The sequence below is a fragment of the Elephas maximus genome, chromosome 13 (assembly GCF_024166365.1).
Source record: "Elephas maximus indicus isolate mEleMax1 chromosome 13, mEleMax1 primary haplotype, whole genome shotgun sequence".
NCBI lineage: Eukaryota > Metazoa > Chordata > Mammalia > Proboscidea > Elephantidae > Elephas > Elephas maximus.
This window is the reverse complement of record NC_064831.1, coordinates 39216923-39284956: the sequence shown is the minus strand read 5'-3', so window position 1 is coordinate 39284956 and position 68034 is coordinate 39216923. Positions and strand designations below refer to the sequence as shown.

The 68034-nt window shown below is 40.0% G+C and overlaps 1 protein-coding gene across 4 annotated transcripts; it reads left to right on the top strand.

Annotated features, from left to right (window-relative positions):
- Positions 1-22679: 22679 nt before the first annotated feature.
- On the top strand, positions 22680-60581 carry MMAA (metabolism of cobalamin associated A). 4 transcript variants are annotated; one of them, XM_049905439.1, is made up of 9 exons: positions 22680-22735; positions 24539-24582; positions 36262-36765; positions 39573-39695; positions 43928-44098; positions 47567-47652; positions 49169-49318; positions 50383-50853; positions 60240-60581. In XM_049905439.1, exons 3-8 carry the CDS (start codon positions 36321-36323, stop codon positions 50668-50670), a joined length of 1263 nt encoding a protein of 420 aa, XP_049761396.1. In that variant the 5' UTR covers positions 22680-22735; positions 24539-24582; positions 36262-36320; the 3' UTR covers positions 50671-50853; positions 60240-60581. The 4 variants fall into 4 exon arrangements, with proteins under 4 accessions (XP_049761396.1, XP_049761400.1, XP_049761397.1 ...); XM_049905443.1 differs by lacking the exon at positions 43928-44098; XM_049905440.1 differs by lacking the exon at positions 60240-60581 and having other exon boundaries at positions 50383-51159.
- Positions 60582-68034: the final 7453 nt, after the last annotated feature.

Below are 68034 nucleotides of genomic sequence, written 5' to 3'. Positions count from 1 at the left end.
GCAGTTCCCTGTTGATGTACTGCTGCAGCCATTTTTGAATGATCTTCAGCAAAATTTTGCTCGAGTGTGATATTAATGATATCATTCTGTAAGTTCCACATTTGGTTGGATCACCTTTCTTGGGAATAGGTATAAATACGGATCTCTTCCAGTCAGTTGGCCAGGAAGCTCTCTTCCATATTTCTTGGCATAGACGAGTGAGCACCTCCAGCGCTGCATCTGTTTGTTGAAACATCTCAATTGATATTCCATCAGTTCCCGGAGCCTTGTTTTTTGCCAATGCCTTAAGAGCAGCTTGGACTTCTTCCTTCAGTACCATCGGTTCCTGATCATATGCTACCTCTTGAAATGGTTGAACATCGACTAATTCTTTTTGGTATAATGACTCTGTGTATTCCTTCCATCTTCTTTTGATGCTTCCTGCATCGTTTAATATTTTCCCCATAGAATCCTTCACTATTGCAACTCGAGGCTTGAATTTTTCCTTCAGTTCTTTCAGCTTGAGAAATGCTGCGCGTGTTCTTCCCTTTTGGTTTTCCATCTCCAGCTCTTTGCACATGTCATTAAAATACTTAACTTTGTCTTCTTGAGACACCCTTTGAAATCTTCAGTTCATTTACTTCATCAATTCTTCCTTTGCTTTAGCTGCTTGACATTTGAGAGCAAGTCTCAGAGTCTCCTCTGACAACCATTTTGGTCTTTTCTTTCTTTCCTATCTTTTCAGTGACCCCTTGCTTTCTTCATGTGCGATGTCCTTGATGTCATTCCACAACTCATCTGGTCGGTCACTAGTGTTCAATGCATCAAGTCTATTCTTCAGATGGTTTCTAAATTCAGGTGGGATATACTCAAGGTCATATTTTGGCTCTCGTGGACTTGCTCTGATTTCTTCAATTTCAGCTTGAACTTGCATATGAGCAATTGATGGTCTGTTCCACAGTCGGCCCCGGCCTTGTTCTGACTAATGATATTGAGCTTTTCCATCATCTCTTTCCACAGATGTAGTCAATTTGATTTCTGTGTGTCCCATCTGGCAAGGTCTGTGCATATAGCCACTATTTATGTTGGTGAAAGAAGGTATTTGCAATGAAGAAGTCGTTGGTCTTGCAAAATTCTCTCATTCGCTCTCCGGCATTGTTTCTATCACCAAGGCCATATTTTCCAACTGCAGATCCTTCTTCTTTGTTTCCAACTTTCACATTCCAATCACCAGTAATTATCAATGCATCTCGATTGCATGTTCGATCAATTTCAGACTGCAGTAGCTGATAAAAATCTTCTATTCCTTCATCTTTGGCCCTAGCGGTTGGTGCATAAATTTGAATAATAGTTGTATTAACTGGTCTTCCTTGTAGGTGTATGGATATTATCCTATCAATGATAGCATTGTACTTCAGGATAGATCTTGAAGAGTTCTTTTTGATGATGAATGCAACACCGTTCCTCTGCAAGTTGTCATTCCCAACATAGGAGACTATATGATTGCCCAATTCAAAATGACCAATACCAGTCCATTTCAGCTCACTAATGCCTAGGATATCGATGTTTATGCATTCCATTTCATTTTTGATGATTTCCAATTTTCCTAGATTCATACTTTGTACATTCCAGGTTCCAATTATTAATGGATATTTGCAGTTGTTTCTACTCATTTTGAGTCATGCTATATGAGCAAATGAAGGTCCTGAAAGCTTTACTCCACCCACATTATTAAGGTTGACTCTGCTTTGAGGAGGCAGCTCTTCCCCAGTCATCTTTTGAGTGCCTTCCAACCTGGGGGGGGGGGGCGGGGGGCTCATCTTCCAGCACTATATCAGACAATGTTCTGCTGCTATTCATAACATTTTCACTGGCTAATGCTTTTCAGAAGTAGACTGCCAGGTCCTTCTTCCTGGTCTGCCTTAGTCTGGAAGCTTGCTGAAACCTGTCCTCCATGGGTGACCCTGCTGGTATCTGAATACTGGTGGCATAGCTTCCAGCATCACAGCAACAGGCAAGCACCCAGAGTATGACAAACTGACAGACACGTGGGGCACAAACAGAGGTAGAACAACTGAAAAGACCCATAAAAAAAGAACAGATTGAAAAGGTTGTCAAAAAACTCCCAACAAAAAAAAGCCCTGGCCCAGATGGCTTCACTGCAGAGTTCTACCAAACTTTCAGAGAAGATTTATCACCACTACTACTAAAGGTATTTCAGAGCATAGAAAATGACAGAATGCTCCCAAACTCATTCCATGAAGCCAACATATCCCTAATACCAAAACCAGATAAAGACACCACAAAAAAAGAAAATTACAGGCCCATATCCCTCATGAGCTTAGATGCAAAAACCTCAACAAAATTCTAGCCAATAGAATTCAACAATATATATAAAAAAAATAAATAACTCACCATGACCACGTGGGATTCATACCAGGTATGCAGGGATGGTTCAACATTAGAAAAACAATGTAATCCATCATATAAATGAAACAAAAGACAAGAACCACATGATTTTATCAATGGATGCAGAAAAGTCGTTTGACAAAGTTAAACACCCATTCATGATAAAAACTCTCAGCAAAATAGGAGTAGAAGGAAAATTCCTCAACATAACAAAAGGCATTTATACAAAGCCAAGAGCCAGTATCATCCTAAATGGAGACAGCCTGAAAGCATTCACCTTGAGATCAGGAAACAGACAAGGATGTCCTTTATCACTGCTCTTATTCAACATTATGCTGGAGGTCCTCGCCAGAGCAATTAGGCTAGATAAAGAAAGACCTGAATATAAAATTTGAAATGGTAAATATCATGGAAGGTAAGGAAGAAGTAAAAGTATCTCTATTCGCAGATGAAATGATTTTATACACAGAAAACGCTAAGGAACCCTCAAGAAAACTACTGAAACTAATGGAAGAGTTCAGCAGAGTATCGGGATACAAGATAAACATACAAAAATCAGTTGGATTCCTCTACACCAACAAAAAAGAACGTTGAGTAGGAAATCACCAAATCAATGCTATTTACTGTAGCCCCCAAGGAATAAATCTTACCAGAGGCATAAAAGACCTATACAAAGAAAACGACAAGACACTACTGCAAGAAACCAAAACAGACCCACATAAGTTGAAAAACATACCTTGCTCATGGGTAGAAAGACTTAACATTGTAAAAATGGCTATTCTACCAAAGGTGATCTATAGATTTAATGCAATTCCGGTTAAAATTCCAATGACATTTTTTAATGAGATGGAGAAACAAATCACCAACTTCTTCTGGAAAGGAAAGAGGCCCCGGATAAGTAAAGCATTACTGAAAAAGAACAAAGTGGGAGGCCTCACTCTACCTGATTTTAGAAACTATTATACTGCCACAGTAGTCAAAACAACCTGGTACTGGTACAACAACAGATACATAGACCAATGGAACAGAATTGAGAATCCAGACATAAATCCATCCACATATGAGCAGCTGATATTTGACAAAGGCCCAGAGTCAGTTAAATGGGGAAAAGATAGTCTGTTTAAGAAATGGTGCTGGCATAACTGGATATCCATCTGCAAAAAAATGAAACAAGACCCATACCTCATACCATGCACAAAAACTAACTCAAAATGAATCAAAGACCTAAATATAAAATTTTAAATGATAAAGATCATGGAAGAAAAAAAAATAGGGACAATGCTATGAGCCCTAATACCTGGCACAAACAGTATACAAAACATTACTAACAATGCAGACAAGAAACCAGATAACTCGGAGCTCCCGAAAATCAAACACCTATGCTCATCCAAAGACTTCACCAAAAGAGAAAAAATATTACGTACAACTGGGAAAAAGTTTTTAGCTATGATATTTCTGATCAGCATCTGATCTCTAAAATCTACATAACACTGCAAAAACTCAACTACAAAAAGACAAATAACCCAATTAAAAAATGGGCAAAGGATAAGAACAGGCACTTCACTAAACAAGACATTCAGGTAGCTAACAGATAGATGAGGAAATGATCACAATCATTAGCCATTAGAGAAATGCAGATCAAAACTACAATGAGATTCCATTTCACTCCAACAAGGCTGGCATTAATCAAAAACACAGAATAATAAATGTTGAAGAGGTTGTGGAGAGACTGGAACACTTATACACTGCTGATGAGTGTGTAAAATGGTATAACCACTTTGGAAATCAATTTGGCGCTTCCTGAAAAAACTAGAAATAGGATTACCATACGATCCAGCAACCCCACTCCTTGGAATATATCCTAGAGAAGTAAGAGCCTTTACACGAAGGCACACCCATGTTCACTGCAGCACTGTTTACAGTAGCAAAAAGATGGAAGCAACCAAGATGCCCACCAAAGGATGAATGGATAAATAAATTATGGTATATTCACACGATGGAATACTATGCATCGATAAAGAACAATGATGAATCCATGAAACGTTTCATAACATGGAGGAATCTGGAAGGCATTATGCTGAGTGAAATTAGTCAGTTGCAAAAGGACAAATATTGTATGAGACCACTATTATAATAACTGGAGAAATAGTTTAAACAGAGAAGAAAATATTCTTTGATGGTTATGAGAGGGTGGAGGGATGAAGGGAGGGAGAGGGGTCTTCACTAATTAGATGGTAGATAAGAATCATTTTAGGTGAAGGGAAAGACAACACAATACAGGTGAGGTCAGCACAACTGGACTAAACTAAAAGCAAAGAAGTTTCCAGAATAAACTGAATGCTTCGAAGGCCAGCGTAGTAGGGGCAGGGGTTTGGGGATCATGGTTTCAAGGGACATCAAAGTCAATTGGCATAATAAAATCTATTAAGAAAACATTCTGCATCCCACTTTGGAGAGTGGCTTCTGGGGTCTTAAATGCTAGCAAGCAGCCATGTAAGATGCATCACTGGGTCCCCACCCACCTGGAGCAAAGGAGAATGAAGAACACCAAAGACACAAGGTAATTATGAGCCCAAGAGACAGAAAGGACCACATAAACCAGAGACTACATCAGCCTGAGACCAGAAGAACTAGATGGTGCCTGACTACAACAGATGACTACCCTGACAGGGAACACAAGTGAGAATCCCTGAGGGAGCAGGAAAGCAGTGGGATGCAGACCTCAAATTCTCAAAAAAGACCAGACTTAATGGTCTGGCTGAGACTAGAAGGACCCCAGAGTTCCTGGTCCCCAGACCTTCTGTTAGCCCAAGACAGGAACCATTCCCAAAGCCAACTCTTCAGACAAGGACTGGACAGGATTATGAGATAGAAAATGATACTGGTGAAGGGTGAGCTTCTTGGCTCAAGTAGACATATGAGACTATGTTGGCATCTCCTGTCTGGAGGGGAGATGAGAGGGGAGAGGGGGTCAGAAGCTGCCCGAATGGACACAAAAATAGAGAGTGGAAGGAAGGAGTGTGCTGTCTCATTAGGGGGAGAGCAATTAGAAGTATATAGCAAGGTGTATATAAGTTTTTGTATGAGAGACTGACTCGATTTGTAAACTTTCACTTAAAGCACAATAAAAATTAAAAAAAAAAAAATTCCTCATCCCATTTCTTATTCCCACGGAAAAACTTTTATCACTTGCCACTTCCTTTCTATATTTTTCTTGTCCTGAGGGCTGCTACCTACATATCTGCTCCTCTGTAGTCTTGCTCTCTTTAGCATGAGCCCTGGGATCTGTACATCTGTCTCATGTTTGTAGAGGTGACAGCTTCCTTCAGTTCAGTAATTTGCTCCCCAATTTCGATCATTGTTTTTATTCCTTCTGATGGACTGTTTTCTTGGCAGTGTTCTCAGGCAAGTTTTTGTTTCTATCTTTCAACCTGACACCTGCTTGGTTTTATGCTTTCTGTGTCTTTCTGGGCCTTGACGTAGTTGGTCTTGACGACAGCTGTAACATTTTTCCGTGTTGGTGGAAGAATCCACCAATGTTTTTCCATGAACAACAGAAAATAAGCCAAACTATGCAGATCTCTCTTCCTGCTAGAGAGTGAGGTAACTCTCCTTTGTAGTGAATTCAATGTTTATTATAACCACACCTTACAGAGGTATGCCTCTGGGATTATTTGGACGTAAGGAAAAAAAAAAAAATTTTTTTTTTCTAAGAACACTCTAGGGTTGGAAAATTGTCTTTCATTTGACGTGACATGGTAGAGAAAGAAGAGATTTTGAAGAACATGACCCAGCAAGAAATACCAAAGCAAGAAGGGATGTATATAAAAAAACTGTGGTATGGGGGAAGGTGGTTCAAATGGACCAGGTGGGAGTGGACATCCTGCACTTGATGAGATCATAGTGGTGTTTGTGGGAAAGCCTAGGCCATGAAGCACTGATGTGAACAAAAGGTTACTTTTTACTCTGGGAGAACTGGGTATCTATTTTCCATCAGAACTGTAACTATTTCAGGGCCAGTTCCGAGGAGGATTTTTTTTTTGAAATATTGGATGATAATTCGAAGGGATTAAATGGGTTCCACCCTCAGGCAAAGGCCTATCAGGAAAAAGGAATACTCCCAAAGGACTCATCAGGGGTTCATGGGTGGTGCAAATGCGTAAATTCTTGACTACTAACTGAAAGGTTGGCGGTTTGAATCCACCCTAGAGGCACCTCAGAAGAAAGACCTGGCAATCTGCTTCTAAAAAGTCATAGCCTTGAAAACTCTATGGAACAGCTCTACTCTGCACACACGAGATCATCATGAGTTGGAATTTACTCAATTGCAACTGGTTTTTTTTTTTGTTTTTTCTTGGTTTTATAATCTCATCAATCCAAGGCAACAATTGTTAACTAGTTTTGCTCGTTTCCCCTAGTATATTTTTTTTCTAGAATTGTTTTTACATCATTGAGATCAATTTTATATTCCGACTTTTTCACTATTACATCATCTACATTTTCCATTATTAAAAACTTTTCATCAGTAGCATGTTTAAATGCTTTGATAACGTTCATTATATTCCTGTAATATTAGAATATAATTTCCGATGTCTTTGTATCATAAATCATGCTTCGATGAATTTCTTATCTTTCTGAGGGAACACCGTGGATCTCGAACTTTTCGGTGCTTCAGAAGCACCTGGAGGGCCCCATTACTAGAGTTTTTGATTCGATAAGTCTGGGGTGGGGCCAAATAATTGGCGTTTCTAACAGATTCTGAGATGCTGATTCTGCTGGTCCAGGAACCACACTGAGAATCATGTAGGAACAGAACGTGTATTCTTGCTTCAATGAATGTCTAAAACATGATGCTTCTTCTGCCCAAGGTAGCTTATACCTTTGATGTTGAAGAAAAAGTAAACTAATAATACTTATCCCTGTTAGAAAACGAAGTAATGAGGCCTATTACAAGATTCTCTAAAATTTTCTAGGGACTGGTTTTTGCTGACCCATTTGTATTCCTGTGGAATCTTACTGAACAGTTGTCTGTCTGACCCTCCAGCTACATCATTATACAGCTGGTCTCATTTTTTTTGTAAGTCACCTGCTTGCATTTAATTCATTTCCTTTGGTGTTTTCCTTCCTCTGGGGAGTCTCTGACATCTGTCACACATACTTCCTTCTGAATACACAGGCTCATCTTTTATCTTTATTTTTGACTTTTATGAGTCAGTAACTCTTATCCTTTTTGTAGTTGTGATTTTTTTCATTCCTTAAGCTTCTAAAAGACGCTGTCGACTATGGTTCTTTGTGACTGCTTATTTTTTATTTTTTATGTGTTTATACCTTTGATTACATTCTGTTGACATTTATATTTAGCCTGAGCCTAAAGTCAAATACTAGTAGCACATGGTTGCTCACCTCATTGGCACCATCTTGTGGTGAAATTGTGTATCACGTGGGAAAATCTGCAGCCAGCACATAGTAAGACATGGTGCCATTATAGTACATTACATAGAGATAGGACTGAGATTGGAGAGGTGTAATAAATTGGAGAATCTGAAGTAATTCTGTTACTTTAGTAAGTGCACAGCAAAAACAAGAAATAGTAAAAAACAATGATTCAGTACGTGGACTCTGGAGTCAATTACATGAGCTCAAGCTTGGCTCCACCATTTGCTATCATGTGACCTCATCTCCTGAGCCTCAGTTTCTTCATAAGCGAAATGAGGATACCAGTAGTATCTACCTCACAGGGGTGTTGAGGGAAACAATTATTATTATGATAATAGCATAATGCCCATCATATAGTTCAATAATATCAGCTGTGATTTGGTAAACTATCATGGTTGGTTTTCCATTTATGTTCAGACCCAGCATAGAAAGAATACCAGAAAAGAAGACCTCTCCTGAAATTTTGTATGGAATAACTATTTTTGGGATTGTCAGAAGTAGCATGAAGTTACAAACTGCAAAATGTAGTCATTGGACAAGCATTTATTTATTTATTAAGAGAAGGAAAACTTCTGGGAAAAGAGGTCTTCTAAACTCGACTTACAAAGTGAAATTTGAAAATGATCTGGTTAAATTTACCAAAATTGATGGTCAAAATAAATAATTATGGGGGGAGCATAGTAAGTTAAGATTACTTTCTTTCAAGGGTGAAAGAAAACTTTTTAATATTAAAAATTATTTATAGTCCCAAATGCTTTCAAAGATCTTGTTGTTAGGTGTCGTCGAATAGGTACCAACTCGTAGAGACCTTATGTACAACAGAATCAAACACGGCCCCGTCCTGTGCCATGCTCACAATCGTTGCTATGTTTGAGCTCATTGTTCCAGCCACTGTGTCAATCCATCTCATGGAGGGCCTTCCTCTTTTTTACTGAGCCTCTACTGACCCTCTACTTTACCAAGTATGATGTCCTTCTCCGAGAACTGGTCTATTAAAGAGAAATTTATAATTTAAACAATCCTTGAAAGAGCCACACCTATGATAAATCTGGATGTTGAAAATTTTCCTATCAGAAAATTTAATTTTAATTATTCTATTGGAATAATGGATCCCTGGTGGTGCAGTGGTTAAGAGCTATGGCTGCCAACCAAAAGTTTGGCAGTTTGAATCCACCAGCCACTCCTTGGAAACCCTATAGGAAGTTCTACTCTGTCCTATAGGGTCGCCATGAGTCGGAATCGACTGGATGCAATGGGTTTGGTTTGGGTTTATTGGAATAACATAATGAAAAAGATACTTGAAATAAGTGAGAGTAGAAGAATGCATTTAAAGTGTTTTTCCTGCCTTTAATACCATGTGTCATCATTACATAGAATGAATGGGCAATCTCACCAGAACCAGAATCATACATTCAGTTTCCCGGCTGTCGTCTCCCCTAGATAGTTAGCACCGTTCAGGGAATTTTCATTATGCCATTACGCAAATTTAGTCTATGTTCATTATCTTTCTACTTATTAAATTCATAAAAATCTGTCCCGAAACAGATTTTCTATTTTGTCAACTACACCCACAGTCTTGCTCCCAGATTTTTTTAATCAGTATTTTCAGACTGTGAGGGAAGGAAAGCAAGATGTGGGAGTGATTTCATGAATTTTAAATATGTTGTAATTCTGTTTCAGTACAATCTTCAAGTATATAGCAACCGTCTGCAGTTGCTCCCAGCACACCCCAATCTCAGGGCAATGCCAGATTAGTGCAGTTGGTTAGAATGTGGCAGTGATACACCCAAAAGCAATTCCCCTGTGGATCAACTACTGCGCAGAGAAGAAAAATGTCTTCAATATCAGACTGAACTTCTAAGCCTAGCAGTCTGGAAAATCTATGATTTTAATTGTTCAGATTTGGGAATCTTCTAAAGGTCTTTCTATTATTATTTCTATTTTAATTTCATTGTGGTCAGAGAACATCTTTTTATGACTTGAATCCTTTTAAATTAATTGAGACTTGTTTTATACATCATAATACAATCTTTCTTGGTAAATGTTCTGTGTGCATATGAAAAGAGTGTGTACTGTGCTGTTGTTGGGTGGAGTGTTCTGTAAGTGTTAATTAGGTTCAGTTGGTTGATGTCTTGGTTTCTTAGTGCTGCTATAAGAGAAATACCAAAGTGGGCGGCTTTAACAAACAGAAATATATTTTCTCACAGTTTGGGAGGCTAGAAGTCCAAATTCAGGGCACCCATTCTAAAGGACGGCTCTCTCTATCTGCTCTAGGGGAAGGACCTTTTTTCAGTTTCTGTTCCTTGATTCCTTGGTGATCCTCCTTTGTGCCTTCTTCTCTGTGCCTACTCTGCCCTTTTTATATATCAAAGGTGATTGACTTAAGCCACACCCTACACTGAATTGGTCTCATTAACATAACAAAGAGAATCCTTTTCCCAAATGGAATTACATGGGTTCAAGAATTATAACATATTTTTGGGGGACACAATTCAATCCATAACAGTTGCTAATACTATTCTTCTATATCCTTACTGATTTTCTGTCAAATTGTTCTATGAATTATCGAGAGAAAGGCACTAAAATCCTCAACTAAAATTGTGGATTTATATTTCTCCATGTAACCTTATCAGTTTTTGCTTTATGTATTTTGAAGCTCTGTTATTAGGTGCATAAGCATTTAGGATTGTTATGTTCTCTTGCTAAATCGATCCCTTTATCTTTATGAAATGACCTTCTTTATCCCTGGTAATATTCTTTGGTCTGAAATCTATTTTCATATCATTATAAGCACACCAGCTTTCTTTTGACTAGTGTTAGCATCATGTAACTTTTTCCATTCTTTTAATTTTGTTGTGTCTTTATATTTAAACTGTGTGTGCACGTGTGTATGTGTGTGTCTGTGTTTAGGCAGCATATAGTTGAGTCTTGCCTTTTTAATCCAATCAATTTTTACCTTTTAATTGGGGTATGTAGACATTTATATTTTATGTGATTGTTCATATGATTAGGTTTAAATAAATTATCTTACCATTTGCTACTTGTCTCATCTGTTCTTTGTTCCTCCTTTCTTGACTTCTTTTGGGTTAATTGGATATTTTTTATGAGATCCATTTTATCTGTTTTATTGGCTTCTTAGCTATACCTTTCTGGCTATTTCAGTGGTTGCTTTGGCTTTATAACCAAACCAAACCTGTTGCTGTTGAGTCGATTTTGACTCATAGCGACCCTATAGGACAGAGCAGAACTGTCCCATAGGATTTCCAAGGAGTGGCTGGTGGATTCGAATTGCCAAACTTTTGGTTAGCAGCTGTAGCTCTTAACCACTGAGCCCCAGGGCTCCTTGGGTTTATAGTATATGTATTTAACTTATCACAACTTACCTTCAAGTTATATTATACCACTTCGCACATAGTAAAAGAATCTTATATTTCTTCCCTCACAGCCTTTACTGCTATTGTTGCCATCATTTCATTTATATGTATGTATGTTATAAACCCTACCAAAAATCAAACTAAACCCATTGCTGTCGAGTCAATTCTGACTCATAGCAACCCTATAGGACAGAGTAGAACTACCCTATAGCATTTTTCAAGGAGCAGCTGGTAGATTTGAACTGCTGAACTTTTGATTAGCAGCCAAGCTCTGAACCAGTGTGCCACCAGAGCTCCATAAACTCCACAATACATTGTTATTATTTTTATTTAAATAATCAATTGTCTTTTATAGGAATTTAAATAAAAAGAAAAAAATCTTTATATTTATGTAGTTACCAGTTCTAGTGTTCACCATTTTTTTGGTACAGATTCATTTTTCCATATAGTATCAGCTTCGTTCTGCCTAAAGAACTTCATTTAACATTTCTTGTAGCGCAGGCCTACTGGCGATGCTTTCTTTCAGCTTTTATGTTTATAATTATATTTGCTTATATATTTTTATATATAGCTGAAAAAGTCACCTTGCTTTTGAAAAATATTTTTCACTGGGTATAGAATTCTAGGTTGACCTTTTTTTTTTTCTTTCTTTCTTTCAGTACTTTAATGAGATTGCTCCAGTGCCCCCATGATGACGATGGGAGAAGACTCGGATTGAGGTGGACCAGAGGCAAATTCCCCATCTGAGCCTCTGGTTATAATGAAGGTGTGTGTGTGTGAGGGGGGCCCTGTATGGTTTCTAGTGGATACCAGAACAACCCACTCTGTCCTGACCAAGAAAAAGCCAGCCCCACCCCAACAAAACAAACTCTGTTGGTCATGGGAGTCTTGGTTAAGAGGGAAAACTCTCCCTTTCTCCAATCTCTAATCTGCTCCATACAAGGGAAGTCACTAACACATTCCTTTCTCTACATGCCTGACTGTCCCATTCCCTTGCTGGGAAGAGACTTATTAAGCAAACTGCAAGCACAAATTTCTTTTGATAAAGGAATCATGGGGATGCAGGTACCACCACAGGATGGATGATGACTCAGATGGCCCTTACCACCGAATCACTCACCAATTATAGTGTGGAAAGACACTACCAAGAGCTGTAGGACTAGACATCAAGGACATAGTGGTCCCATGGGTATGGGCAAACAAGGTACTAGAGTGCGCCAAAAGCTCTGCCCCAGTGGTGGTCAAGCTCCTACCCGGCACAGTCCCCACCTACTTAAGCAATACCCCATCCTTGCAGAGGCCCAACAGGCACTAGGCAAAATCATCACCAGATACCTGAAACATGAACTGCTCAGACACCTCCATCCTGTTGGTGAAGAAGAAAAATGGAGAATACTAATTGGTTCAGGATCTGTGAGCCAACAGCCAGGTAACAGTCACAGTCCCCCCTGTACTTCCCAACCCATATACCCTTTTGTTGACCTTGTCACCCAGCTTTTCCAGGTTCACTGTGCTAGACCTGAAGGATGCCTTCTCTTGCATCCGAGTGGAGGATAAAAGTCAGAAACTCTTCACCTTTGAGTGGGAGGACTCAGGAACAGGACAGAAACAGCAGTTGCGGTGGGAAGTCCTCCTACAGGGCTTTAAAAACAGTCCAACTCTTTTAGGATCAGTTTTGGCCCAAGAAATGAGAAAACTGACCCTGACCTATGCTGTGCTCCTCCAATATGTGGATGTGGTGGTTAAGATTGTGTCAGCTTGGCTGGGTTATGATTTTGTGTTATATGTGATCACTCCCATGATTGAATCTGCTGTGAGTAGCCAATTAGTTGAAAGGGAGTTTCCTTGAAGGTGTGGCCTGCAACTGAAAATAAGCAGATGTTCTGGCTTTTTTGCTCACCCTGGATCCTGTGCTGCTTCCTGTTTATGTGACCTCTGGCTCTTGGGACGTGAGCTATCAGCTTACCTGCAGATCTTGGAATTCACCAATTTTCACAGCCTGAGAGCAGGAGCCCCACTCTCTGACATGCCAATCTTGTGTTCGCCAGCCCTGCAGCAATATGAATTGAGAGAAGTCTCTATCCTGATACACAGACTTGGGATATTTCTGCCTCTACAATCACACAAGCCATTTCCTTGATAAAAATCTCTCTCTGTGTATATTTATGCACTTTACTGGTTTTGCTTCTCTAGAGAACCCAGCCTAAGACAGTGGACAACCTACTCATCGCCAGTCACAGTAAATACGACTCAGTCCAGAACACCATGGAAGTTTTGAAATTCCTGGGAAATGCAGGTTATCGGGTCTCGGAAGAAAAAGCTCAGGTCAACCAAAAGGAGATGATTTATCTGGGTTTTAAAATCAGACTGGGAAAGCAAGAACTCCTCCCCACCTGAAAAGACACTACCTGTAGATTGGTGGCCCCTACCATCCAGAGACAGCTCTGAGGTTTTTTGGGAACAGCTGGTTTTGCCCCATCTGGATCCCAAATTTTGGACTTATTGCCAAACCTTTATACCGAGCCTTAACAGGAAGAAACACAGAATCCTTATGTCTTAGTCATCTAATGTTGTTGTAACAGAAATACCAAAAGTGGGTTGTTTTAACAAAAAGAAATTTTCTCTCTCACAGTCTAGTAGGCTACAAGTCCTAATTCAGGTCTTCGGCTCCAGGGGAATGCTTTCTCTCTCTGTCAGCTCTGGAAGAAGGTCTTTCACGTCAATCTTCCCCTGGACTAGGAGCTTCTCTTCGCAGGAACCCTGGGTCTATAGGATGCACTCTGCTCCTGCTGATTCTTTCTTGGTGGTATGAAGTCCCCAACTCTCTGTTTGCTTCCCTTTCCTTTTTATCTCTTGAGAGAGAAAACGTGGTGAAGGCCACACTCCAGGGAAACTCCCTTTACATTAGATCAGGGATGTGATCTGGTAAGGGTGTTACAATTCCACCCTAATCTTCTTTAACATAAAATTACAATCACAAAATGGAAGAAAATCACTGAATAGTGGGAATCATGGCCTAACCAAGTTAACACAGACAGACATTTTTAGGAGGACTTAATTCAATCCATGACAACAGACAATCACATAATACTGGGAAACATGGACTAATCAAGTTGACACACATTTTTAGGGGGGACACAATTCAATCCATAACAGTTACCCAACCTAGAGTGGTTAAAAATCACTGATTGCTTTTACAGTGTCAATAATGATCATAGGTATATGCTCCTGCTGTTGTGTGCAATGTATTCCCACCTGCACGTCCTGGTTAAAAAGATCAAATGTTCAAGACCATGTCCAATATTTGCCCCCTCCCTGAGAACATGCCAAACAATTCTGAGCTGGGCTATGGTTCATAGTGAACCAATGTCCAAAAAGAAATGGAGGGAATAACACATAGGTCCCCAAGGTGCAGAAAATTCCATTGCCTCAAGCAGCTCACCTGGCACACCCTGTAGCTGTACATTAACATCCTGGTTCCCTCGGTTGACATGCCCCTAGCTTTACCTGGAAATCGGGGTTCCCCTTTCCTAAGCTGTTGCCCAGAACTTGAGGAAATCGGCAGAAACTGGCTTAGGTGCCATGTTGACATTCTGGATGACCTTTTAGCTCATTAAGTACTTCATACATAGTAGCTTTCTCGCCTCTGGATAGAGTTTAACTGCCATTTTCTAACCATGAGATGCATGAAGTTATATGTAAATCCCATTGTGCCTGTGTAGTATGATGAAGCATGTTGCTGATGTAACTTGTATGGATTTTCTGCTTGTAAAAAGTATCCTTCTCTCTTGCTCTCCCAGAGCAAATTTGGAGGCAGCAGCCCTGATTGTTCCCTAGTGCAACAAGAGAAACGTGCCTTTCTAATCCCACCTTGGCCTCTTGTTTATTGGCTGTAACGAGTTGGGCCGAGCAGAACCTGGGGTTTCCACCCAGCAATAGGAGCAGAAGCTCAAAAGAGACAAGTACCTTTCTCCAGAGGCAACAGAAAGAGGGCCTTCCACTACAGCCGGCACCCTGAATTCGAACTTCTAACCTCTTAAACTGTTAGAAAATACATTTTTGTTTGTAAAAGCTACCCATTTGTGGTATTTCTGTTACAGCAGCACTAGATAACTAAGATGGTACCAAATTATGGTTTCCAGTTCACTTATTTCAGCTTTGCTTTATGCTCCACTTGTTTAAGTATATCCAAAGAATTCATGTGGAATATGTTTATTTTTTTCTTAACCATATCTTTAAGAAACCAAGCTATTCAGACTATGAGAGCATAGTCTTTTACAAACCAAGCTAAACCAATCTACTTACACTGTGAGGGCATAACCAAAGCTGCTCACTTGGAGCCAAGTACCCCTATTTCAGGAAAACCGCTAAGGGAAAAATAAGCAGCATCTTTTGTTTCCAGGGCTTGGCAAACTTAGAAAATAAAAGCAAGGTAAATGTCAAATTTCCATTTTCTTCACTAAATTTCAAGCAATGTATTCTACCAGGAACTGGCAGCAAGACTGACCTTCTTTTTGTTGTTGTTAGTTGCCGTTGAGTCAATTTCAACACGTGGAGCCCTATGGGTGCAGAGCAGAACTCCCCCATAGGGTTTTCAAGGCTGTGACTTTTCAGAATCTGATTGCCAGGCCTATCTTCTTAGGTGACTCTGGGTGGGTTGGAATATCCAACCTTCCAGCTAGTAGTTGAGTGCTCAATCATTTGGCAACCCAGGGATTCCAAGACTGGATCTACCCTACAGCAATCATTTGATGAGATAGTCTCTTTTCATTTGATATATGTAGTTCTACCAAATAAAAAGAAAGAACAAAAAATAGTCCTTTGAAAGCAGCACCCATACACATTGCCAGAGTGACAGATTACATTAAATTTTAGCAATAATTTACATAAAGTGTTTTAGTATCTTTGATATTATTTTTTTTACTAGTGTCTATCTTCCTCCTTTGCTTCTTTGGTTGCAAGGCCAATAACTTCTTCATTGCAAATATCTTTTTCAGACAACATAAATGGCAACCACACACGTGGACCCCTCCTGATGGGATAGGCAGGAATCAAATTGACTACATCTGTGGAAAGAAATGGTAGAAAAGCTCAATACTATCAGCCAGAACAAGGCCAAGGGCTGACTGCAGAGCAGACCATCAATTACTCGTATGCAAGTTTAATTTGATGCTGAAGAAAATTAGAATAAGTCACGAGGGTCAAAGTAAGGCCTTGAGTATATACCACCTGAATTTAGAGACGATCTCAAGGGTAGATTTGACATACTGAACACTAATGACTGAAGACCAGACAAGTTGTGAAATGACATCATCGACATCATACATGATGAAAGCAAACCCATTACCTAAAAAAAAAAAAAAAATTACCTAGAGGTCATTAAAAACACAGGAAAGAAAGAAAAGACCAAAGCGATGTCAGAAGAGACTCTGAAACTTGCTCTTGAATATCGAGTAGCTAAAGCAAAAGGGAGAAATGATGAAGAAAAAGCTGAACAGAAGATTTCAAAGGGCAGCTGGAGAAGACATAATAAAGTATTATGACGGCATGTGCAAAGAGCTGGAGATAGAAAACCAAAAGGTATTTCTCAAGCTGAAAGAACTGAAGAAAAAATTCAAGACTTGAGTTGCAATATTGAAGGATTCTATGGGAAAATATTGAATGACACAAGAAGCATCAAAAGAAGATGGAAGGAATACAAGGAATAATTACACCGAAAAGAATTGGTCGACATTCAATCATTTCAGAAGATAAACATATGATCAAGAATCGATGGTACTGAAGGAAGAAGTCCAAGCTGCACTGAAGACATTGGCAACAAACAAGTTTCCAGGGATTGACAGAATATCAATTGAGATGTTTCAACAAACATGCAGCACTGGAAGCACTCACTCATCTGTGCCAAGAAATTCGGAAGACAGCTACCTGGCCAACTGACCGGAAGAGATCCATATTTATGCCTATTTCAAAGAAAGGTGATCCAACCAAATGCGTAAGTTTTTGAACAATATTATTAATATCACATGCAAGTAAAATTTTGCTAAAGATAATTCAAAAATGGTTGCAACAGTGTATTGACAGGGAACTGCCAGAAACTTAAGCTGGATTCAGAAGCGGATGTGGAATGAGGGGTATCATTGCTGATGTCGGGTGGATCCTGGCTGAAAGCAGAGAATACCAGAAAGATGTTTACCTGTGTTTTATTGACTACACAAAGGCATTTGACTGTGGATCATAACAGATTATGGATAGCATCTCGAGGAATGGGAATTCCAGACACTTAATTGTGCTTATATGAACCTGTACATAGGTCATTGAACAGAAAAGGGGATACTGCGTGGTTTAAAGCCAGGAAAAGTGTGCGTCAGGGTTGTATCCTTCCACCATACCTATTCAGTCTGTGTGCTGAGGAAATAATCCAAGAAGCTGGACTATATGAAGAAGAACAGGGCATCAGGATTGGAGAAAGACTCATTAACAACCTGCTTTGTGCAGATGCCACAGCCTTGCTTGCTGAAAAGTGAAGAAGAATTGAAGCACTTACTGATGAAGATCAAAGACCACAGCCTTCAGTATGGATTACGCCTCAACGTAAAAAAAAAACAAAGAAAACAAAAATGCTCACAACTGGACCAATAAGAAACATCATGATAAACGGAGAAAAGATTGAAGTTGTCAAGGATTTCATTTTACTTGGATCCACAATCAACACCATGGAAGCAGCAGTCAAGAAATCAAATGGCACATTGCATTACACAAATCTGCTGCAAAAGACCTCTTTAACGTATTAAAAATCAAAGATGTCACTTCGAGGACTAAGGTGTACCTGACTCAAGCCATGGTGTTTTCAACCACCTCATATGCATTTGAAGGCTGGACAATGAATAGGGAAGACGGAAGAAGAATTGATGCTTTGAGTTATGGTGTTGGCGAAGAATGTTGATTATACCACGGACTGCCAAAAGAACAAACAAACCTGTCTTGGGGACAGTACAGCCAGAATGCTCCTTAGAAGTGAGTATGGCAAGACTTTGTCTCACATACTTTGGATCGTTATCAGGAGAGACCAGTTCCTGGAGGACATCATGTTTGGTAGAGAACACTGCCGTTGAAAAAGAGGAAGACTCTCAACAATGGGCTCAAGCATACCAATGATTGTGAGGATGGCCCAGGACTAGGCAGTGTTTCATTCTGTTGTACGTAGGGTTTCTATGAGTCAGAACTGACTCGATGGCACCTAACAACAACAATTATCCTCCTTTTTTGCTCTCAGTACCACAAAGAGGTATTTGATATTTAAAAAAAAAAAGTCTTGAGGAGACAGTATTGAATATAAGCATAGTAATTTTTTTTTTTTTAATTCATCACTTACCTGCATTCAGAAGACATGGCTTGGAAATCTGAAGCTATCAGAAAATGAGCAAAATTTTGGTAACCAGGCACAGTTTTGTAATTCATTGTTGATGGACATTAACCAATTAATGGCTATGGAGAGTGTGTGTTTATCAATGAAAACAATATGTGAGCATAATAAACATGTAAGCACAAATAACACGTGAGCAAAATGGCTTACAAATGGACTTTCGATTTTGTGAGAGACAGCAATGAAGAACAATATTCATATGACTACATAATAAAATGTGGTCCCCAAAACTACACTCTTTGAACTAGTTGATAAATTGATATAAATTCCCACAATCTGACAGCAATACTTACCCTTTTTGCTCTCCTAGCTAAGCCAACACCCAGAACATTTACAAGGAAAAGACAATCACAGCAATTTCACTGTACCTTTTTTTTACCTAGTATTGATTTGCTGCCACCTGCTGGAAGGCAGAATTGGGTTCCTAACGTCCTTAAAGGGCAAGGGTGAAAACTTAGAAGTTGTAAAACTTTCCATATCCCATAAAATGAAACATAATTTAGGTACCTTTTGGCCGGAAAGAAATCAATAATTTTCGAATAATGAACTGCATGTAGAGGTGAGATTGCATTCTTTTCCATCTAAGAGAAATTAGATGGCATAGTTGCCATTTCCTGTGAAATGATTCCTTAAAATGGTAAGCTCTTCAGGTACAGATCATGTATTTGTATAAAGGTAATTAACCACTTCACTGGGGCTAACTGAGAAACTTAAGAGCTAAAGAACCTCTAGTAAATGGATATTAGTAAGACATAATAAGAAATCCGGTAACAGTAGTAATAATGATCGTGGTAGGCAGAATGGCCTCTCGGTGTCCGCGAACTAGTTCTTAGTGTATGGAGAGTGGAGCCAAGAGCCACAGAGGATTATTCCTGGGCCTGGAAATTGAATGGAAATTGTCCAACTGGATTTTGAAATTACTTGGACAAGGGACTCCTTTTTTCCTTCCATTTTCTCCCTTTTTGAATGGGAATAACTACAACTGTTACTATACAAGACCCACTACTGTATTTGGGGAGCAGATAACTTGCTAGTTTCACAGGTCCACAGATGGAAAGAATTTTGTCCTAGGATGGATTATACCCTGAGCTTCACCCATAACAATTTAGTTGATTTAGATGATGAAATTTGGTACTTTTGAGATTTAGATGAGATGATGCAAAGGGTTGAGAATCTGGGGGATATTGGGAGAGAATAAATGTATTTTGCATACTGATGGACAGGAATCTTTGAGGGCCAGGGAGCTGATCGTGGTAGGCAGAATAGAGGTCCTCCAAAGATGTTCATACCCTAATCACTGGAACCTGGGAACATGTTATTTTATGTGGCAAAAAGAACTCTGCAGATGTGGTTAAGGTTATGGAATTTGAGATGGCGAGATTATTTTGGATTATCTGATGGGCCCAACTTAATCACATAAATCCTTAAAAGCAGAGAACCTTTCTCAATCGTGAACAGCGTGAGGCAATGTGAAAAGGATTTGACCCAATGCTGCTGGCTTTGAAGATGGAGGAAGGGGGCCATGAATCAAGACATACGTGCAGCCTCTAGGAGCTAGAAAAGACAAAGAAAGAGATTCTCCCCTAGAGCCTCCAGGAAAGAATGCAGCCGGCTGACACTGATTTCAGCCAGTGAGATCCAGGATGGACTTCAAACCTACAGAACTGTAAGAAGAAATCTGTCTTGTTTTAAACCCCTAAATTTGTGGCAATTTGTTACAGTAACAATTCAACACTAATACAATGATAATATTATTAGCTAGCAGCTACTACCGTCTAACGCTACTCGAAGTGTTTCTCATATAACTCACTTAAGAAAGGAATCTAAAGTACCTCTGAAAGCATACACCTTTTAGGAGAAAATATGTCCCTAAGATTAGTTCTTCCTTGGTCGTCTAAACTCACTACCCCCAAGTCCTCTTTTTCCTATTCTCCCCTAAACCCGCCCAATCAGATTTCTGCCCCATCACTCTTTGAAACCACTGTGGAACTTCATGCTGCAAAATTTGTGACCTTCCAAGATTGACTTTATTCACCTGACTTTTGAACCACTCCTCTCTCTTGGTTCTTCTCCTACCTCAGTTGCCATTTTACAGTCTTCTTTGCTAAATCTTCCTCTTCCTCTGACCTGTAAAATGAGAGGTCTCTAGGGCCTGCTTCCTTTACTGGCTTCCTTGGTTGGTACAGTTTGTGCTTGCCTTCTAACCTAAAGGTTGGCAGTTTAAACCCACTCAGCAGCACCACAGAAGGCCTGGCAACCTGCTTCCATAAAGATTACAGCCAAGAAAACCCTATGGAGCAGTTCTACTCTGTAACACACAGGGTCACAATGAGTTGGAATCAAATTGCTGGCAACAGTTTGTTTTTTTATGCTGATCACTCCCAAATTGAATGTCTAATAGGCATTTCAAATTTAACGTATCCAATTCCCACAGGCTTCCCCACTGCAGTGTGTTTGGTAAGGTGGAGGGTCAGCGGAAAAAGAGGAAGACCTGGAGAGGTGGACTGATGCGGTGGCTCCAACAGTGGGCTCAAGCATAGCAATGATTGTGAGGATAGTGCAGGACCGGGCAGTGTTTCATTCTTCATTCTGTTGTACACAGGGTTGCTATGAGTCAGAATCAACTTGATGGCACCTAATAACAACAAAACAATAACAAGCGACTCACTAAATATTTGCTGAAATACATGAGCATTTTAAAAATTGTAACACATTGCCAAATTTCTATAAGAATTAACTAATGTTAAAATTGTAAGACAACATACACAGCATAGAGCAGTGATCATCGAATATATAATATACATGAACACCACTTTGATAAATGGGCCTTGGTAAGCAGCTTCAGCATGATGAGCCTTCAAGACTGAGGTCATTTCTCAAGTGATTTCCCACAGCTCTTAGATAAGGTACACCACTTCTTAAGGTCAGACTCTAAGAAAGCTACTATATAAATGAATTTTGTATTTTCTTATAAGTATGTTGTTGTTAGATGCTGTTGGTTCCGACTCATAGTACCCTATAGAACAGGGTAGACTTGCCCCATAGGGTTTCTAAGGAGCAGCTGGTGGATTTGAACTGCTGACCTTTTGGTTAGCAGCTGAGCTCTTAACCACTGTTCAGCCAGGGCTCCCTGTAAAGATCACAGCCTTGGAAACTCCAGGGGGTAGTTCTACTCTATCCTACAGTGTGCCTTTGAGTCAAAATCAACTCCATGGTGAAGAGTTTTATCGCAAAAAAATATATAAAATAAAAATAAATTTTATTTTATTTAAATAAAGTTTTCCCTAAAAATACTATTAGAGTACACAATTCAGGTTTACTATTTATTGCATAATCTTTTTTTTTTTCCAGTTACTATTCTGCCCCCGCAGTGAGTAGCAAATAATAAGCATGTTTGTTTTTCTCTCCATGTCAGGTAGAGCCTTTTCCCCTCGGGTGTCTCCCGAGAGCATACCCGCAGCAGTGAGAGTGGCACGTTAAAAAATATTAATACGAATGGCTGACTTTTAAGGAAAAAATAGTGGGTACTTCAGCCACTTAATACCACGCCACGGTTTAAAACCTTAAGCTGTATCTCGGCTGAACGTTGAGCATTTTTTCCAACGGGTTACAAGTGGCTTTGCAGAATTCGAGTGGCCCTAACTGCACCAGTTAGTTAGACGTTACTCGTTCGTCCACTATTCCACATTTTCACCGCCCGGTGAGCGGAAGAAGTGGCCACCGCGGGCTCCTGGAGGCTGCACTTGACTTCGTTTAAACGCCAGGGCCGGGAGGAGGTGAACGTTATTTCTGAGCCTTGGAGGCGAAAGATCCAATCTGGACCTGCAGAAAGTAAAAGCAACCCCGAAGGCCGCATACCGCCCTCCCCGCTTCACTTTCGCGGCAACTTCCAGGTGCCCGGCTGACCTCCATGCCCGGCCGAAAGGCGGACTCTCACCGCAGCCACGTCTTCCGGGATCCTAGCCACGCCCCACGCCGCCGCCAGCCCCCAGCCACACCCCTTAACCCGTGCGTCGGGCTGTCCGCGCTGCGCCTGCGCGCCTCCACGATCGCGGGGCGGGGCGGACCAGGCGGAAGGGGCGCGGCGAAGCTGCCCTTCCGCGGCCTCAGGCGGGTGAGTATTGGGGGGCGGGAGCTGAGGGACGCGTTCTGTAGTTGGGGCCGCGCTCCCGCTCGGGTCGCGGGGGCGCGAAGGGGTAGTCTCGTTGTCGGGGGCGCCCTCTGCAGGATTGGGGTGGGGGAGGAAGAGAAGGATATTAAATAGATGATGTTGGGGGTGGTGCATAGTATGGGGACAGGCAAGTGTCCGCAAATGGGTTAAGAGGGAAAGTTCTTGTTTGGCTTTTCCCTAAAAAAGAAATGCCCTGTAAACAGTGTTTTAAATTTTCGTTACTTTGGGCAGGTTGATGAGCGGCTTTGGTAAGGAGACTCGTCCCTTGCCGCCCCCAAGCTCGGCAACTGGTTATTTTTAACCCCAGGCCGGGTTGGAAATGCACGGTAGTCCAGTGTTGTGTTGTTAGGTGCTGTCGTGTAGGTTCCGACTCATAGCGACCCTACAGGACAGAGTAGAACTGTCTCATAGGGTTTCCAAGGAGCGGCTGGCAGATCTGAACTATTGACCTTTTGGTTAGCAGCCGAGCTCTTAACCACTACACCACCAAGCCAATGTACACCAAAAAAACCAAACCTCCTGCCGTGGAGTCAATTCCAACTCATAGCAACCCTATAGGACAGAGTTAGAACTGCCCCATAGAGTTTCCAAGAAGCACCTGGCAGATTCGAACTGCCGACCCTTTGGTTGCAGCCATAGCACTTTACCACTATGCCACCAGGGTTTCCGAATCCAGTGTATGAAAGTATAAAAAATACATGAGTATAATTCAAACTGGAAGCCACAAACAGTACCTCCAGGTTCTGTTATATACCGTGTTGGGGCAAGGGCTAGGTCACTTTCAACAGAGGACGTGCACTCATCAAATAGTATGTATTTCCGTATTTCCTCATTAGAAAATGAAAAGCAACCTAAGTCAAAATGATAGGATGGAATTTTTTTCTCATTTTATTACCTTAAGAGTAGTGTTGTATTACATATATTTTGGAAAAAAAGAAATAAAAATTCTTCCAAGTAAGTAGAAAACTGAAAGTTTCCTGCAGGCTTGTTGTGTAGAATTCTTATTTTTGGATAGTCTACAAAGTCCAGAATATTCTTTTAAGTAGTAAACGCTTCATGTAGGTTTGTGTCCAAAGTGTCGTTAGGTCCTGTGAGTTCTTTTCTGACTCATCATGACCTGATGAACAACAGAATGAAACGCAGCCAGGTCCTGTGCTATCCTCACAATCCTTGCTGTTTGAGCCCATTGTTGCACCCACTATGTGTCAGTTAATCACATTGAGGGACTTCCTCTTTTTCATTGATTCCCTACTTTACAAATATGATATCCTTTTCCAGGGACTAGGCCCTCCTGATAACATGTCCAAGGTAGGTGAGATGAAATCTTGCTATCTTGGCTTCTAAGGGGCATTTTGGCCATACTTCCAAGACAGATTTGTTTGTTCTTGTGGCAGCCCATGGTATATTTAATATTCTTTGCCCATACCATAATTGAAAGGCATCTATTCTTCTTCGGTCTTTCCAATTCATTGTCCAGCTTTCACATGCATACGAGGCTCTTGGCTTGGGTCAGGTGCACCTTAGTCCTCAAAGTGACATCTTTGCTTTTTAACACTTAAGAGAGATCTTTTGCAGCAGATTTGCCCATATGCAATACAGCATTTGATTTCTTGACTGCTGCTTCCATGGGTGTGTAATTGTGGATCCAAGTAAAATGAAATCCTTGACAACTTCAGTATTTTCTCCCTGTATCATGATGTTGCTTATTGGTCCAGTCGTGAGAATTTTTGTTTCTTTTATATTAAGGTGTAATCCATACTGAAGGCCGCAGTCTTCTTCAATCTTCATCAGTAAGTACTTAAAGTCCTCTTCACTTTCAGCAAACAAGGTTGTGTCATCTGTAAATCACAGGTTGTTAGAATCTTCCTCCAATCCTGATGCAGCATTCTTCATCATACAGTCCAGCTTCTCTGATGATTTGCTCAGCATACAGATTGAATAAATATGGTGAAAGGATACAGCCCTGGCACATACCTTTCCTGATTTTAAGCCGCACAGTATCCCGTTGTTCTGTTCAAACAAACTGCCTCTTGGTCTATGTACAGGTTCCTCATGAGCACAATTAACTGTTCTGAAATTCCTATTCTTCGGAATGTTATCCATAATTTGTTGTGATTCACACAATCGAATGCCTTTGTGTAGTCAATAAAACACAGGTAAACATCTTTATTATATTCACTGCTTTCTGCCAGGATCTATCTGACATCAGCAACGATATCCCTCGTACCACATCCTCTTTTGAATCCTGCTTGAATTTCTGGCAGTTCCCTGTCTTTATACTGCTGCAACTGTTTTTGAATAATTGAGTGTAATTTTACTTGCATGTGATATGAATGGAATTGTTAGATAATTTCCCCATTCCATTGGCTCCAAGTTCATCACTTACAAGTTCTACCTTCTACCAAACATTTGAACATAATTCAGACAGGTTCTTTGCCACTGCATAAAAAGCACAGCCCTTCCTCCCTTGTCCAATCACATGTTTATTATTTTCATTTAAAGCCTTACGAGAAGCACATTTAATGTTCACAATTCTAGCAGCACTCTGTTGCTGATCCCATATAAGACAGAGACTTTTCTCTATAGCTCTGCTCACTTCCTCAGAGCCCTTATCAGAGTCACTGTTGACATTCATAATTCTACCAACAGTTTCTTCAAGGCAATCTAGGCTTTTACTATTAGGTACCTTAAAACTCTTCCGGCTCTACCCATTACCCAATTCCAAAACCACTTCCACATTTTATGTATCTGTTACAGCAGCACCCCTCTTCTCGCTACCAAATTCTGTCTTAGTCGTCTAGTACCGCTATAACAGAACTACCACAAATGGATGGCTTTAACAAACAGAAATTTATTTTCTCACAATTTAGGAGACTAGAAGCCAGAACTCAGAATGCCAACTCTAGAGGAAGGCTTTCTCTTTCTGTCTGCTCTGGAGGAAGCTCCTTGTCCCTTCAGCTTCTGCCCCTGCTTCCTGGGAGTACTGCATACGCCTCAGCATCTGTCTTACCCCATCTATCTCTATCCCCTCATTTGTTTAATCTCATATCGCAAGAGATTGACTCAAGATACACCCTACAGTAAACCTGCCTCATTAACCTAACAAAGACAACTCATTCCCAAATGGGATTATAACCACAGGCATAAACAAACAAACAAACCCCTTGCCATTGAGTCGATTCTGACTCATAGGACCCTATGGGATAGAGTAGAATTGCTCCATAGGGTTTCCAAAGAGCAGGCTGGTGGATTTGAACTGCCAAACTTTTGGTTAGCAGCCAAGCTTTTAACCACTGCGCTACCAGGGCTCCAACCACAAGCATAGAGGTTAGGATTTACAACACATATTTTTGGGGGACACAATTGAATCTATGTCCAATATCGAATCTGTAACATAGGGTGTGGGAATTATTGGAGGAACTGGAGAAGAGTAAGGAGATCACATTCATGTTTCAAGATGAGTCTTGCTGTGAAGTCTGAGAGGAAGGGTTGGGGAGGAAGAAAGAAAAGTCCCTTAGAGTTCATGAGCACCTGCTCAGTGCTGGTTCTGTGCCAGGCTGTCTCACACACACCATTTCATCTCATACTCATTGTGACCCTGATGTGTAGATCTTAGCGTTTCCATTTTGTAGATGAAGAAACTGACTATGAGAGACTGCCCAGGTCTAGGGTGGTAGCAATGGGAATCTAATGGTGATGAGATTTAGAAACATGGAAACTTCCCAAGCAGAAGAAAACCTAAAAGTAGAAATTGTAAAATCTGAGTCTTATTGGAAAAGTGATAAAAGGCGAAGTGGACAAAAAGCATTAGAGAATCCCTGCGTGAATCCAGTGTGTATTCTGTATTACTCTTATGTAACAGTGACCTATTTAAAACCTTGTTTAAAAGGCCACCCTACTCTACAAAAATTTCCTGAGATTATTAATTGAAAGGAGAAAGGAAAGCCTTCTGTGGGGGCAGTGGGAGATGGTAAAGAGATAAATGGCAGTTGACAGCTTCTCGTCAAGTCATGGTGATTAGAATGAGAAATGGAAACACATGGCCCACACTGCAGTGCCTCTGCATCGTGCTGCGACACAGACACTGACCTAATATATTGATTTTGGAAATCCTGTGTGCTTTTTCTTGCCAGAGTAGTTATTGAAATTGAGAATATTCATTGGATCAATTTCAAGACAAATACCCCAAGTCAGACTGGCTGCTGCTGAGCAAATTTTTAATGAAGGAAAACATCCATATATTGAAATCAGCCTTTGAAAAGAAAGCCCTGAAAATAAATATAAAATATATATATATATATATATTTACTGTAAAATCTAGAAAAATGTATGTTTTCAAAACATTGATTAACTGACTAATCAGTGTAGTGGAATCATTGACCCATGCAAAATTACAGCATACGTTCATTCATTTCTTCTGTGAGCCATCATACACTGCGAATACAAAGATAACTCCCTGTCTAGAGAAAGACTGACATCTTAAAACATGATCACAAAACTGTGATCAGCACTGTAATAGATTTGGCCAGTGCATGAAGGCAAGAGGAGGGAGTCGTGACTGGGGGTTGGAGAAAGGAGACCAGTGAACTATTAATAGAGGAGACTCTTGGTTCTTGAAGGCTGAGCAGGAATCTGTGAGATGATTAAAGGAGAGAAGAGCCTTCCAAACAAAGGAATATCAAGGACAATGGTCAAGGTGTATAAAAGAGTGTGACATTTTCTGGGACCTTTGTGCAGATCAGAATAGAGCAATGTGGTAAAGGTGGGGGAGGAGAATGGATTAAGTTGGAGAGGTAGACAGGAGCACGCCTAGATAGTATGAAATGTTTATGTAATGGCTGTTTTCTTAGCTGAGTTGTAAACTTCACCAGCGTGTTACAAAGTGTGGCACAGTGTCTAGGATATAGTAGATTCTCAGTAAATATTTGTTGAATGAAAGGATGACTGAAATACAGAAAAAAATTTTTTTTTTTACCCTAAGGCAGAGGGAACCTTATAAATGTGTAAAGCAGAAGAGTAATATAATCAGATTTACATTTTATGAGGGTAAGTGGTGGTAAGGAAGATGAATTAATAATGGTTATAGAGGTGGCTGTAGTAGGTCAGAGTTTTTCAAGCTTAAGGTTATACCCATTGGTGGGTTGTAATCATCATTTTGAAAAATGGAATAGAATAGAAAAGACGGTATTAGAGTATCTAGCATGTAACAGCAGTAAGTATTGTTTTGTGAAACTTGTTTCAGTAATATGCATGTGTACTGAAGACTGGGATAGAAATGTGTTTCTTCCTAGGGACTGGATATACAATATATTTTTGAGGAAAACAAATGTTAATCTTAAAATGCTATTGTCCATGTGTACCTTCTTACAGGGGAGGGGACGCACTTACAGACCCACTTCAGTATTTTCACCTGCTTGACTATTAGGTTTTTTGTGACGTATTAATAAATTGACATCTGGTTTATTAAGAATGGAGGCCTGGTGGCACAGTCGTTAAGTGTTCGGCTGCTAACCAAAAGGTCAGCAGTTTGATTCCACCACCTGCTCCTTGGAAACCCTATGGGGCAGTTCCACTCTGTCGAATAGGGTCGCTGTGAGTCGGAATCAGCTGATGGCAATGGGTTTTGTTTTGTTTTACTAAGAATGGCAGTGCTTTGAGGTATCTTACTGAATGTAGTAAATGCTACAGAACTTCTCTTGAATTTTGATAGTGCTCAGCTTACAAACTGTAGGATAAAACCAATACTTTCAGGAATCATGAAAATTAATTGAAACAGTTTGATTGGGTTATTGGCCAGGTTCTCTGATTTCTCGCCTTAAGAAAGCAGGGAAAGATAGCTTTGTTACATGAGCTGGTGGGAATTCCTTCTTCCTACCTACATGATATTGCCAGTTTAGCAGACTTAGTTTGTTCTGCCCTGTTGGCTTTTAGAAAATTTATGGGCTTCTTTAAAATCAGGTTGGTTGGATAAATTAGTGCATTTAAGTATATGATGAACTCACAGTTATCAGGTGTGAATTATTCTCTATGGAGTACAAAACAGATACTTAATTTGAAATGGTCCGCCCTGGCTCTGTCACCTAATACATTATTGGGATCTCCTACTGATAGATTATTTTTTCCTACTGATAAGGTTTGCAAGGCACTGTAACCTAATATTTCATTTTGGCTCACACACACACAAAGTTAAAAAGATAAATAGCCTGCCATAATTATGGCATATTCAAATTTAAAGGGTTATTTATTTTCCTTTGTTTTGCCATGACGCCATGCCTCTTTTTTGTATACAGCAGTCTAGAGTTGACACTATGGAGTTATGAAATCCAAAGTGTTTTCCAAGTGCCGTCACTAGTTCTGAGGCCTTGGTCACGCAACCTAATGTTGCCAAGCCTCACCTGGAACGGGATGTCATCTACTGTAGGATTGTTGTGAGGACAGCTGAGGAAATGCATGCATAATACCTCACACATAATAAGCGTTTTTCAGCGCTACTCTGCCATTACAGCCAAGAAGGTTTGGGGGCACCAAGAAATTAGCCCCCAGGCACAGTTTTGAAGGTGTCAAAACCTAGAATTATATACATCTGGATAGCATTTCGGTTTTGGCAAAAGAATGTTTAAAGTGGTATCAATTTCCTAGCTCTTTCTTTTCTTTTAAAGGCCTTTTAAGATTTGTATTGACATCAAAGGGCAGAGAACTTCACAATCCTACATTGTGATAAAGCCTGCAGCATGAAGTTTGTCAGATCGTTGGCATGAATTCCCTGAGAAAGACTGCAGTTAAATTTTTGTAAGAATTCACTGTTTTACATGTTAGAGCAATGTATGATACTGGTCATTAGCTCATTTTTATTCATCTCATTTATTTAGGGAGTGTTATTTGCTTGCATATTGTAAATGAGGCTCGTGTTACTGAATTTGGTTCTTTACAAACTTTCTGTTTTTCCGATTGGGGAGGTTGGTTAGATGTCAAAAAGTGCTTTGATTCAAAACAGGAAACTTAGAAGGCAGAATGTTTTTAGTAGAGGTTCTCAGATCACACAGGTTAAGATTGTTACTCAAATATAATGTATTCGATCAACGTAAGTATATATGCAGGGAGAGAGAGAGAGAGAGAGAAATTGATTGATTTTAAGAGACTGGCTGACGTAGCTGTGAGGGCTGGCAAGTCCAGAATCCAGAGGTCATAGAACAGGCTGGAAACTCTAGCAGTCTTGTGTCCAAAATGGGTGGGTCAGGTGGTGAGATGGAAACTCCCACAGAATTTCTATTTATAGTCTTGTGTTTCTCCCTTGGGAAACCTCATTTTTTGCTCTTAAGGCCTTCACTTGACTAGAGGAGGCTGACCCACATTATGGACAGTAATCTGCTTTACTTAAGGTCAACTGATTTAATGTTAATCACATGTAAATACCTTTATAGCAATATCTAGACTAGTGTTTGACCAACTGGGCACCATAGCCCAGCTAAGTTGACACATAAAATTGGCTAACACAGTCCATCTCCTGTCTACATGGCACCTATACATATCTCCTTAAACCATATTCATCTCCAAATAAAGACAATAGCAAAGTCGTACTTCTGCCTACCATGATACAACTATCCTTTGTATAACTGAAAACGCACTGACACTTTCCCCAGGAAAGGATACAAAGTCTTTGGGTCATGTTTATTCTTCTCTTTGATATCCTGTAACTTAAATACTGTGAAGTAAAGTTAGTACATCTTATGTTATATGATAAGGGAATAAGAGAGGGAAGAAAGCAAAAATATTTGAGATTATATAAATATATGTATTATATGTAGTTGGTTGGCTGCTGTCAAGTTGGCCCCAACTCATGGTGACCCCATGTAAGACAGAGTAGAACAACTCCATAGGCTTTTTTTTTTCCCTAAATTTTATTTATTTTGTGGTTGTCATTGAGAATATACACAGCAAAACATACACAAAGTCAACAGCTTCTACACGTACAGTTTGGTAACATGGATTACATTCTTCAGGTTACGCAGCTATTCTCACGCTCCTTTTCTGGGTTGTTCCTCCCTATCCCCTATCCCCGCAGGTTCCTGTCTAATCTTTCAAACTCCATAGGGTTTTCTTGGCTGTAATCTTTACAGAAGCAGTTCACCAGACCTTTCTTCCATGGGGCTGCTGAGTGGGTTGGAACTGTCAATCTTTTAGGTTAACAACCAATCACAAACTGCTTATACCAAACACACACGTATTTATACCTACACACACACACACACAAACATATTCATAAAAAATAAGGAAGAATAAATTGGTATAAAATTACACAACTGACCATTTCTCCTTCCAAGCAAAATGAACAACCAAGTGCAGTGCTTGAAGTTCTGCCCACTGCGGGGATTTTACTTCATCTCAAGGGGAGAGTAGTTATCTGCAGAAAATGACAGGGCTTTGCTTCAAAATCCTAAGGGCCTGCACTGTGATTTACCTATAGGGGCCTATCAAAGACTCCAAATACATCTCTGTTGGCCGCTGACAACCCTAGCACCATTGGATTAGCTGGGTCATATGACCCAAGTGACAGAGCGGCTTACACGGCACCCTGGACCTGTTACAGAGTCTTCTCTTGTTCTGGGCCCCACTCAAAACTAACAGCTTTTCAGTTCGCTTGGTAAATGAGATAGAACAGTGAAGGTGTATTACTGGTCTTGCCAACTGAAACCAAATGCTTCTAGTGGCCTTTACTAACAGGAAATCACTACAGGATGGGTTCAGGGATCCACTGGACCCACTGTGAGATGGATCTGAGCTAGAACTCTATTAATAACTTGGCCTCCATATGCCTCCTACTCTGGCCGGTGGACCACAGTCATGTTTTGCGTCTCCTGGGATTAGTGTCTGTTCAGAGCCAGTGTCTAGTAATTCCCTAAAAGTCTGATTACTTCCTTTTCCCCAGTGAACAGTCACTCTGGTGAAAGGTTGTAGATCCTTTGGGGGAAGACTGGGAGAAAGATTAATAGTATACATTTTTGGCAGTGTAGTGGGGTCCTTCCTCAAAGGGACCTGGCCTCCCCCTCATTCAAGAGATTGTGGGTTTGTAACTGGCTCAAGTCTTGGAATTGATTGAGGGGTCATGATTCTCTGTTTCAATGATTCACTGTTCACTTGATCTAGAACTCTTCTGCTTATTCAGACCAAGTAAATGTTTAGTATGCTTCCCATCTGTTGCATTTCTAGGGACACAGTGACCAACTTGCTAATACCATAGGTGTCTGCAAGTCAGGCTATTCTGATTACCTTTTTGTTTCTGATTACCTCTCTGTTACAATAACCATGCCCACCTTGTCATTGGTGCTTACGTGCTGCAACTTGGCCCCTGCCACCTTGGAATCCAATTATGTCCATTACATTTAGGTTCCTACTGTAATATCTGACCTCCAGAGAAGAGGGATCACAGAGCTTTTCACAGATCCTACAGCTCCCCTCACAAATTTATTCCTCGCAGTCACGTTAAAAGGTGTGTTATCTTGACACTCCAAGGGTAGATAGGCAGGTCTTAACATGATACATCCACTCTAACGTTCCAGTTTCCCTGAGCCTTTGGATACCTTCCTCTATAGTATACCAAGGTAGTTCTGGCATTTCAACTTCATTTAGTATAGGCAACCTTTTGGTCCATGTTCCAGCCATCAAACCAAACTGTTAAGAGCCCTTCCTAACCCTTTGAGTTAATACATTGAATCCCAAATCTGCTTAATAGACCCATATCAATAAATTCGGCTGGATCTAACTTTATGTTCCTTTCACCATTATCCCACACCCTTAATATCTATCCCCACACTTATTCCCTGGATTTCTGTCTGTGTAAATTTTAAAAATGTTCTTTTGGAGTGTAGTGTACCGCCTCAGGGATCACACGTTGTACCTCACCTTTCCGGGCCTACTTTATTTATTTATTTATTTTTTCCTTTCTCTCAATATATCACTTTGCTCTTTTTTGAACAAAGCTTGTTTGGTGATGAGAGGTAGTCATGGTAACACTTGTTAATTAAAGAGCATATTTTAAATAGTTTTAATTTTCTCCTTGACTACATATGACAACAACTCCCTTATGGGCGAACAGGACTAGATTTAGAAATAGGGATCTTCTGTATCTTTGCCAGCATTCCCTCTTTTCTTTGGCTTCTCCTAATACCACCACCATCACTGTATAATGAAAACTTTTCTTACTCTCTTTGGGAGGTGAGGAGAGCTACTAATATGTTTCTCTTTTAGCCGAAGGACTTCTCTTTTATTCTAAAAATTTGTTAAGAAGGAATTCTGTAGTCAGAAGACCTGGGTGTAAGTTCTGGCTCTGCCAGTGGCTGACTCTGGTCACCTACCTCTCTCACTCTTCGTTTCCTATTCCAAGGGAAAAATAATTACTGTCCTACTGTCCTTACGGAATTGTTTAGGAGAATAAAGTATTTGAACTCTAGAGTGCCAGGCAATTGAGGAGTAAAAAAAGTTCAGAACAGCAGCTTTTTTTGAGCAATTGCAATGAGCCAGGCTCCTTATCAAGCTTTGAGTATTCTAACATGGACAGAAATGTCTTGAATCTGGCTTCTTTTTTCCATCCCTTAATGCCTTGCCTAAGTTCAAGTCCTTATTTCTTGTTTGACTCTTTGCTGGGGTTTCCTAAACTGGGGCTTGTGTTACCAGGGTCTCAATACTCTTGACCAGCTTCTTGAGTTTTCTCCTAAAAAACAAAGTTGATTATGCCACTCACCTCCATCAAAGTCTCTGCCATTTCCCCACTGCCAACAAGACACACTCTAGCCCGTTGGCTTCATAACTTGGCCTCAGTTTACATCCCGGTCCAGCCACATCTGCTTTCACTAGTGCCATATACCGCAGGCTTCTCCCTCATTGAACTTCTCAATCTTTTCTGGTATGACTGGGAAAACAACAAATCCCAACCCTGCCTTTGCACATTTAAATCCTCAGCCTGGAAAGCCTGCCTCTTACTTCTTCAACTTATCCATTAAGACCAGACCTGACATTGACTCTTCCATGTTTTGTCCCTTCCACTTCCCAAGAAGAGTTAGTTCCTGTAATCTTTTGTATTCCTATAGCATTTTGTTCTTTCCTTGGACATGGTGTTTATTATTCTTTGAATTCTTGAAGTGCCAGGATTATATTATACAGGATAAAATAATGAGGCAGTCCACCTAAGAAGGTATAGTGTGTTGAATGAGGGGACAAAAAGATATGTCCACATTCTAATCCCCAGGACCTGTGAATATAATCTTATTTGGAAAAAGCATCTTTACAGATGTAATTAAGTTAAAGATCTCAAGATGAGTTCATCCTGGATTATTCCAGCAACCTCCAAATCCAATGAAACACACAGAGAAGAGGAGAAGGCCATGTGAAGACGAGACAGAGATTGGAGTTATATAGCCACGAGTCAAGGAGGGTGCTGGGAGGGGCGAGGAAGGATTCTCTCTAGAGCCTTCAGGAGGAGTGCGGCCCTGCTAACACCTTGGTTTTGGAATTCTGGCCCCCAGAACTGTGAGATTATAAATTGTTCATGTTTTAAGCTGCCAAGTTTGTGGTAATTTGTTACAGCAGCCCTAGGAGACTATATAGACCAATGACTGGAACATAATAAAATGTCATTGTCATCACCATCAATACCATTACCATCATCACTATTATTCTTATGACCTAGCATGAGACCTGGAAAGTAGGATGCGCTCAGAAGATAGTGGTTGAATGAAAATACAGTTCTTGCCTATGAGCTTCTGGTATAGTGTTGGTGGCAGTGGTGCTGATGAGAGGAGTGTGCTTGAAGATGGCATTAGGAGAGCTTCCAAAGTAGATTCCCTCATAGTTTTTATGTTTTGTTTTAGATGTCATTTTGTGTGTTTGGGAGTAGGGGGTATGGATTTTTTAAATTGTTTTTTAGAAAAAAAATTTATGCCTTTTTAATACATTGTCCTTTTAGCATAAGACTAATTTTGTAAAAGTCTTCAAAAACTGTGGAAGTCATAAAGTCCAAAAAACAAATAGTAAAAAAAATTTTCAAAGTTGTCTGGAAAACTGATGAGCAATTACAGTTTTAACAACAACAAAAAATCTTGACATATTTTTACTTTTTTCTTGTTAGTGTATTTATTAGCTAAAATTAATTTCATGCTGATTGGCCTTGAACTACCATTTAGAGAAGTAGCTTAGAGGAATAATTTATTTTATTGTAGCTATGAAGTACTTGAAACCAAAATTTACAAATAATCATAAATCCATACTGGGTATTTAAAAAAAAAACCATTACCATCAAGTTGATTCCAACTCATAGCAACCCTACAGGACAGAGTAAAACTGCCCCATAAAGTTTCCAAGGAGCCACTAGTGCATTCAGACTGCCGACCTTTTATATGTGTATTTGTCTGTAAATTTTAGCGTGCTGCAGGAAGCTAGATCTGTGACTTAATTATTACTAGTATTTTGTAAATTGGTGTTATAATAAGAGCTAATGTTGGTTGCGCTCTTATTATTTGTTGTATTGGGTACTATTCCGAGCCTTTTACATGAGTTAATTCATTTAGTTCTCACAGTCACCCTATTAGAGAGATACTCTTGTTATCTACCGTTTATTCAAGTGGAAACTGAGGCGCAGAGTGGTTAAGTAACTTGCCCAAGATCATTACAGCTAAGTGGCAGAGACTCATGGTGGCCGTTGCTGGAAACCTCTGCAGTATCCTGACGCTCAGTGCTCCGTGATACCATTAGAAGTGGAGAATGTCAGTAAATCTAAGTGAAGGATCCTCATCTGATTCCACAGTGCTTCAAACTTCAGTGTGGTTACCTACGAAATTCTGGTGAATGGGACTGGGGATACGCCTCTTCAGTAAGCACCTAGGTGGTTCTCGTCATACCCTGAGATACACTACACGGCCCTCATGACTCACTTCACATGGAGGTTTTTTCTGATTGTTGTTTGCTTTAGCGAGGCCATTCTTTGCGTGTGTCTGTGGTCCTGGGGAAGTGTTAGTACCAATATGTATCTAAACTTATGCCTCAAGTACCCACACAACTAATGAATAAAAGCCAACACCAGAGAAATTGTTTTAAAACCCTTTGAATGAGTTTCAGAATAGAGTATATCTGACCTGAGGAAATAGTTAAGATGAATGTAAGGTCTATGTACAGAAGAAAATAAGCAAGATGTAAAATTTCTACCTGAATGTAGTTTTTTATTTAGGAAAACATTTTAATTTAAATTGCACTTTTACAGTGCAGTAGTAGTTCCATGTCTTGGGTTACATTGAATATTAACTGTGGCCAAGAAGGGAGTCTTTCTTTAGTAAGAAAATTTTTTTATTGAACTACCATTTGTCCAAGAACCCTGAATACGTGTGTTTTGATAGACGGGAAAATATTATACTTAAAATTTACTGCTTAAGTATCTTAGTTGTGTATTGAACTGGTAAAAAATACGTTTTTCTTTCTTCTAGGGAGGTTACAAACCACATTGCGCCCAAAACTCCCAGTGTTTTCTTCGGACACAAACGACATGAATATTCCTGTGCTGCTACAACACTCTCACCAGCATCTCCTAAAAGGCCTTTTACGAACACCTTTCCAACGTTACCACTTCACCTTTCCCTCAAGTCCTTATCTTGGATCAGGAATCTTGTGTACTCAGCCATTTAGTTCTCTTGGATTCCATCATACAAAGTGGTTGCTGCTGTCAAATGGTGTAAAGAGAAAATTATGTGTACAAACAACCTTAAAGGAACACACAGAAGGGCTTTCTGATAAAGAACAAAGATTTGTGGATAAACTTTACACCGGTTTAATCCAAGGACAAAGGGCCTGTTTAGCAGAGGCCATAACGCTTATAGAATCAACTCACAACAGGAAAAAAGAGTTGGCCCAGGTGCTTCTTCAGAAAGTATTAGCCTACCACAGAGAACAAGAACAATTAAATAAAGGGAAACCGTTAGCATTTCGAGTGGGTCAGTTTTTTTTTTTTTTCTGTCACTCTGTCCAGTAAATATTACTTTAAATTTTCTCTTCTTTTAAATAATTCTAGTTTGCCATCTAATGGGGAATTTTTTTTCATTTTAGAATGTTTGCATGAGTTTTAAATGCCTTTTCTTTGTAAAACATTAGTCTTGTTATGTTAAAAACAAAAACAAAAAACCATGACCATTTGAACCAAATATTTTAAGAGAAGAATATTTCTATTTTGGTGAGACTGTTGCTGTGGTTCCCAGGATGGAAAGATGCATAGGAAGAACTATTAATCAGTTTACTCATTATTTTTTGTAGTTTCTACTTAATAGCCTGCAGTAAATTTCTTATTTTTGTGGTTATATCAGCTACCATTATCCTTATCACTTTTCAAAATTTTATTCTTAGATATTTCATTAGTCTTTCTATAGGCAAATCTCACTTCTTTCAAATACTTTCTATTAAGTATAAGAAACTCTGAGAGTTGTTCTAAACCCAGCCATCTCTATACCAAAATGTATTTTAAAGGAGAGACAATATCCACCTCCTCTCTTGTCTAAAAACATTGTATGGTCATTTGATTTCTTGAAAAATTGACTTGTTTCTTTAATTGTAAATCAGTTGTTTACATTTTTGGAATCCAGCATTTTAAAACAATTTATATATATTTGACCAGTGGGAATTAATAAGTCAGTTTGGGACTTATTAATTGAATGAGAGCTTTTCATGATCCCAACTCAGTAATTTGAACCAACCTTCCTGCTTTTTTTCCTGCTAGAGGGAACTTGAAATGGTAAACAAAGTGCAGAAATTTTATGGGGAATGAGTAAATACATTTAAAAACTAACTGGCATTACATTCCCAGTAAAAAAAAAAAAAAAAAACCCAGTGCCGTCAAGTCAATTCTGACTTATAGCGACCCTATATTTCTGTATTTTTATTTCAGGTTATTGGTGACACCTGCTGCCCTTGAGTTGATTCCCACTCATAGCAACCCTATAGGACAGAGCAAAACTGCCCCACAGGGTTTCCAAGGAGCAGATGGCGGATTTGAACTGCCAGCCTTTTGGTTAGCAGCCAAGCTCTTAATTACTGTGCCACCAGGGCTCCTTATTGGTTGATGAGCTATTTTTGAAATTATCTTTCAAGTGTTTATACCCTGTCACCCTAAAAACTATGGGTTTTATTCGTAATACAGGGACTAAAACCTCATAGTTTTTAGGGTGACAGGGTATAAATGCTTGAAAGATAATTTCAAAAATAACCCATCAAGCAATATTTGTACTGGTCCACATTTTCCGTGCGTATTATTGTTCTGCCCCCACTGATGGGCACTTGAGCTCTTTTTGAGAACATTACATTGGGCAATATATAAATACATGCATACACACATATATGTATTCATTCTTTATGTGTCTAGACAGGCGCCCTGCTGGCACAGTGGTTAAGAGCTATGGCCTCTGACCAAAAGGTTGGCAGTTTGAGTTCACCAGTTGCCCCTTGGAAACCCTATGGGGCAGTTCTACTCTGTCCTATAAGGTCGCTATGAGTCAGAATCGACTCGACAGCAGTGGGAAAAAGACAGAACAACAAACTCCCCAAGAGAAATTCTAGTTATGACAAAGTATTTATTTATCAGGTGTTAGGAAATCTTTGAAAATGTCCCAGAAATGTTTAGGGTCAGGCAGCCTCTAATTGCTAGCTGAGCTTGGGCTCATTGAAAGAAAGGGAATTCTTGGGGCAACTCACAAATTTGTGGTGCTATTCTGGCTCTTCCATGCTGGTCTTATGAAGCCAAATAAACATGTGTCTTCATTGCAGTTATTTTATCACTGTCATAAACAACAGCACCAAATGTTTATTCCCATAAGATAGATGTTTAAGACAGGGACCTGCCCTGGGAATCGTGGTAAGGATTCAAGCGTAACCTTCCCATAGACCGTATGTACTTTGACTATAATTACAATTAAATGCCTATGGGCCCATGGTGTATATAAATGATTGAATATATGCTCTGCATCTCTTACTATATGCCAAGCAGTGTTCTAAACACAATGCGGGCATTAAATCGTTTAATCCTTACAGCATCCTGAAGAGAGAAATACAGGCATTCTATCTATTTTATGGCAGAGGATACTGAGGCCTAGAAAGGTTAAGTGACTTGTGCCAGATTACACAGTTTGTAAGGCAGAGCTGGAATGAGAACCAGCTAGCTGGCTTCGGGGTTTGTGCTTTCACCTGCTGCGGTCTAACTCTCCAAGTAGGGGGATTTTTTGCCTTTCTTTAGACTAATTATTTTTTTCAGGATTCAGTTTATATAATACTCCTTGCATTATGAGTGGAATAAAGGAAGAAAAAAAACCTTATGCATTATAAATATAAGATTATTTTCTTCATCGCTTGCAATTTCAAGAGTCATGAACTGACTTTCTAGCCGGAATAGAAAATGTGCAGAGTTGGGGTAGATGTAAGCGGCAGGCAGCTGCTGCAGAAGTTGAGCGCATTAACGGCATAAGCAGCGAAACCTATCCAGAAAGATCTACACTGTAGAGAAAAGGGAAAGCGTGTTTTATAATTTTTAAAAATAGATTCAGCGAACATACAGAACTCAAAATTATTTCTTTCCTAGATCCCTATTATTTGGGAATAGATACATGAATTTCATTTACTGCTTTGGGAAGCATTAAAATACATTAATGGTTTCAATTCGATCAATGAGGAAACATAGAAAGTAGTCAAAGAGTTCCTTCACTAGAACTTATCGTAGTGCTAATCTCATTTGTTTCATTTAGTCCTTTTTCCATTTTAGGATTATCCGGGCCCCCTGGTGCTGGAAAATCAACATTTATAGAATATTTTGGAAAAATGCTTACTGAGAGAGGGCACAAAGTGTCTGTGCTAGCTGTGGATCCTTCTTCTTGTACTAGTGGTGGTAAGTATCGCTGGTTTTTTTTAATTGCAGAGCAGGGGGTAGGGGAGGGCCTCTGTCACAAGGTAGTGAGAATTGACTGAGTCGGGAGGCCTCTAATTGCTAGCTGAGCTTGGGCTGTCTGAGAGAAAGGTCTGCTGGGAAAGCTGGAGGCTGAGGGGGGGCCTGGGGAGCATTGAGCTCACAGGGGAGGTCAGGCTGTGAGTAGACCAGGAGTGGCCTGGGTGCTCAGAGAACTGAGAGAGCAGGTGCCAGAAGTGGAAGGTAATCAAAAGCAAACCCCAAAGCCCTTTAGCTGTCCTAAGGCCAGGCCTCTCCTTGCTCCTGCTGCTTTTCCTGGCTGCGTCAGCAGCCACTCAGTTCAGCAAACGGGTTCTTACTCATGCCTTATTCTACTCATATTGTTGTAATATCTCTTTTGCTAAACTTTAAAAAATAAAAAGTCTTACTGCTGTTTATAGCTTGTCGTATTAGCTTGTCATACAGCTTGCTCATATTATGTGTCCAGTTAAACAGAAAGCTCTTAGAAGGACCATCTAACTCACTGCTCTTTCCCTGACAGCAGTTACCATAGTACATCACCCACAGTGTTCAGCAATTACTTACTGATTTGAGGTCATGCAGTCACTCAAAGTTTAATTTGCAGTATATCAGAGATGAAATGGATATAAGGTAGTCCCCTCATCATCCCCCCTGTCCTAGCCCCTGAAGGACCATTTAAAGGAAACAAAAACATACCGTATAAGTACCCAGGAAAGGTTTTTCTTCCCTTACCCCCTCTTTATGATTTCAGCTTCTTGTGTTCCAGTTGCTACTATAGGCAAGGTATTGTGCACAGAAGGTACTGTGTGTGTAATGGTGTAAGACACAGTCCTCCTGGCTTTATGGAGCTTCCTATCTTAGGAGGTAAACAGTCAAGTAAACACAGGCTATTACAATACAACATGTATTGTGAAGGGGTTGGGTGCTTGGTAGAAATGTTTGGTTTGTATACTGTGGATTGAGTACTTAAAAATAAAGATGATGTAATCATATTTCAGGGGCTTTAGGTCATTAGAGATAGAATCCCTGGGTGGTACAAATGCTTAAGCATTCAGCTACTAACTGAAAGGTTGGTGGTTCGAACGCCCCTAGAGGTACCTCAGAAGAAAGACGTGGTAGTCTACTTCCAAAAGGTCACAGCCATTGAAAACCCTATGGAGCGCAGTTCTATTCTAAAACACATGGGATCGCCGTGAATTGGCATGACTCAAGGGCAACTGGTTTAGTTTTCTGGTTTTAGGTCATTAGGGAGGTGGACAAGTCCTGTTACCACCCAGAGAGGAATTGAGCTCAGAACATTCAAAGCTTTGGGTTCACAGTAATAAAAAGTTAACTGTAAAATAAAACCTGTAGTCACACAGTTCAATGTAATGTCTAATTTATTTACTGCCTAAGAACTTAGTTAAAGGTAAGTATTCGAACAAGGAATTTTTCTTACAAGTGGCCCTCATTTTCATATAGGAGAGAAGGCTCTTTTTTTTGTACTTTTATAACATTCTAGAATACCTGCAGTAGAAAAAGAAAGTGATTACTTGAGAAAATAATAACTAGGAGGAGTGATGTCATAAGATAGTCAGTGATTAAAGTTGCATAGCTGTATGGTTTCTAACCTTTCTCAAACAAAAAATAAGGCCTTCTTTCTCAGGTAAGAAATATGTAGACTTTGAAAGAAAAAAAAACACAAGAATAAACAGGGCACTACAAATCAATTTCTACCTTATTGGAATAGTACAGACATTTGAAAAATAGTATTAAAATTTAAGAAGCATTAGTTTTTGGTCCATAGTCAATCCTTGCTGTGCCTTTGGGTTCACAGACCCCTTCTAATAACTTGGAGAACTCCCTGGGGGGTCTGCAGCCAACAGTTTGGAATTCACTGGCAGCGACAATTATATGGGAAAGTAACTTCATAATGTTTAGTTTAGTATGCTAGGATCTGTAGGGTAATGATTTAAAGTATAGCTTTGGCGGGTTGTTGACTTAAACAGAGATGATTTCATGCAGAAAATGAGTTTAGAAAAAAGTTTTACATAAAGTAAAGAAGATAATTGAGATATACGGTAGGTGTACGCTCTAGAATTAGAACCTATGAGAAGACTAATCTGGAGTCATAGGAGAAAAGGGCCTGTCTTTAGGGAGCTTCTCGATGTTTAGCATCAACTTCACGTGGACAAGTTAGCTCTTAAAACCCATTGCCATGGAGTCAATTCTGACTCATAGCGACCCTGGAGGACAGAGTAGAATTACCCCCACAGGGTTTCCAAGGAGCAGCTGGTAGATTCAAACTGCTGACCTTTTGGTTAGCAGCCAAGCTCTCAACTGTTGCCACCAGTTAGCTCTTAGGCAGAGTGAAAATAAAAATTCAGGCTCCTGCATCTTCAAATACATATGGCTAAAAAAAATGAATACTCATAGGGTTGCCATAGGTCCAAATCAACTCAATGGTAACTAACAACAAAGAAAAGAATAAGAGGTCTTCTCAGTAGTTCCAGGGCATTCAGTCTTCTAGAATTTACAAGTATTGATACTTGCTAAAATATAGCATTAAATCTTAAGACATAATCAGTTCTATTCCACTACTGAGTACGTACTATGAACACTCTGATGGGCTTTCAGTATACAAAATATGTAAGACCTAGTCTTACAAGCAAGGAATTTATGTCATGTTAAAGCAGAGTTTCTCAGCCTGGGCACTAAGGACACTTCAGGCTGGATGATTCTTGATTGTGAGGAGCTGTCAGCATTGTAAGATGTTTAGCAACATCGCTGGCCTCTACCTAGTAGATGCCAGCAGCACCCTAACCCCCAATTGTGACAACTACAGAAGATTTTAGACATTGACAAATGTCCCCTGGGGGGCAAAATCACCCCAAGTTGAGAACCAGTCTGTTTTCCATCCATTCACTCAGCTCACGTTGCTTTCAGTGGAGGCTCCAAAATTTTGAGGTAGTGAGGGCTTAAAGGGGTCCCTGAATGGCACTGATTAAGAATTTGGCTACTAACCGAAAGATTGATATTAGAGTCTACCTAGAGGTGCCTCCCAAGAAAGGCCTGGTTGTTCAATTAAACAGAAAGATCACAGCCTTTGAATAGCCTTTGGAGCATAGTTCTATGCTGAAACACAGAATCGACATTGTGGCAACTGTTAAGGGCTTGGAAGCAACAGACCAGGTGGAAGGGCAACTTGAAGATGCATTTGCCTAGCACTTTATATAAGGTTGAGAAAGTGTCATTTCTGCAAGTAAAGGAATAGGGAGCAGAGAGTGCTGGTGGAGATGATAGAAGGGGAAGGGGACTTGAGTGCTCATACACTCCAGGATGCTGTACAGAGATGGGCCTAGGGTAGGAGAGTTCCAGAAAGGCTTTATGAAGGAGCTAGGGCTTTAACTGATCATTGGAAAGCAGATAAGTTACATGCGTTTTTGGTAGTATCAGTTTTTGACTGATGTTCATTTGATTCTCCCAGTGGCTTATCTTTGTTATGTAGCTGAGGAAGGTGGAGTTTACAGGATAGTGAGGAATGGTGGAACCAGGATGCAGATGCTGGGCTTGACACATTTTAAATTACAAATGAGAAAAAGGACGAGATTACAGGTCTGGTGTGAGAGTGCAAACAAAGGATCGGAAGAAGTAAAGGTAACCATGTTAAGATGACAGTAAAGAGACCACCCTGGGGCAGTTTGGGACTAGTGGAAGTTGAAATTGGGAAGGTATGGTGGGGCTGGGCTCTGAAGGCCTTCAGTGCTAGGCCAAAGGATCTAGATTTGAACCTCTAGTCAGTGGGAAGCCATTGTAGGTTTTGAGGGACTTAACATGATAAAACAGAGCCCTGGTGGCACTGTGGTTAAGTGCTCCACTGCAGAGGTTCCCGGTTCAAACCCATCAGCTGCTCCACAGGTGTGTGCTTCCATAAGGATTACCCCCCTTGGAAGCTCCATGGGGCAGTTCTACTCTGTCCTGTAGGGTCTCGATGAGTCAGAATCAACTCAGCAGCAGTGGGTTTGGTTGGTTTGAAACATGATAAAAAGATTAATCTGGCATCATTGTACAATGTGAGTTGGAGAGAAAACTTAGTGATATCAAGTACAATTTGAGACTTCGGGAGAAATGTCATAAAGTACTTCCCCTGGGAACGGACTGACTGATTTTGGCCTTTATAACTCTTCCACGATTATAAAATGTATGTGTTTTAGGATCACTCTTAGGCGATAAAACCCGAATGACTGAGTTATCAAGAGATATGAACGCGTACATCAGGCCATCTCCCACTAGAGGGACTTTAGGAGGTGTGACAAGGACTACAAATGAAGCTATTCTGTTGTGTGAAGGAGGGGGATATGACATCATTCTTATTGAAACTGTGGGTGAGTGTGATTTTCTGTTTCATAAAAATAAAATACTATTATAATGAAAGTTAAATAAAGGTGAGTAACAAGTTCATTTTCTTCATTCATCTGATATTTATTAAAGGTATAATTAAATATAAGATATTATCCCAGACTCAGTAGGCTATAATCCCTATCCTCAAAGAGTTTCCCATTTAAAGGGTGAAAATAAGCCATGTATCTGAATAGCTGTTATACAAGGTGGTATGTTATAAGTGACAGAGAACTATAAGCATTAGGATGACCTGTGGAAACAGTGCTTTAATACAACACCTATTTTGTGTAGGAAACCCTGGTGGCATAGTGGTTAAGAGCTTGGCTGCTAACCAACGGGTCAGCAGTTCGAATCTACCAGATGCTCCTTGGAAACTCTGCAGGGCAGTTCTACTCTGTCCTATATGGTCGCTATAGTCGGAATTGACTCGGCGGCAACGGGTTTGGTTTGGGTTTTTTTTTTTTTTTTTTATGTAAGCACATTTCACATGTCTACAGTATTCGCTAAGAAAATTAATATAGTTGGGTGCCTCTTGAACAATGGGCCTTGTTTTATTTCGTATTTGTAGCCCCAGAACATAGCTGTATGCAATGAGCGTACTAAGATGAAAACCCCAGGAAATTCACATGCTTGTGGAAAGACAAAATATTATGTTACTTTGTGTAAATGTTAATGACAGAGCCTAACCCAGATTTGGGGCATCAAGGAGGGCTTTCTGCAGGAGGTGACAACTGAGCTCCACTTTGAAGAAAAAAAATGGAGTTAAGCAAAGTATGGGATAAAGGGAATTTGTAAAGATGCAGAAGAGTGAGAAAACATAGCCCATTCAGAGAACTCGGGTTTGCTCAGGATACCTAGAACATAGCGTGTGAAGACAGGGAGTGAAGAGAGATGCGGCTGCAGCAGAAGGCCAGGGCCAGGTTGTCAAGGACCTTGCATGCCGTGCGTGCCACTGAGTTTGGACTTCACCCTGAAGTAGTGGGAAGCCATGGCAAGATTATAAGCAGGAGGGTGACAAAACCATGTATGCGTTTTGGAAAGATCCCTGGCAATAGAGTGTAGAATAATCAGAAGAGCTAGAGTAGAGTCAGGGAGACAGTAGGAGACTGTTTTACTAATCCCAGAAAGAGATAATGGGCCTGCACCAAGTAGTGGCAAATGGAATGGAGAAGACGAGATGGTTGAAAAAACATTAAGGGTAAATGACTGAGGTCGAGAAGGGAGAGTGTTGATGTGTTGTGGAATTGTTAACCAATGTCATAAAACAATATGTGTACTAACTGTTTAATGAGAAGCTAGTTTGTTCTGTAAACCTTCATCTAAACTACAATAAAAAAAAAAAGGAACAACACCATTTACAATAGCATCAAAATTAAGAAATAATTTTGAATAAACTTGATAAGAACTATAAAAAAGAAAAGAAAAAACAGGTAAATTGGCAGGACTTTATCCATGAATGGAAGAAGGAGATTAGGAAAGAAGAGGATAATAGAGAATTCTGGGGGAAAGGGCAGATTTGGAGAGGAGAAAATAATGAGTTCAATGGTGAATATATTAAATTTGAGGTACTTGTTTGATGTCCAAGTGACCATGGGTCTCAAGAGAGAGGACTGAGTGAGAAATACAGATTTAGCAGTCATCAGCATAGTTCGTAGTGTCACAGTTCCAGCTATGAATTTGGTGAGACCAACAGGGGAAATATGTAGCAAAAACAGAAGATAACCAGGACTGGGACCTTAGAAATTCTGATATTTAAGAGTGGATGGGGGAAGAGATACCTGAGTGACAGTAGGAGAATCAAGGGACAAGGGTAGGGTCATAAAAACCAGTGTGTTACCTGGAAGTTGCATTTGGCTGTTTGTTTGAGAGACTCAAAATAGCAGTGGCTCAAACAAGAAAGGGGTTTATTTTCTCCTAAGTAAAAGAGGCCTGGAGACAGACAGTCCAGAGCAGGTGTGGTGGTTCTACCATGTCCTGAATGGTCCCAGGCTTCTTCTGTCTCTCTGTTGTCCATTCTTAGCACTTGGTTTCTATCCTCAAGGTTGCTCTTGGTTAAAAAGTGACTGATGAACGTCACTTCCATGTTCTAGGTAGAATTGGAGGAAGGGGGAGTAAGGAAGGCAGAGTAGGCACAAGAGGTTACCTCCCAGCTGGACTGGCCCTCTTTAAAGAACTTCCCTGGAAGCCCCAACTAATGACTTTTGCTTTTACACCTTAATCACCTGGAGGGAGCCTGGTGAGTGTGGTCATTCATCTGATACATTGATATTCCTAATAACAGTGGGATAAGAAATTAGGGAAGAATAGATACTAAACAGGGAGCTAGAAAGAATCCTCTGCCACACCAAGGAAGGAGAGAGTTTCAAGAGGAGTTTGTTGTGTCCACAGTTTTAGTGGAGTGATCGATGTGGAAGCCAGATTTAAGTAGGTTGGAATTAATGTGAAGTGGGGAAGTGGAGACAGTGAGCATAAATTACTCTTTCCAGAAACTTGGCTATAAAGGGCAAGTGAGAAATATAGTGATAGTTAGAGGAGGATGTGAGTTTATGTTTTTTATCTTGTTTGATTTTAAGATGAGAAAGACCTGAATACAATTTATGTGGTGTGCCAAGGAATGAGAGTCTGTAGGCAAAAGGAAGGTTAGATAAAGAAGAATGAGGGCCCAAAAGAAGTGGAAAGGAAGGAGAGGTTACTCTTCAGCGGATACTTCCTACCCTCAGACGGGAGAGGAGGCGGTAAGGATGAGTTTACATTCATTTATCTGTGGAGCCGGAGAGGAAGAAGCTGAAGAAGTTTCTGCCTTCCTTCTGTGAAGTAGATGCCCTGTCATCAAGTGGGAAGATTATGGGAGAGTGAATGTCTCTAACAGCCACAGTGGGAAAGGAGACTGACTGAGGGCCTTTAGGGATTGCGTGTACCAGGCAGTGAGGAAGATGTAGTAGACGTTGGAGACCATGACTCTGTAGTGGCACCATTCACACAGTTGAGTGATTTTTCCAGCATGCTTTCAGAGGAGACAACACAGATGGTTGACTGATTAACATCTGAGGGTTCGTAGGGCTGGTGTAAGGATGAGGGGGCACAAAAGCTGAAAGCATTGACTAGAATGGTTTTAGATTAGAATCACAGTGTTCAAGCTGCTTAGTGATGAAAAGGAAAGCCAAGAAAGAGCTGTGAGAGTGAAGAGAGAATGGAGGGTGCTAGGTCCTCCATTTGACCAAAGAATGGGTCTCATGGGAGCAGGGGAAAGAACGAGCTAGGAAGGATAGCGGGCTTGCTGCTATGGAGGCATTTAATAAATTCTTCAGAGCTGGCGTATTTCAAGTGGTGACCAGGTTGAGGGTGTGACCGTGGGTATGAGTGAGTGAAGTGGAATGCAAATGATGGCCAGTGCAGTTGAGAAAGTCAAATAACTGAGTATTGTCGCGTATGGTTGTGATTTAAAATTTCAGGTGTGGGTCAATCGGAGTTTGCTGTCGCTGACATGGTTGACATGTTTGTTTTACTACTACCGCCAGCAGGAGGAGATGAATTGCAGGTAATTATTTTCTGGTTTTATTTTTCCAAAATGCAGAGTATATATCTCTGAAAGTACCAATTTCCAGAGTTGTATTTTGGTAAATAAAGTTGATAAAAGCATAGGGAAAGAAATGTCACTGGCTAAAACACCTGAGCCAAAGATAAATTCTGTATACTTTACATACATTAGTAGGAGAATGTACAACCTTGAACTAATCATAGAACTTAGATTTTTCCATTTGTAACATGGGAGTGAATGGAATATGTGGATAGCTCCAGCCAAAAGAGACCATGGTTGAATGGGTGTTCATAGTTGCTGTCAGTTTTGACTCATGGTGACCCCGTGTGTGCCAGAGTAGAACTGTGCTACATAGGGTTTTCAGTCACTGATTTTTCAGAAGCAGATGGCCAGGCCTTTTTTCCAAGGTGCCTCTGGGTGAACTCAAACTTCCAGCCTTTCACTTAGCAGCCACTGGCCTTAGCTGTTTGCACCACCCAGGGATTCCATCTATGGCATACTTGGGTCAAAAGCTTCTCATAAGATATTACTTTGTTTTTAACTGGAATCCTACTAAAAAAAAAAGTTGCCATCAAGTTGATTCTGACTCATAGCGACCTTATAGGACCAAGTAGAACTACCCCATAGGGTTTCCAAGGAGCAGGTGTTGGATTCGAGCTGCTGACCTTTTGGTTAGCAGCCGCACTCTTACCCACTGTGCCACCAGGGCTCCTACTATCCTACTGTCATAGCTTATCTATTATAAAGTCGGATTTTCACTACAATCCCTTTGATTTGTATAATTTTAAAATAGTAACAGACAGTAGATGCTGTGATTTAGAAGCATTAACCATTGGGATTTAATGATTGAAAGTTGGGTTTGAAAACAATGTTTAATCTTAGTGGGGAAAAATCTGTATCTTCCAAATAAGGTGTGGGCTTTGGATTTCAGTCTTTATCTCTAATATTTTTATGCAACATAATTTAAAAGATTGGGGCATTTTTAGCCATAAGATTATTTTTCCTCAATTTGGAAATTGAAGAAAAAAAAATGCTATGTACCTTGAAAGAAAATTTTGAAGACTTTTTTTCAAGAAATGCACATTTTAGTGATATGTATGTTTTCTTTTTAAGCACCGTAATGATGGATGGTTGGTTGTGCAGCCTGCAGTGTTAGCTTGTGAGAAGTGGATCCATCATGAGATAATGTGAAGTGTCTCCTGTCATTCAATCCTATTGTGTGTTGTTGATACATTTATTCTAATTCTGAATGTATTTCAACATGTTAGCCTCTAAACCTGGAAGAAATATTACAGATGACTGTTCTAGTCCCAAAAGCCAGTGTTCTTTGAGTAATTGCTGTCGAGTAATAATTGCTGTCGAGTAATTGTAGTCCCTGGCACCCAGGGCTTAAAAAGATGCAGAGAAAAAGTTCATGTAACGAATGACTTTCAGAATCTTAGCATTGAATTGATTGTCCCATTCTTATGCTGGTTATGATTAAGTTGTTGCTGGTGGCTCTACTTTTTCTCTTTAGGGTATCAAAAGGGGTATCATTGAGATGGCAGATCTGGTTGCTGTAACTAAATCCGATGGGGACTTGATTGTACCAGCTCGAAGGATACAAGCAGAATACGTGAGTGCCCTGAAGTTACTCCGCAAACGTTCCAAAGTCTGGAGACCAAAGGTTAGTTTGTATTCCAGTCTGCATTTTCCCCCCGAGTGGACTGTGCCCATTCTAAGAGAGAATGTAAATCCCAAGCTTAACATATAATCAATCTTTGCTTGTATGTGAAGATTACAAGTTTAGAAATTATGACAAAGCCAGAGTGTGTAGTCATGATTTTAAATATAACTCTTCAACCTCTAGATGTCAAAAACTAGATGTGAGGTGATAGATTAGGGTGCTTCATGCTTGATTTGAGCCACTTGGAAGTGATAGCAAGTCCATTCTGAACAGAACCAGCCTTAAGATTATAGAGCTGTATGATTATAGAGCAATTAACGATTTGATTATCTGTGCTGGTGCTTGAGTAAGAGAGGAAAAGCTTGCGATATACTTCCCTTCCTGTTATGCTTGTTGGGTGCTGTTTTTAATAAGAAAAACCTGAAAAATTCTATAGCAAGTGATGCTGTAATATTAATGTGAACAGCTTTATCTGCAGGAGGATGCTATGTTATTAAAGAATAAGCTGTGCTTATGATGAAGACACTGATGGGGTGTCTTACCTTCAGCTCCCAGTTTTCCCCAGACACATTGTCTTTGTTGAGTTTGGAGCCATTTTATACATACAGATGTTGTTTGCTCAACTCTTGATACTTGATGGATCAGGAAATTTCGACAGAGAGAATGGGGCTATTTTTTCAACCTACCTTCATTCTCTGGTGCTCAGGTCTCAGGGAAACTTACCTAGCATTGCCCTTCTTATCTTCATGACTTTCAGAGTTCCTCCACAATGCCCCCTGAAGACCATATGAGCAATCCTAAATTAAAATAAATATCTGGGCTAAAAATTGGACCTTGAATCAGTGTCTTATATTTTCTATATACTTAGTAATCTTAGGAAAGTTACCTCGGTCTATATCTCAGTATATTTACTTTGCCACAGCTATAAAATGTCTCGCTTTTGTCACTTGACTATTTCCAGAGTCCAGAGAATGGAAAAATTAATTGGCAAATATCCGAGTTCCTCATAAAAATGTCTTCTCTCGTTTTAAGTAAAACGGTTCTGGTCCTTCCCTTTTCAATAGGTAATTCGCATTTCTTCCAGAAGCGGAGAGGGTGTCACTGAAATGTGGGATAAAATGAAAGAATTCCAGGACCTAATGCTTGCCAGCGGGGAGCTGACTGCCAGGCGACAGAAGCAGCAGAAGATCTGGATGTGGAACCTCATCCAGGAAAGTGTGCTAGATCATTTCAGGACCCATCCCATGGTGCGGGAACAGATTCCGCTTCTGGAAGGGAGGGTCCTCAGTGGGGCCCTGTCTCCAGGACTTGCAGCTGACTTGTTGTTGAAAGCTTTTAAAGACAGAGACTAACGCAATTATTCTGTACAGTAAATTGACATGAGTTTCATAAATTATGTTAATATTAAAAATCACTTATAATGCTTATACTTTCATTCATTCTTTCGTAGTGCCCTTGGCTTCTTTATTTGTGAATGGCACTTGAAAACCTGAAGGAGGTTGACAAAGATTAGGCAGTCAGGCAATATTTATAAGGTACTGTTGTATGTTACTGTCTTAGTCACCTAGTGCTGCTATAACAGAAATGCTACAAGTGGATGGCTTTAACAAAGAGAAATTCCTCATAGTAAAGTAGGCTAAAAGTCCAAATTCAAGGCGTCAGCTCCAAGGGAAAAGGCTTTCTCTCTCTGTCGGCTCTGGAAGAAGGTCCTTGTCCTTAGTCTTCCCATGGTCAGGAGCTTCTCAGGCTCAGGGATCCAGGGTCCAAAGGACACACTCTGCTCCTGGTGCTGCTTTCTTGGTGGTATGAGATCCACCACTCTCTGCTGGCTTCCCTTTCCTTTTATCTCTTGAGAGATAAAAGGTGGTGCAGGCCACACCCCAGAGAAACTCCCTTTACCTAGGATCAGGGAGGTGACTTGAGTAAGGGTGGTGTTACAATCCTACCCTAATTCTCTTAACATAAAATTACAATCACAAAATGGAGGACAACCACACATGGCCTAACCAAGTTGATACACACATTTTTGGGGGGGGGGATAATTCAATCCATGACATTACTGATTTTATTTCTTTCTCTTATGCCGTGGTGTGGTGGCCTGTAGGATCATTTCCTCTCATGCGTCAGGAGCAGAGAGAGCTGAGGAGGATAGGAAGATCACACACCTAAAATAAAATGCTTTCTTTGATTCTGTATTCTCTGAGATTTCAGAGAAAATGTAAGCAAGAGTGACCACATTTTTGATGTCTTACTTGAGGCCAGAATGATACACAGTGGGCTTCTAAGGGCTTAAAATCATGATTGGCATTTAGCGTACTAGACTATTCTAGCAGTTTCTGAAATGGCCATGTACATGCATAACAAAACAGCTGGAATGATGCAGTGATGTGAACATGACTTTAAAGTCTACTTATCTGGACTTGAGGACCCCCCCTCCCCAAGATAAGTAGCAGATCTAAAAGGGAACTGGGGAAATCAGCAGCAAATCACATGGATCCACTAATCTCCAAGAGTGGGAGTAAACCCCCAAGAGACCCAAGTGAGACTGGCATGATTCAAGGGTTATCAAGTTTGAAGATTATCAAAGGCTTTTGCCTCTTTTCTCCTTGGCTGTTTTACTTCATGGTAGCACCTTAAAAGTCTACTTTATTCTTGGTGGTGAAAAGTAAGTGTTGTCCTACAGAGGCAGCATGGCAAAGTGATTAAGAACTTGAGCTCTGGAGTTGGACTGATTAGGGTTTAAACTTTAAACCCAGATCAGTTGCCCGTTAGCTGTGTAAGCTTGGACAAGTAACCTAACCTCTGTAAGCTTCAGTTTCCTGTCCAGTAAAATGGAATTGATTAACTTCAAAGGGTTAATGAAGATTAAATAACTCAGGAAAATCACTTAGTCATTGTTAAGAATTGAACTGTGTCCCCCCAAAATATGTGTTGAAATCCTAACCCCTGTATCTGTAAATATGACCCTGTTTGGAACTAGGAGGTTTGTTATGTTAATGAGATCATACCAGAGTAAGGTAGATTTTATATCTAATCACTTCTAGTTATAAAAAGATCAGAAACACACACAGGGGAAAGACAGACACCATGTGAGGATTGTCTACAAGCCACCAAGGAACACCTGGGGCTATTGACAAGGAAGGAATCTGCACATTTGAAACCTTGTTGGACTTTTAGCCTCCAGAACTGTGAGAAAATAAATTTCTGTTCTTTAGCTGCTACTCTCGGTATTTGTATTACAGCAGCACTAGGCAACTAAGAGCTCATGCTGGTCCCTAGGTGTCATAGATTGACTCGCGTACCGCAAATACACACGTCGGCTTGGCTAGGCCATGATTCCCAGTATCATGTGGCTGTCCACCATTCTGTGATCTGATGTGATATCCTATGTGTTATAAATCCTAAACTCTATGATGTTGATGAGGCAGGACTGTTAATGAGGCAGCACTCAATCTACAGGATTAGGTTGTATCTTGAGCCAGTCTCTTTTGAGATATAAAATAGAAGCGAGCAGAGAGGAAAGGACCTCATCACCACCAAGCAAGAAGAACCAGGAGCAGTGTGTCCTTTGGACCTGGAGTCCTTGCACTGAGAAACTCCTAGACCAGGAGAAGATTTATGACAAGGACCTTCACCCGGCACTGACAGAGAGAGAAAGACTTCCCCTGGAGCTGGTGCCTGAACTGTGAGAGAATAAGTTTATTAAACCCATCCACTTGTTGTATTTCTGCTATAGCAGCACTAAGTAACTAAGACAATAGGAAATACTCAAAGGCTGTTTGCTATTATTATTACTATGTTACAGTTATGAATACCTGAAGCTTCACAAACTTGAGTGTAATTTCAGTTTTCTCCCTTGATCTTATTACTAACATCATGCTCTTGTGGTATTTTAGGATTGCTTTTAAACACATGGTCTAGTTAATTCTTTGAATGTATTTTATACTGTTTTGGTTTGTTTTGTTTTTTTAATGGTAGTTATAACTAAATATATAATATATGACTATATATGGAGCCCTGGTGGTTCAGTGGTTAAGAGCTATGGCTGCTAATCAAAAGGTTGGCAGTTGGAATCCACCAGCTGTTCCTTGGAAACCCTACTGGGCAGTTATGAGTTGGAATCAACTCGATGGCAGCAAGTTTGGGTTTTTTTAAAATAATGATATATGTTTCAATAAGAGGATTTCTAACCATGAAATTTCTCCATTGTACAAAATGTCTTCCCAGAAATTTCAAACATATTCCATTCTGAACCCTTTAGAATATTTTACACAGTATCTCAGCTTTCATTATTACTTGCCCTACTATCTGGAATCAATTTCCTTCAGTATTATTTTAACAAATATTCCTTTACGGTTTTTAAAAGAACTTTGTGGTATTGGCATACCTGTATCATATATGGGAGCCCTGATGGCATAATGGTTAAGAGCTCGGCTGCTAACCCAAAGAGTGGCAGTTCAAATCCCCAGGTGCTCCTTGGAAACCCTATGGGGCAGTTCTGCTCTGTCCTATAGGGTCACTGTGAGTAGTTGGAATCTAGCAATAACAACAGCATATCACATATGAGGGTTAGGAGAAACTTTGAAAGGTTTTCCAGTCAATTCTCCCAATTTCAGAAAGAACTACTCTCTTAGTCTAGGTTCTCTAGGGAAGCAAAACCAGTGAAATGTATATAAAAATATATAGAAGGATTTATTTCAAGAAAATGACTCACACAACTCTGAGGAAATAGTTCACACAATTGTGGAGGCTGGCAAGCTCCAAATCTGTAGGTCAAGCAGCAGGCTGGAGACCACTGCTGGCTCAGGGTTGTAGGGGCTGGAGAATCCAAAACCTGCAGGTCAGGAGGCAGGCTAGAGGCCTCTGCAGGCTTACGTCCCAAGAACTGAAGGTCAGGTGATGAGAAGAGTGCAGGGTTGAGAGAGTGAGCTTTGTTAGACCATTTACATACTGGTGGCAGGCCACACCCCCAGAGAAACTCCCCTTTCGATCCATTGGCGGATCACATCACTGAAGGTGTACTACATTGTGGAAGAGTATCCAGTCCAGTATCTGCAAAATCACTGAGAATCATAGCCTAGCCAGTTGACACATGACATTAACCATCACGACCACCATTATACTACCCTATCACACAGGAAATGGATTTTCAAAACCTTCCAGAGAAGGAATCTCATAATTTTCCTCAGTAAACTGTTACAGGGAATACAGACCTTTTGCCATTATGCTACAACGTTAAGTGGCCAGGACTATATACACACTGCATTATAAAGAAGGTATAGAAAGCATGACTTTTGTTAGCCCAAAATTTAGCTGTGCGTTTCTTCTTAGTTTGAAGCTGCTTTTATGTGTTGTAAATACAGTCATAAAAAGCATTAGAAAACCCCCTTGTCCTCTTTATTGTTGTTTTTGTACCATTGGCTATGATGTACAGACCAATTTCTAAGATATTTTTTGCCTTTATTTCTATTATTTGTAATACCAGAGGCAGTATATGTAGGCCTTTTTTTTTTTTAATTCGTGCTCCCTTTTGTTAAATTAAAAAATGCCATTCCCTTTCCCCCATCTGAGATTCTGCTGTGCTGGACCCCTAACCTGGTTAAAAGCATAGGTTTTGGGTCACATGGAGGGTCAAACCCCAGCTCTAACATTAACCAGCGGTACGATTTGGGACAAGTTATTTCTGCTGTGTATGTGCTAGTTTCCTTATCTGTAAAATAAGGTAAAATAGCTACCTTATAGCTTACTGGGAGAATTAAATAAGAAATTGTAAAGTACTTACTGCTCAATAGTTGGTAGATGTTGTTATATTACACATAGACTCTTATGACAGTTCTTCCTTCTACCAGACATACTAGCATCACTTAATTTCAGATTAGTCAAGTTACTTAATCTCCCTGTGCCTCAGTTTCTCACTGTAAAATGGTGCAATAGTGTCCACCCAGAGTTGTTGAGAAGACCATCTTATACACATATAGTGCCTGGCATACAATAAGTACTATATGAGTATTTGTTTAATAATAACTAGCTCCTATTTCACAGGATTGTTGTGAGAATTAAATGAGTTACAGTCTCCGTCTTACAAGTATAATTCTTCCCTGAAAGAATTCTTATAGGGAGAATTCTCCTTAGTCAAAATCATAATTACCATTAATTTCTGTAGGTAGAAAATATATACTGTGTGCCAGAGCTCCAAAACTGACACATATTTATGCTAAAACAATACCAAATCTCATTAAAATAAGTAGTTACTTCAATAGTTAACATTAGCAATCACAGTGCAGCCCACCAAGGCATTTTCTCTGCATTTATCACTCTATAATATGGCTGTTTACCTGCTTTCCCCGAGCACTTTTAGCTATTACCCAGCATACACTGAAGACAACAGCTAATGCACAGAATATGGCTGTGATACTCAACGTTTATATAATTCAACCTCTAATACAAAAACAGGGAAAATCAACTCAAACATTACACTCACCAGTGGATTGCCACCAGAGAAGTCATGTTACTACTCCTAAAAACCAGTTAACTTCAAGGACTCCGAAAGAAGAAGCAACTCACGTGATCTACACATTTGTGCAGATGGTGGAGTTCTGTTTTTCCTAAGACCTGAGAAACTGTATGGGTTTTCATAAAGTCAAACTTTATGAAACTCCTCATAAAGTTGAATTTTCATAACCTAAGTGGGCATATCTCCAGATACCACTGGAATTCATGTAGCATGTTAGAATCATCACTGGCACCAATACGCACTAGATGTTAGCATGGTCATTCAGGTAACAAAATGATGAGCAAGTCAAACTTTTCCTTGAAAAAGAACAATCAGAAACAGACTACTATATTTTCACGCAAATAACATTCACCATCTGCGTTTGTTTACCAGCTGCTTCCTCCCCACACCACGAGATATTTTCATAAGCACGGCTATGCCAATTTTTTTACGTGTTGCTGTAAAAAATTAGCATGCTTATGAAAATACCTCATGGGAGGAGGGAGTGGTTGGCAAACAAATGTAAAAGGTCCGTGTTATTTGTGTAAAAATACAGTAACCTACTTGGGTTTTTTCTTTTTTCCACTGTAGTACTTTGGTTAGTTAGTTATTAAATTCATGGACTTTACATTTTTTTATCCCACTTCAAGTGTGTACTTGGTGGTAATTCCCGCCACATGAAGCTTATATAAGTTCACTTTTTTTTTTTTTGCTAATTGTATGCTTGATAACAAAATATTAGAGTGGCACAAAAACAGTTCTAACACACTGCTTTTTTCTCAGAAAAAAATTTAAACTTTGAACTATAAAATATAATTGATGCTAATGTTTTAAGTGAGGCAAAGTATATTAGTAATTAGCAGCGACATAAATAGCCATATGCATGCCTATGTTCCCTGCAGCATTATTCGCAATGGCAAAAAGATGGAAAGGACCCAAGTGCCCATCAAGAGATGAACAAATAAAATGTGGCATATGCATACAGTGGAATACTGCACAGCTATAAAGGGTAATGATGAGTTCACAAAATGTCTTATAGATGAATCTGGAGGACATTATGCTGAGCAAAAAAATTCAATCAAAAAAGGCCAAATATTGTATGATCTCACTTTTATAAAAAGACAAAAATAGGTATGCATACAGAAATCAACATTCTTTGGTGGTTACCAGGGTTAGGAGGGGGAGGGAAGAGGATAACCTCTCTAGACAGTAGACATTTGTTATTTTTGGTGATGGGAAAGGCAATACCAAATGTGAGTGAAGTGTGTACAACTTGACCAAGGTTAATGATGACACTAAGAAATAAACAAGAATAAGGGCCATTACTGCTAAATGGTACAACATACACAAGTCTGCAACAACAGTAGTAACAACCAAAAAATGTGTGAGTGATTACATACGTAGATATGTATGCACATATGTGTATAGGAAGGTATATGTGTGTATATATGTGTGCGTGTATAGGTGTTTCTGTAGGCATATACATATACATGTTTGTGTGTGCAGCACATATATTCATATATATAAAAGTATATAGGAGCACAGTCACTGATACTTCCCAGACATAACCAAACACCTCGAGGGATTGGTTTATTGAAGACTTAGAACCATACTCTCGTGAGACAACTCAGTCAATTGGCACAACAGTCCATAAAGTTTACGCTGTACATCCTAGTCTGGTAAGTAGTGTCTGAGGTCTTTAAAATTTGTGAGCAGCCATCTAAGATATAATTATTGGTCTGTACTCCTGTGGAGCAAAAGAGAAAGAAGGAAACCCAAGACTCAAAGAGGATACTAGTCTACAGGACTAATCGCCTATACAAACCGTGGCCTCACCTGTCCTGAGACCAGAAGAACCTGAGAGTGGCCAGCTATCACCACCTGCTCTTCAGGTCAGGGGCACAGTAGATGGTGCCAGGTAGAATGGGAGAAAATCGTAGAACAAAACTCAAATTTTTAAAAAAATGCCGGACTTACTGGATGGATAGAGGCTAGAGGAACCCCCAAAACTACTGTCCTGAGATACCCTTTAAACTTTGAACTGAAACCAGCCCTTCCAGCTAAATAACAGATTGGCTCATAAAATAAACAGTATCACTCAGGAGTACTGCGCTCCGTTAAAAAAGAAAAATAGCTATGAGACCAAATGTCCAAGCTAGATGAATGGAAATGGAACAATGGGAGGTGGAAATAGTCAGGATGTGGACACAGTGTGGGAAATGGGGCAGCTGTCACCGAACGGTGTGTACAGAGATTATTAATGAGAACCTAATTTGCTGTGTAAACCTTTGGCAAAAACACAATAAAATATTAAAATTCAAAACAAAAAAAGTATATTAGTATTTACCTGCAAAATTGGTGTATAAGAGGTAACCTTGGGCAATTGATTTTGCTTAGCCGCCTCTGCTTTTGTGCAATGAGGTAAGGGAATATGTAAATTAAGAAACTGTTGTACTCTTAGGAAGGCTAAACACTTAATCTAAATTAGTGTTGCTTTTAACTAAATGGAGAAAATCACATGACCTCATCTTCAAAATTCTGTAACATCCACCCAGCCAGTCTTAAAGTGTGGATAGAATTCTATAGAGTCATCTTAAGATCACAATAAAGCCATTTATCAGGCTCATATTTAGGTGCCAAATCCTGTTACATATGCAACCCAAATATTTCAAAGATCAACATTCTTGTCTTAGGAGTAAAGTCACATTAGCATTTATACCCAAATATCACTGACTCGGGTTTCCACATCATGCAGGAATTCGTCCCCTGAAAAGTTCTTTCCCCAAGTATTTTTTGGAAGTGCCAGGGTTTCCTCACTGATTCACAAATAAGTTCACACTTTCAGATGCAGCCTACTCCTGCCAGTCTCTGATGGGCCTCTACTACTTCAGCTGCTCCCATTCCTGTAGGAGAATGCTGCCCTGTTTAGATGTTCCCAAACTGTAAAAATTTAAGTTGCCAAAAATAGTGCTGTGTTCCCAGACATAGGATTCATGCCTCTCTTCCCATAGGAAAGGGTTAACCCATTGAGTTGGGATAGAGACCAACTACCATAACACCCTCTCATTCTTCTTGGCTCTCCTTAGCTTCCCCCAATACCTAAGCGCATAACCTCTGAATAACGCTTCCCCTGCACAAGTTCACTTTTCAGAATGTCAACTCCTGCAAATAGATGCCTGGGTAGTTGGCAGTCCCCTTTTTCTGGCAATACGATCATCACCTTAGGTTGAGTCATGATCTCCTAGCTTCATATATATGTGATTGCCAATTCTGTCAACAACTGCACAAAGTCTTTGTTTTAGGCTTGGTTCTCCAAAAAAGCAAAACCCGTAAAAATTATGAATATGTAGAGAGATTTATTTTGAGGAAATGGTTGATGAGGTTGTAGAGGCTAGAAAGTCCCAAGTACATGGGTCAGGCTGGAGACTGATTCAAGTAGCCACAGGGCCTGGCAAACCCAAGTTTAGCAAGTCAGACAGCAGGGTTCTGGCTTACAGTCTGTAAAGACTGACAAATCCCAAGATCGTCAGGCAAGACTGCAGGTAAACTGCTAGCTTCAGTCCCAAGAACCGGAAATCAGATGAACGGGAGCCAGCTGCAGGATCCAGTGTGAGCAAAAGCCCCTGAGCCTTGCCAGGAAGTCTACCTCTATTGGATAAAGGCCACACCCCCAAGGAAACACCCTTTCAACTGATTGGCTACTCACAGCAGATTCCATCATGGAGGTGATTGCATCCTATCAGAACTCTTCATGGAAGTAATCACATCATCACAACTGCCAAACTACTTCATAACTGCCGTACCACTGAGAATCATGGCCCAGCCAAGCTGACACACAACTTTAACCATCCCAGTATTATTACCCCCATTTTACAGAAGAGATTGAGCATCAGGGATATTAAGAAATTAATCTAAGTTCACCATTCCTAGATGTGATCCATTATACACATTAGATTCAAACAATACTATTTTCCAAGTTGCTCCAACCTCATTTTATGAATTTGATGTCTCCACAAGACAGTTTGGTGATACATATTAACTTCATTTATAGATGCTTCTGTGGTATAGATAAGGAATTTGTGTATAATTCAAGTGTTAAGATCCTGCTCAGTGTTTTATGGCCTTTTTTCTATAACTTGCTATCTTCTGGAGAATGGTGCCTCAAGGTATTTTTTCCAGTAGACTTCTCAGTTTATATTTGAAGATAATACTTTAGACATTAGAAAAAAACTTTGACATCAGCTTCTACATCAGCCGGGACTCTTGGCTAAAGATGACAGAAACCTACTAACTTGGGCAAAAAGGGAAATTTTTTGGCCAACTGATAATACAGGAAGAAGGGTAGGGGTGCTGCCAAGCTTCAGGGACACAAATGATGCTAGGATTCTCCATGTCTCACATCTCCCTCTCTGGTGTTCATTTTCCCAGATTTCCCTCCACATCACTGAAGATATGACAACCACCAGCAGAGGAAAGACTTCTATCTCCATAAATCCAATTCTGAAAGTCTTGGGGATGCACTGTAACTGGCCTTCCTGACAGGTCATGAGTCCACCTCCACGGCCGGGGTATAGGGTACTATGGTTGACTCTCTTCACTGGAGCTACTTGGAGGAAGACCAATTCCCCAAAATAAGTGGGTTGCTATTCGCTATGAGTCGGAATCAACTCGATGGCAGTGGGGTTTTTATTCATAGAAGAAAGTTGGATGCCAGGCAGACAAATGTCTACTACATATACTTTAATCCATTTTGGAATAAAGTGAGATATAAATAAGGAAATGGTATGCTGTATTAAAAGATGTGATCTTCATCAAAATGATTAATTACCTAATTATTGATAATATACCACTGAAACACACAGTGAAACTCATATATTCCACTGTCATATTTAAATTTATCTGGTTATAACACTCTTATTTGTTAGAAATATTTTTCCCTAATCCAATTTTACAAATATTTTTTCCTCTTTTTTCCCCTGTTAAATTATTGTCTTTGATTATAGTGAGGATGCATCCAAAAACAGGAAAGGATAAGTAACTGAGGAAGAATGGTTAAACAAAGCATGGTATCTTTTAGGTACTATTTCTTTTATGTCTAGCTTGGTTAAAGGAAGAATTTAGAGTTCTTTTGACCTAACCACCCCCTTTATACAGTTGAAGATGCCCTTTATACAGCTAATGGTAGGCAATAAATTTTATTCATACGTCTTTCCTTTGCATGGTTGGCCTACTCAAGCCAACTCAAGAGAAGATGGATTTATTTTAAGTGTACAGAGAGATCCCATAAGAATCTAAAGTAAGGAGTCAAAGTCCAGCCTTCAAGAATGGAGGCAATGGGGACACCTACTTTAATCTCCAACATAGAAAGAACTTGGAAGTTGTCACTCTTGTCTTTACAAGAAAAAGCTGGACAAACTGAAAATCAATGACTTTTCCTGGACCAATAGAGAACAGAGATTGTAGGGGAAACCACTAGCCTGAAATCTGGAGAGACAGGTGCATCCAGAGAGTCAACAGCCAAGATTTGCTTATCTGGAGCAGACATCACAGCAGCCATAAACTGGTAGGAGCGCTTAAACAGTTATTTTGAAGATTTACTAGAGGCTGAGTATGGACTAGTGTGAGTGAGATAGTCACTCCTGGGTGGTGCAGTTGTAGGGAACCATCCACACTTTCGCGGACTTTGCCTGCAGGAGCCCTATCAGATTCTCATGGTGAAGATCTGAGAAAGATCCCCTCGTGGGAGGGGGGAAGTAATTATTGTGTAATATGCCCAGAGCCTTCTCCATAAGACCTGCTTTCAAGGAGAAAAGATTTTTCAAAAGCCTTAACCTAAGGAAGGGCATTCCTCTCACTTCAACACCCTCTAGTTTTCTTGTTTTACTTGGGAGAGTAGTTAACAGGGGTCAGGGCTCCAAGTAAATAGATTGGGAGTTGATTGGGAATGTAGCAGCCAGTGAACGGAGTATGGAGCAAGGCGGAAGAAGGTAGCTATACCTCTGGAGAACTCTTGTGAAAGTCACAGGCCAAGGACTTATGCCTTCTAAAAGACTTAGATTTACTTATGCAATTATAGAGTGCTCCCTCTCTCCCACATCTTATCACCATACCAACAGGTGTCCAGTGTAATAGCAGTGCATAACTGCTGGTAAATCTTCAATACATAGACTCTTTCTGAGGAGGGATACTTAGAGACACTCAAGTCAAGAGGGGAGATAAAAACAAGGACACTAGAGGAATTTGAAGCCTCTGGCACTTATGGCTACAGAAAACATTAAATACAGCCCAACTCCTAGCTAAGATAACATACACTCTCACACTAAAGGCCTATTTACCTCACTTCCTGCTACTCAATACATGTCCAGATTTCAACAAGAAATTACAAGGCAAGAAAAAGTGCAGTCTGAATACACAAAGCAATCATCAGATATGACACAGATGTTTGAATTATCAGACAGGAATTTCATAATGTTGTTGCTGTTGTTAGGTGCCATCAAGTTGGTTCCAACTCATAGCAGCCCTATGTACAACAGAAAAAAACACTGCCTGGTCCTGCACCATGCTCATAATCATTGTTATGCTTGAGCCCGTTGTTGCAGCCACTGTGTCAATCCATCTCATTGAGGGTCTTCCTCTTTTCCAATGACCCTGTACTTTACCAAGTGTGATGTGCTTCTCTGGGGACTGATCCCCCCTAACAATATGTCTGAATTATGTAAGACCCAATCTCCCCATTCTTGCTCCTAAGGAGCATTCTGGTTGCACTTCTTCCAAGACAGATTTCTTCATTCTTTTGGCAGTCCATGGTATATTCAGTATTCTTCGCCAACACCACAATTTCAAAGACATCAGTTCTTCAGTCGTCTTTATTTATTGTCCAGCTTTCGCATGTGTATGAGGCAATTGAAATTATCATGGCTTGGGTCAGGCACACCTTAGTCTTCAAGGGGATGTCTTTGCTTTTAACACTTTAAAGATGTCCTTTGCAGCAGATTTGCCCGATGCAATGCGTCTTTTGATTTTTTGACTGCTGCTTCCATGCATGTTGCTTGTGGATCCAAGTAAAATGAAACCCTTGACAACTTCAGTCTTTTCTCCATTTACCATGATGTTGCTTATTGGTCCAGTTTTCAGAATTTTTGTTTTCTTTATGTTGAGGTGTAATCTATACTGAAGGCTGTGGTCTTTGATCTTCATTAGTAAGTGCTTCAAGTCTTCTTCACTTTCAGCAAGCAAGACTGTGTCATCTGCATAACGCAGGTTGTTAATGAGTCTTCCTCCAAACCTGATGCCCTGTTCTTCTTCATATAGTCCAGCTTTTTGGATTATTTGCTCAGCATACAGATATAATAGGTATAGTGAAATGATACAACCCTGACCCACATCTTCCCTGACTTTAAACCAGGCAGCATCCCCTTGTTCTGTTCGAACAACTGCCTCTTGATCTATGCACAGTTCCTCAAGAGCACAATTAACTGTTCGGGAATTCCCATTCATCGCAATGTTATCCATAATTTGTTATGATCCACACAGTCGAATGCCTTTGCGTACTCGATAAAACATGGGTAAACTTCCTTCTGGTATTCTCTGCTTTCAGCCAGGATCCATCTGATATCAGCAATGATATCCCTGGTTCCACATCCTCTTCTGAATCCAGCCTGAATTTCTGGCAGTTCCCTGTCGATATACTGATACAGCCACTTTTCAATGATCTTCAGCAAAATTTTACTTGTGTGTGATATTAATAATATTGTTCGATAATTGCCACATTCAGTTGAATCACCTTTCTTGGAAATAGGCGTGAATATGGATCTCTTCCAGTCAGTTGGCCAGGTAGCTATCTTCCAAATTTCTTGGCATAGACGAGTGAGCACCTCCAGCACTGCATCCATTTGTTGAAGCATCTCAATTGGTATTCCGTCAATTCCTGGAGCCTTGTTTTTCCCCAATGCCTTCAGTGCAGCTTGGACATCTTCCTTCAGTAGCACTGGCTCCTGATCATACGCTATCACTTGAAATGGCTGAATGTCGACCGATTCATTTTGGTAAAATGGCTCTGTGTATTCCTTCCATCTTCTTTTGATGCTTCCTGCATTGTTTAATATTTTCCCCATAGAATCCTTCACTATTGCAACTCAAGTCTTGAATTTTTTCCTCAGTTCTTTCAGCTTGAGAAATGCCGAGTGTGTTCTTCCCTTTTGGTTTTCTATCTCCAGCTCTTTGTACTTCTCAAGTCGCCCTTTGAAATCTTCCATTCGGTTCTTTTACTTCATCATATTTTCCTTTTGCTTTAGCTGCTTGACATTCAAGAGCAAGTTTCCGAGTCTCTTCTGACATCAATTTTGGTCCCTTCTTTCTGTTCTGTCTTTTTAATGACCTCTTGCTTTCTTCATGTATGATGTCTTTGATGTCATTCCACAACTCGTCTGGTCTTCAGTCATTAGTATTCAATGAGTCAAATCTATTCTTGAGATAGTCTCTAAATTCAGGTGGGATATACTCAAGGTCGTACTTTGGCTCTCATGGACTTATTCTAATTTTCTTCAGTTTCATCTTGAACTTGCATGTGAGCAACTGATGGTCTGTTCCACAGTCAGCCCCTGGCTTTGTTCTGACTGATGATATTGAACTTTTCCAACGTCTCTTTCCATAGATGTAGTCAATTTGATTCCTGTGTGTTCCATCTGGTGAGGACCATGTGTATAGTCAGTGTTTATGGGGGTAAAAAAAAGGTATTTGCAATGAAGAAGTCATTGGTCTTGCTAAATTCTATCATGCACTCTCTGGCATTGTTTCTATCACCAAGATCGTAGTTTCCAACTATTGATCCTTCTTCTTTGCTTCCAGCTTTCACATTCCAATCACCAGTAGTTATCAATGTATCCTGATTGAATGTTCAATCAATTTCAGACTGTAGAAGCAGATAAAAATCTTCAATTTCTTCATCTTTGGCCTTAGTGATTGGTGTGTAAATTTGAATAAGAGTTGTATTAACTGGTCTTCCTTGTAGGTACATGGATATTTTCCTATCACTGGCAGCATTGTACTTCAGGAAAGATTTTGAAAATTTTTTTTGACCATGAATGCAACACCATTCCTCTTCAAGTTGTCATTCCCAGCATAGTAGACCATATGACTGTTCGATTCAAAAGTGGCCAATACCAGTCAATATCAGCTCATTAATGCCTAGGATATCGATGTTTATGCATTCCATTATTGACGGTTCCCAATATTACTAGACTCATACTTCGTACATTCCATGTTCCAACTATTAATGGATGTTTGCAGCTGTTTCTTCTCATTTTGAGTCGTGCCACATCAGCAAATGAAGGTCCCAAAAGCTTGTCTCCATCCATGTCATTAAGGTCAACTCTTCTTTGAGGAGGCAGCTCTTCCCCAGTTGTATTTTGAGTGCCTTCCAACCTGGGGGACCCATCTTCCAGGACTATATCAGACAATGTTCCACTGCTATTCATAAGGTTTTCACTGGTTAATCATTTTCAGAAGTAGACCGCCGGGTCCTTCCTAGTCTGTCTTAGTCTGGAAGCTCAGCTGAAACCTTTCCATCATGGGTGACTATCTTAGTGATCTAGTGCTGCTATAACAGAAATACAACAAGTGCATGACTTTAATGAGGAGAGATTTATTCTCTCACAGTCTAGAAGGCTACAAGTCCAAATTCAGTGCTTCAACTCCAAGGCAAGGCTTTCTCTGTCAGCTCTGGAGGAAGATCCTTGTCATCAGTCTTCCTTTGGTCTGGGAGCATCTCAGCACAGGAACCTTAGGTCCAAAGGACACCCTCTGCTCCTGACACTCTTTCTTAGTGGTATGAGGTCCCCGTGTCTCTCTGCTTGCTTCTCTCTTTATATCTCAAAAGAGACTGGGTCAAGACACTGTCTAACCTTGAAAGCCTCATCAGTATAACAGCCACCAGTCCATCTTATTACATCATAGTGATAGGATTTACAACACATAATGGAAATCACATCAGAAGGAAAAATGGTTGACAATCACACAATCATATCAGGGAGTCATGACCTAGCCAAGTTGATAGACATTTTGGGGGGGCACAATTAAATCCATTACAGTGACTGTGCTGGTATCTGAATAATGGTGGCATAACTTCCAGCATCACAGCAGCACACAAGCCCCCAAAGTACAACCAATTGACAGACACGTGGGGGATTAACACGTTAAGGGCTCTAAAGAAAAAAATAAACACGCAAAAACAGATGGATAACGTAAGTAGAGAGATGGAAACTCTATGAAAGAACCAAAAGGAAATGATAGAAATCAAAAGCACTGTTACAGAAATGAAGATTGGCTTTGATGGGCTTATCCGTAGACTTGACATGGCCAAGAAAAAAAATCAGTGAGCTTGAAAATAGGCCATTAGAAAGTCACAAACCAAAGTGCAAGAAAAAAGACTAAAAACATAGTAGAACATGCAAGAACTGTGGAACAATTTCCAAAAATGTAACATACAAGTAATTAGAACACCAGAAGGAAAAGAGAGAAAAAAGCAGAAGAAATATTTGAAGTAATAATGAATAAAAATTATCCAGAACAATTGACAGGTACCAAACCAAAGATTCAGCAAGCTCAGAGAACACCAAGCAGGATGAATAAAAAAAAAAAAAAAAAAACCTTCACATGTAACTATATCATGCTACATGTAACTATATCAAACTACAGAAAACCAAAGACGAAAAGAATGGAGGCAACCCTCCAGCTTGAACCAGAATGTCTTAGTCAAGGCATTTCTGCTTCTCTCTTCTGTCTGCACTGTTTTGGACTGTACTCTCTAGTAGCTCTTTTCACACAGAACATCAAGGGCCTTTCCAGCTCATTTTATCTCATTACCTTACAGATTTATTCCCACTTTAACACTTCATATTTTCTTCGCTGCCAATTTCAAGTTCCTGATAGAAAGATGATTGACCTGTTCAGTTTTTGGAGGCAACAGAGATCACTAAAGAGGGAGCCCATGAATAAGTTTCCTAGAATCAGGTGCCCTCTCAATCCAGGTGCCTGTGGTTTGGGGGATGGTATAATAATGTATAAACATGGCTCCTGCTTATTTAGTAAGAAGAGTTCATAAGACATTTTTTCTGGGCATTTGTGTGTAGGGTAGACAGTGATCTATACTTCCACCACACAGTAAATTATTAGGTAGATAAATGAGTTTCAGAGGGGTGAAGTGATTTGTGTAAGTAGTCGGTATGACTTAGGCTCCAATCTACCTCTCCTAACTCTTTACGCAGTGATCTATTACCAGGATTAGAAACAAGCTATTAAGAAAAATATATTGCCAGTTATCATAATCTTTTAGATTATTCCTGCTCTTCTCTTTGAAAGTTATCCATCAATTTAATTCTAGAAACATCACTGTTTGATAGAGATCTGCTACACATATGACATTTTTATTTAGGATTGAGAATCTAAGAAATCACACTCCCTTCTTTTTAAAACAAATGATGCTGCTGGTTCCAGAAACTTTCTTCCAATTAACTCCAGTAATTTGGGGCTCTTGGAATAATACAGGATACAGAGACCATTTTGCTCAATAATCTCAGAACAGTTTATTGCTGTGGGGTAAAGGACTAGTTTTATCCTTGGTGCCAGAGAAACAACCCTTAAAGTAATTGAGGTGTCTTGGTCTGGGATGTCCAGGCCACAACTGAGAATTTTCACTGGCAAGTAGGGGCTGGCCAGACCAGAAAACACTTACCTGGGAGGCTGATATCAACTAGTCTCAGGAGGAATGATTTAGTCTATCATGTAGGACTGGCCGATAAAAGCCTGGAACACGAAGGTCAGAGAGCTTCCTGGTTGTTGAGAACATCTGCCCTTAGGACTGTAGTACAACCCTTGGGACATGGAAGTCTGCGTTGGAAACCCTCCCAGATCGCTCTCTAGGTATTTCTTCATTTGTATTCTTTTTGGTTATAATAAATCTGTAGTCATAAGTATGGTATAAAAAAAAAAAAAAAGTATGGTGTACCCTCCATAAATTCTGTGAGTCATTTCAGAGAATTATCAAACCCAAAGGGGGTTAGGAGCCAGCAGGTCAGAAAATTAAGGGTGTTTTGTGAACGCCTGAGCTTTCAGCTGGCATCTTGAAGGAATAATGGGAAAGCAGCCCCAAATTTATGGTGAGCAGGTCAGAAGGTTGAGGTGTCATGTGTACCCCCTAAACTTGAAGCTGGTGTCTGCCTACTTG

Excerpts from the sequence above, each read along its gene's own strand:
- MMAA (XM_049905439.1), top strand. The coding sequence starts at position 36,321 with ATGAATATTCCTGTGCTGCTACAACACTCTCACCAGCATCTCCTAAAA. Across the intron at positions 39,696-43,927 it reads TTCTTCTTGTACTAGTGGTG|GATCACTCTTAGGCGATAAA; the intron begins GTAAGTATCGCT and ends TATGTGTTTTAG. Across the intron at positions 47,653-49,168 it reads CAGGAGGAGATGAATTGCAG|GGTATCAAAAGGGGTATCAT; the intron begins GTAATTATTTTC and ends TTTTCTCTTTAG.